This window comes from Triticum urartu, chromosome 7A (genome assembly GCF_056163025.1).
Source record: "Triticum urartu cultivar PI428250 chromosome 7A, HENAU_Tu73, whole genome shotgun sequence".
NCBI lineage: Eukaryota > Viridiplantae > Streptophyta > Magnoliopsida > Poales > Poaceae > Triticum > Triticum urartu.
In genome coordinates, this window is record NC_141879.1 from 547,120,271 (window position 1) to 547,192,359 (window position 72,089).

The window sequence follows — 72,089 nt, forward strand, 5'->3', positions numbered from 1 at the left end:
TTGGCATATCACGTTGTGGTTTTGGCGTAGGTAAGAATTGTTCTTGCTAGAAACCTATAGCAGCCACGTAAACACTTGCAACAACAATTAGAGGACGTCTAACTTGTTTTGCAGCATATGCCGTGTGATGTGATATGGCCAAAAGGATGTGATGAATGATATATGTGATGTATGAGATTGATCATGTTCTTGTAATAGGAATCACGACTTGCATGTCGATGAGTATGACAACCGGCAGGAGCCATAGGAGTTGTCTTAATTTATTTATGACCTACGTGTCAACATAAACGTCATGTAATTACTTTACTTTATCGCCAACCGTTAGCCATAGTAGTAGAAGTAATAGTTCACGAGATAACTTCATGAAGACACGCTGATGGAGATCATGATGATGGAGATCATGGTGTCATGCCGGTGACGACGATGATCATGGCGCCCCGAAGATGGAGATCAAAAGGAGCAAAATGATATTGGCCATATCATGTCACTATTTGATTGCATGTGATGTTTATCATGTTTTACATCTTATTTGCTTAGAACGATGGTAGCATAAATAAGATGATCCCTCACAATAATTTCAAGAAAGTGTTCCCGCTACCTGTGCATCGTTGCTAAGGTCCGTTGTTCCGAAGAACCACATGATGATCGGGTGTGATAGGTTCTAACGTTCACATACAACGGGTGTAAGCCAGATTTACACACGCAATACACTTAGGTTGACTTGACGAGCCTAGCATGTACAGACATGGCCTCGGAACACGAAAGACCGAAAGGTCGAACATGAGTCATATAGAAGATACGATCAACATGAAGATGTTCACCGATGATGACTAGTCCGTCTCACGTGATGATCGGACACAGCCTAGTTGAATCAGATCATGTATCACTTAGATGACTAGAGGGATGTCTATCTGAGTGGGAGTTCATTGAATAATTTGATTAGATGAACTTAATTATCATGAACTTAGTCTAAAATCTTTACAATATGTCTTGTAGATCAAATGGCCCACGCTAATGTTGTCCTCAACTTCAACGCGTTCCTAGAGAAAACCAAGTTGAAAGACGATGATAGCAACTATACGGACTGGGTCCGGAACTTGAGGATCATCCTCATAGCTGCCAAGAAAGCATATGTCCTTGAAGCACCGCTAGGTGAAGCACCACCCCCAGCAAACCAAGACGTTATGAATGCTTGGCAGTCCCATGTTGATGATTACTCCCTGGTTTAGTGCGGCATGCTTTACAGCTTAGAACCGGGGCTCCAGAAGCGTTTTGAGCAACACAGAGCATATGAGATGTTCCAAGAGCTGAAAATGGTTTTCCAAGCTCATGCCCGGGTCGATAGATATGAAGTCTCCGACAAGTTCTACAGTTGTAAGATGGAAGAGAATAGTTCCGTCAGCGAGCACATACTCAAAATGTCTGGGTTGCACAACCGCTTGTCTCAGCTGGGAGTTAATCTCCCGGATGATGCGGTCGTTGACAGAATCCTTCAGTCCCTCCCACCTAGCTACAAGAGCTTTGTGATGAACTTCAATATGCAGGGGATGGAAAAGACCATTCCTGAGGTATATTCGATGCTGAAATCAGCGGAGGTGGAAATCAAAAAGGAACATCAAGTGTTGATGGTGAATAAAACCATAAGTTCAATAAAGGCAAGGGTAAAAAGAACTTCAAGAAGGACGACAAGGGAGTTGCCGCGCCCGGTAAGCAAGCTGCCGGGAAGAAGCCAAAGAATGGACCCAAGCCCGAGACTGAGTGTTTTTATTGCAAGGGAAGTGGTCACTGGAAGCGGAACTGCCCCAAGTACTTAGCGGACAAGAAGGCCGGCAACACCAAAGGTATATGTGATATACATGTTATTGATGTGTACCTTACCAGTACTCGTAGTAGCTCCTGGGTATTTGATACCGGTGCGGTTGCTCATATTTGTAACTCAAAACAGGAGCTGCGGAATAAGCAGAGACTGGAGAAGGACGAGGTGACGATGCGCGTCGGGAATGGTTCCAAGGTCAATGTGATCGCCGTCGGCACGCTACCTCTACATTTACCTATGGGATTAGTTTTAAACCTCAATAATTATTATTTAGTGCCAGCTTTGAGCATGAACATTGTATCAAGATCTCATTTAATACGAGATGGCTACTCATTTAAATCCGAGAATAATGGTTGTTCTATTTATATGAGAGATATGTTTTATGGTCATGCCCCGCTGGTCAATGGTTTATTCTTATTTAATCTCGAACGTGATGTTACACATATTCATAGTGTGAATACCAAAAGATGTAAAGTTCATAATGATAGTCCCACATACTTGTGGCACTGCCGCCTTGGTCACATTGGTGTCAAACGCATGAAGAAACTCCATCCAGATGGACTTTTGGAGTCTCTTGATTATGAATCATTTGACACGTGCGAACCATGCCTCATGGGCAAAATGACCAAGACCCCGTTCTCTGGAACAATGGAGCGAGCAACCAACTTATTGGAAATCATACATACTGATGTGGGCGGTCCAATGAGTGTTGAGGCTCGCGGTGGCTATCGTTATGTTCTCACCCTCACTGATGACTTGAGTAGATATGGGTATGTCTACTTAATGAAACACAAGTCTGCGACCTTTGTAAAGTTCAAGGCATTTCAGAGTGAGGTTGAGAATCAACGTGACAGGAAAATCAAGTTCTTGCGATCAGATCATGGGGGAGAATATTTGAGTCATGAATTTGGCACACACTTAAGGAAATGTGGAATAGTTTCACAACTCACGCCACCTGGAACACCTCAGCGTAATGGTGTGTCCGAACGTCGTAATCGCACTCTATTGGATATGGTGCGATCTATGATGTCTCTTACCGATCTACCGCTGTCATTTTGGGGCTATGCTTTAGCGACTGCCGCATTCACTTTAAATAGGGCTCCATCGAAATCCGTTGAGACGACACCGTATGAATTGTGGTTTGGCAAGAAACCTAAGTTGTCATTTCTAAAAGTTTGGGGATGCGATGCTTATGTGAAGAAACTTCAACCTGAAAAGCTCGAACCCAAATCGGAAAAATGTGTCTTCATAGGATACCCTAAAGAAACTATTGGGTATACCTTCTACCTTAGATCCGAAGACAAGATCTTTGTTGCCAAGAATGGATCCTTTCTAGAGAAAGAGTTTCTCTCAAAAGAAGTAAGTGGGAGGAAAGTAGAACTTGATGAAGTATTGCCTCTTGAACCGGAGAGTGGCACAGCTCAGGAAAATGTTCCTGAGGTGCCTGCACCGACTAGAGAGGAAGTTAATGATGATGATCATGAAACTTCAGATCAAGTTGCTACTGAACTTCGTAGGTCCACAAGGACACGTTCCACACCAGAGTGGTACGGCAACCCTGTCCTGGAAATCATGTTGTTAGAAAATGGTGAACCTTCGAACTATGATGAAGCGATGGCGGGCCCAGATTCTGACAAATGGCTGGAAGCCATGAAATCCGAGATAGGATCCATGTATGAAAACGAAGTATGGACTTTGACTGACTTGCCCGATGATCGACGAGCCATAGAAAATAAATGGATCTTTAAGAAGAAGACAGATGCAGATGGTAATGTGACCATCTATAAAGCTCGGCTTGTTGCTAAGGGTTATCGACAAGTTCAAGGGGTGGACTACGATGAGACTTTCTCACCCGTAGCGAAGCCGAAGTCCGTCCGAATCATGTTAGCAATCGCCGCATTCTATGATTATGAGATATGGCAAATGGACGTCAAAACAACATTCCTTAATGGTTTCCTTAACGAAGAATTGTATATGATGCAGCCAGAAGGTTTTGTCGATCCTAAGAATGCTGACAAGGTGTGCAGGCTCCAACGCTCAATCTATGGGCTGGTGCAAGCATCTTGGAGTTGGAATATTCGTTTTGATGAGATGATCAAAGCGTTTGGGTTTACGTAGACTTATGGAGAAGCCTGCGTTTACAAGAAAGTGAATGGGAGCTCTGTAGCATTTCTCATATTGTATGTGGATGACATACTATTGATGGGAAATGATATAGAATTCTTGGAATGCATAAAGGCCTACTTGAACAAGTGTTTTTCAATGAAGGATCTTGGTGAAGCTGCTTACATATTAGGCATCAAGATCTATAGAGATAGATCGAGACGCCTCATTGGTCTTTCACAGAGTACGTACCTTGACAAGATATTGAAGAAGTTCAATATGGATCAGTCAAAGAAGGGGTTCTTGCCTGTGTTGTAAGGTACGAGATTGAGCACGGCTCAATGCCCGACCACGGCAGAAGATAGAGAAAAGATGAGTGTCGTCCCCTATGCCTCGGCCATAGGGTCTATCATGTATGCCATGCTGTGTACCAGACCTGATGTAAACCTTGCCGTAAGTTTGGTAGGAAGGTACCAAAGTAATCCCGACATGGAACACTGGACAGCGGTCAAGAATATACTGAAGTACCTGAAAAGGACTAAGGATATGTTTCCCGTTTATGGAGGTGATGAAGAGCTCGTCGTAAAGGGTTACGTCGATGCTAGCTTCGACACAGATCTGGATGACTCCAAGTCACAAACCGGATACGTGTATATTTTGAATGGTAGGGCAGTCAGCTGGTGCAGTTGCAAGAAAAGCGTCGTGGCGGGATCTACATGTGAAGCGGAGTACATGGCAGCCTCGGAGGCAGCACAAGAAGCAATCTGGGTGAAGGAGTTCATTACCGACCTAGGAGTTATTCCCAATGCGTCGGGCCCGATGACTCTCTTCTGTGATGTAGCGACCAGACCTCAAACAGTCTGATCCCTGTGCTCCGGTGTCATCCCTGGATCAGTAATGCTGACACCACACAGTACTCGGAGGATTTATAACAGAGTAGCAATCACACACTTATTACATCGAGTGTCTCAATAGAGAACTTATTACAATAAATATGGCTTAAGGCCATCTAATAACGATAACAGCGGAAGGCTTGGAAGATAAGTGAGTCCATCAACTCCAACGGCATCACTGAGTATAGAACCACGACCTAAAAACTCCTTAATCGTCGTCTGAAAAGTCTGCAACATTAACGTTGCAGCCTGAAACGGGTCAACACATGGAATATGCTGGCAAGGTAACACATAGAGAGTAATGGAATGAAACAGCTATACTATATGCATATTTGGCTAGTGGAAAGCTCTATGGTTACAGTTTTTCGTAAAGCCAAATTTTCCCTACTACAAAGGAATCAATTTTATTTATGTATCATGGTGGTTGTTAAACATTGAGAATGGTTGACAGCATCCTCAATCCCAATTAAACATCATCATTACAAAACCCAACAAAATTAATTTAGAGTAACATGTTGAGATTCACATGATAATCTAGGTACTAGATACTCAAGATGTCCATAACTGGGGACACAGCTAACCATGATTAGTTCAATACACTCTGCAGAGGTTTGCGCACTTTTCCCCACAAGACTCGATCGCCTCCGTTTGGTTTCTCGCACTACATGGTGTTTGAGAAGACGGATGACCGAGACATGGTCTTTCAGAAGTGCTAGCACCTTACGATCGGGTAGACCGTACCACCTACATCCCCTACATCTGCTAGTCTACCACTGTAAGAGTTCGCATGACTTAGTCAACTATGCTAGAGCCCATAATAGCTTGTGGCTGCACACAGAAGTTTCTAGCATGAAAAATCTCATGATCCCTTTGAGCCTGGGTGGCGGTCCAAAAGAAAACAGGCAAATCCTGGATTACCCAGGTGCCTCAATCCACCCAGATGTGTGTTTAAGTTGCCACCTTAAATAAACCATTAATTAACAAACTCACATCTGTCATGGATGTCACTCACCCAATCCACGTCTACTAGCATAGCATGGCATAATGGCAAACGTAGAAGTAACTCCCAAAGGTTTGATAATATAACAGGTAATAGGTACTACCTCAACTACTTCCCATCCCACAATTTAATTAGATCCTAATCATGCAATGTTTGAGGTTTGATCTAATGCAATAAAACTGGGTAGTAGGAAAGGTATGATCAAGTGTTACTTGCCTTGCTGATGATCCACGAAACCTAGAGATTCGAAGTAACAGGCGGCGCACTCTGGGTATTCTATGCAGACAAACAAACAAGCATACAATAAGTACTCATCTAATGCACAGGTGAAAGTCAAATAAGAGAATTAACCAGAAAGTTCAACTTAAGAACTCCGGTTTGCAAAAAGAATCAAATCGAACGAAGCAACGAAAGTCAAACGGCGAAAGAAAACAACTTCGTTCTACTAATCTGGATCTAAGTCAAATTTTACAGTAGCAAAAACTTGTTTAAGTTGGTTAAACGGATAGAAGGTTTCGAGACGAAACTCAGGCGCTTGAATCACCTGATTCCGATAAACGAGCGAAAAGTTATACTAAAACGAAAATCGGATCAGAAATCGCTATCAGAAAAATCGCGGATTTAATCCGAGAAAAATAAAAACGACGAATGTTCGCTAGAACGAACGAACGAACGCTCGCTAATTAAATAAATCAGAAAACCGATCTATTAAAAAAACCGAAACTAAAAAAACCAAAGAAAAACCAACGGAAAAACCGAACGGTTTTAAAAAAAAACGGCGGCATGGATTTCGAGGCAAGGCGAACCTCGGGCGGCGGGTCGGCGGCAGCGGGCGGCGGCGCGGGCGGCGAGGCGCGGCAGCGGCGGCGGCGCGGGCGGCTGGCGGCGGCGCGGGCGGGGCGCTCGGGCGGCTAGGGTTTCGGGGGCGGCGGCTGGGCCTCGGGCTGGCTCCCCCCCGGCTTATAAAGCCTTGGCGGGCCGGAGTCCCGATCGGACACGGCCCGTAGGTCGGTGCGCGTTTTTTTTAAATATTAACGCGTAGAAGAAAAATAAAAAGGAATACTAAACGGACTCCAAAAATTCTGAAATAATTTTTCCCGGGCTTCTAAAATCAAGCCGCACAAGGTGAACACTTATTTGGGGCCTAAATGCAATTTTTAAAAACGCACATTTTTCCTAATTCAAATAAAATAACAAAAAACTCCGAAATAAAATCTTATTTGATTTTATTATTAAATCCTCAATATTTCTTTATTTTGGGAAAGTCATTTTATTCCCTCTCTCATATTTTTGTAATAGAAATAATTGACGATAAAATAATAAAAATCAAATGATCATATTCTCAAAATTTGAGAAAACTCAAATATGAAAATAATGAATTTCCCAACTCTCTCCGTGGGTCCTTGAGTTGCGTAGAAATTTCTAGGATCAAACGAAAGCAAAATAAAATATGATATTCAATGATGATCTAATGTATAACATTCCAAATTGAAAATTTGGGATGTTACAAACCTACCCCCCTTAAGATGAATCTCGCCCTCGAGATTCGGGTTGGCTAGAAAATAGGTGAGGGTGGTCCTTAAGCAAATCTTCCTCTCGCTCCCAGATGGCTTCATCCTCTGTGTGGTGGCTCCACTGAACCTTGAAAAACTTGATAACCTTGCTGCGAGTGACTCGGCTCGCAAACTCAAGAATCTTAACTGGTTTCTCCTCATAGGTCAAATCGTTATCCAACTGAATTGTTTCCAATGGCACTGTGTCTCTCAAGGGTATGTCAGCCATCTCTGCGTGGCACTTCTTCAATCTGAGAAACGTGGAACACATTATGAACTCCTGACAATCCTTCGGGCAATTCCAACTTGTAGGCCACTTCTCCCATACGCTCCAAAACTCGATATGGTCCTACAAATCGTGGCGCTAACTTTCTCTTAACACCAAAACGCTTTGTTCCCCGAAGTGGAGATACTCGAAGATAAGCTCTATCTCCAACTTCGTAAACTGTCTCCTTGCGTTTAGAATCTGCATAACTCTTGTGTCTGGACTGAGCTACCTTGAGCCTATCGCGAATCAATTTCACCTTCTGTTCAGACTCTCTAATCAAATCAGGCCCAAACAACTAGCGGTCTCCAACTTCGTCCCATGACAACGGTGTCCTGCACCTCCTTCCGTACAAAGCTTCGAAAGGGGCCATCTTTAAACTGGTTTGGTAACTATTGTTGTAAGAGAACTCTGCATATGGCAAATTGTCGTCCCAACTAGATCCGTAATCTAGCGCACAAGCTCTCAGCATATCCTCCAAAATCTGATTGACTCTCTCGGTCTGTCCATCTGTCTGTGGATGAAAAGTTGTACTGAATTCTAGCCTGGTACCCAAAGTTTCATGCAACTGCTTCCAGAACTTTGAGGTAAACTGGGTTCCTCTATCTGATACGATACTCCTCGAAACTCCATGCAGACATACGATCCTGGTCATGTATATCTTTGCCAACTTAGCACTGGTGTAAGTGGTCTTTACTGGGATGAAATGAGCTACTTTCGTCAACCGGTCGACTATAACCCAAATCGAGTCATAGCCTGAACGAGTCCTGGGTAATCCCGTGATAAAATCCATGCCTAACTTATCCCACTTCCATTAGGGTATCGGCAATGGTTGTAGCAATCCTGCTGGCTTCTGATGCTCTGCCTTTACTCTCTGACACACATCACAAACTGCTACATACTCTGCAATATCCTTCTTCATTCCGGTCCACCAGAAAATATCTTTCAAATCCAAATACATCATGGTATTTCCTGGGTGAATCGAATATGGTGAATCGTGTGCCTCTTGCAGAATTAGCTTCCTAATCTCCGGGTCATTGGGCACATAAACATGGTATTCAAACCATAGGGTGTCGTGCTCATCCTCACGAAATCCTTTAGCCTTTCCTTCACTTATTTTCTCCTTTATAGAGGCAATCTCCTTGTCAGTCTTCTGAGCTTCTCTGATTCTATCCATCAAAGTTGACTGAATCTCCAATGCTGCTACATAGCCTCTCGGAACTATTTCCAAACATAGTTCACGAAGATTTTCTGCTAACTCCCTTGGTATTTCTCCCGTCATTAATGTATTGACATGACTCTTACGGCTTAATGCGTCAGCTACTACATTAGCCTTTCCGGGATGGTAATGCAATCTCATATCATAATCCTTGATGAGCTCCAACCATCTCCTTTGTCTGAGGTTTAACTCCTTCTATGTGAAAATATATTTCAAACTCTTATGATCCGTGTACACCTCACAATGGTTTCTAATCAGAAAATGTCTCCAAGTATTCAATGCATGCACTATGGCTGCTAATTCCAAATCATGCGTAGCATAATTCAACTCATGAGGTTTCAGTTGTCTTGAGGCATATGAAACAACTCTCCCTTCCTGCATAAGCATTGCTCCAAGTCCTCGACGTGAAGCGTCGCAATACACCTCATAGTCCTTGGTCTGATCTAGCAAAATCAACACTGGTGAAGTAACCAAGCGTTTCTTTAACTCCTGGAAACTAGCCTCACATTCCTCAGTCCATTTGAACTTGGTATCCTTCTTTAATAACTCCGTCATAGGCTTTGCAATCTTTGAGAAATTCTCAATGAATCTCCGGTAGTATCCTGCGAGTCCAAGAAAACTCCGGATCTCTCCAACCGTGGTTGGTGCTTCCCACTTGGTCACGGTATCAACTTTTGTGGGATCAACTGCTATTCCTTCTCCGGATATAATGTGTCCGAGGAATCCTACTTCCTTCAACCAAAACTCACATTTGCTGAACTGGGCATACAACTGATGTTCTCTGAGCTTACCAAGTACCAAACGCAAATGCTCCTTATGCTCCTCTTCATTTTTTGAGTAAACCAGGATATCATCAATGAACACCACGACGAACTTATCCAAGAACTCCATAAACACTTTGTTCATCATGTTCATAAAATAGGCAGGTGCGTTAGTAAGACCAAATGACATAACGGTATACTCGTACAGCCCATACCTGGTGGTAAAAGCTGTCTTACGAATATCCTGTTCTCGAATCTTCAACTGGTGGTATCCTGATCGCAGATCGATCTTGGAAAATACCTTAGCTCCTTGCAATCGATCAAACAGATCATTGATCATTGGTAGTGGGTACTTGTTCTTGATTGTTACTTCATTCAATCCCCGATAATCAACAACCATCCTTAACGATCCATCCTTCTTCTCCACTAGAAGTACTGGCGGTCCCCAAGGCGAAGAACTTGGGCGAATATATCCCTTATCCAGTAACTCTTTAATCTGCTTCTTAATTTCCACCAAATCCTTTGCAGGCATCCTGTATGGTCTCTTTGATATTGGCCCTGTGCCTGGCAATAGCTCAATCAAAAACTCAATATCTCTATCCGGTGGCATGCCTGGCAACTCTTCTGGAAATACTTCAGGGAATTCCCTTACCACTGGTACTTCCTCCTGCACAACTCCTGTTAAACAATTTACTTGAGTCCTCTTTGGCACATGTCGGGATACATACTTGATCCTTCTCCCTTTTGGGGTGGTAAGTAAGATTGACTTACTAGCACATTCAATATTCCCTTCATACTTTGATAACCAATCCATGCCTAATATCACATCCAATCCTTGGGATTCCAATACTATTAGGTCTGAGGGAAAAACATAGTTACCAATCCTTAATGGTAACCGATCACACCATCGACTAGCCATATATTCTGCTCTAGGCGAGGTTACTAACATGGGTGACCTAAGGGCTTGGGTTGACAGGTTATACTTATCCACAAATCCCCTTGAGATGTATGAATGCGATGCACCAGTATCAAAAAGAACGAGTGCAGTAAATGACTTAACCAAAAACTTACCCTCGCGATTGTCTAATACTTCAATTTCTTCTTCATAATCTTCACGTGTAGCCTTAAGTTCTTCCTCCAGTTCCTTGATTCTTGTCCTTGCCTTCTTCAGGTCTATCATGTCGGCGCACATCTGGTTCTCCTGTCGTCGAATGTGCTGGTTTAACTCCTGGATAAAAGCTGCAATTGATCTATCCTTCCTGGTGCTAATCATCTCCCAGTGCTCATCTCGGCGCCCACAAATCTGGTAGATAGTATCCTTGAGATCATTGCGGTAGACTTCTCCAATGCGTCCCATGGCGATGTGAGCTGCCATGATCTTTCCTAGACTCCAAGTTGGTGCATCAAAATAAAACTCTATGGGCTCAGTGACTGGCATGAACGTCCTTCCTGGAACTTGAACTTGAATCATCCAGCGCTCTTCTTCAGGTAGAGTGGCGTTGTAGGTTCCGGTGAAGCTTGGTACTCCTATGTTCAGGTATCTAGTGACTTCCTTCAAGTGACGTCCAAAGGGTGTATCTTCATCCGGTTGCGTGAACTTGTTCCTTGCATCCGCCATCCTAAAAGAGTAGAAAAGATGAGGAGTCAGAACAAAAGAGGATGAATAGTGATCTAGGTCTTTAGCTTAGTGATCGTGTCCTATAGTCAGCGTGTGCTCTGATACCATCTCTGTAGCGACCAGACCTCAAACAGTCTGATCCCTGTGCTCCGGTGTCATCCCTGGATCAGTAATGCTGACACCACACAATACTCGGAGGATTTATAACAGAGTAGCAATCACACACTTATTACATCGAGTGTCTCAATAGAGAACTTATTACAATAAATATGGCTTAAGGCCATCTAATAACGATAACAGCGGAAGGCTTGGAAGATAAGTGAGTCCATCAACTCCAACGGCATCACTGAGTATAGAACCACGACCTAAAAACTCCTTAATCGTTGTCTGAAAAGTCTGCAACATTAACGTTGCAGCCTGAAACGGGTCAGCACATGGAATATGCTAGCAAGGTAACACATAGAGAGTAATGGAATGAAACAGCTATACTATATGCATATTTGGCTGGTGGAAAGCTCTATGGTTACAGTTTTGCGTAAAGCCAATTTTTCCCTACTACAAAGGGATAAATTTTATTTATCTATCATGGTGGTTGTTAAACATTGAGAATGGCTGACAGCATCCTCAATCCCAATTAAACATCATCATTACAAAACCCAACAAAATTAATTTAGAGTAACATGTTGAGATTCACATGATAATCTAGGTACTAGATACTCAAGATGTCCATAACCGGGGACACGGCTAACCATGATTAGTTCAATACACTCTGCAGAGGTTTGCGCACTTTTCCCCACAAGACTCGATCGCCTCCGTTTGGTTTCTCGCACTACATGGTGTTTGAGAAGATGGATGACCGAGACATAGTCTTTCAGAAGTGCTAGCACCTTACGATCGGGTAGACCGTACCACCTACATCCCCTACATCTGCTAGTCTACCACTGTAAGAGTTCGCATGACTTAGTCAACTATGCTAGAGCCCATAATAGCTTGTGGCTACACACAGAAGTTTCTAGCATGAAAAATCTCATGATCCCTTTGAGCCTGGGTGGCGGTCCAAAAGAAAACAGGCAAATCCTGGATTACCCAGATGCCTCAATCCACCCAGATGTGTGTTTAAGTTGCCACCTTAAATAAACCATTAATTAACAAACTCACATCTGTCATGGATATCACTCACCCAATCCACGTCTACTAGCATAGCATGGCATAATGGCAAACGTAGAAGTAACTCCCAAAGGTTTGATAATATAATAGGTAATAGGTACTACCTCAACTACTTCCCATCCCACAATTTAATTAGATCCTAATCATGCAATGTTTGAGGTTTGATCTAATGCAATAAAACTGGGTAGTAGGAAAGGTATGATCAAGTGTTACTTGCCTTGCTGATGATCCGTGAAACCTAGAGATTCGAAGTAACAGGTGATGTCTAATACACAACCTTCTTCTTGTAGACGTTGTTGGGCCTCCAAGTGCAGAGGTTTGTAGGACAGTAGCAAATTTCCCTCAAGTGGATGACCTAAGGTTTATCAATCCATAGGAGGCATAGGATGAAGATGGTCTCTCTCAAGCAACCCTGCAACCAAATAACAAAGAGTCTCTTGTGTCCCCAACACACCCAATACAATGGTAAATTGTATAGGTGCACTAGTTCGGCGAAGAGATGGTGATACAAGTGCAATATGGATGGTAGATAAAGGTATTTGTAATCTGAAAATATGAAAACAGCAAGGTAACTAATGATAAAAGTGAGCGTAAACGGTATTGCAATGATAGGAAATAAGGCCTAGGGTTCATACTTTCACTAGTGTAAGTCCTCTCAACAATACTAACATAATTGGATCATAAAATTATCCCTCAACATGCAACAAAGAGTCACTTCAAAGTCACTAATAGCGGAGAACGAACGAAGAGATTATGGTAGGGTACGAAACCACCTCAAAGTTATTCTTTCCAATCAATCTGTTGGGCTATTCCTATAAGTGTCACAAACAGCCCTAGAGTTCGTACTAGAATAACACCTTAAGATACAAATCAACCAAAACCCTAATGTCACCTAGATACTTCAATCTCACCTCAAGTATCCGTGGGCATGATTATACGATATGCATCACACAATCTCAATTCATCTATTCAACCAACACAAAGAACGTCAACGAGTGCCCCAAAGTTTCTACCGGAGAATCACGACAAAAACGTGTGCCAACCCCTATGCATAGGTTCCCAATGTCACGAAACCCACAAGTTGGTCACCAAAACGTACATCAAGTGGCATGTGGTATCCCATTGTCACCACAGATATCCACGGCAAGACATACATCAAGTGTTCTCAAGTCTTTAAAGACTCATTCCGATAAGATTACTTCAAAGGGGAAACTCGATTCATTACAAGAGAGAAGAGGGGGGAAGAAACATCATAGGATCCAAATATAATAGCAAAGCTCGCGATACATCAAGATCGTATCATCTCAAGAACACGAGAGAGAGAGAGAGATCAAACACATAGCTACTGGTACATACCCTCAGCCCCGAGGGAGAACTACTCCCTCCTCGTCATGGAGAGCACCGGGATGATGAAGATGGCCACCAGAGAAGGATTGCCCCCTCCGGCAGGGTGCCGGAATGGGTCTAGATTAAGTTTCGGTGGCTACGGAGGCTTCTGGCGGCGGAACTCCCGAACTATGTTGCTCCCGGATGTTTTTAGGGTATATGGAGATATATAGGCGGAAGAAGTACGTCAGGGGGCCATGAGGGGCCCACGAGGCAGGGGAGCGCGCCCAGGGGGGGCGCCCTCCACCCTCGTGACCTCCCCGGAAACTTCTTGGAGTAGGGTCCAAGTCTCCTAGATCACGTTTGGTGAGAAGATCACGTTCCCGAAGGTTTCATTCCGTTTGGACTCCGTTTGATATTCTGTTTCCTCGAAATACTGAAATAGGCAAAAAACAGCAATTCTGGGCTGGGCCTCCGGTTAATAGGTTAGTCCCAAAAATAATATAAAAGTGGAAAATAAAGCCCAATATAGTCCAACACAGTAGATAAAGTAGCATGGAGCAATAAAAAATTATAGATACGTTGGAGACGTATCAACAGGCGGCGCACTCCGGGTATTCTATCGCAGACAAACAAACAAGCATACAATAAGTACTCATATAATGCACAGGTGAAAGTCAAATAAGAGAATTAACCAAAAAGTTCAACTTAAGAACTCCGGTTTGCAAAAAGAATCAAATCGAACGAAGCAACGAAAGTCAAACGGCGAAAGAAAACAACTTCGTTCTAGTAATCTGGATCTAAGTCAAATTTTATAGTAGCAAAAACTTGTTTAAGTTGGTTAAACTGATAGAGGGTTTCGAGACGGAACTCCAGGCGCTTGAATCGCCTGATTCCGATAAACGAGCGAAAAGTTATACTAAAACGAAAATCGGATCAGAAATCGCGATCAGAAAAATCGCGGATTTAATCCGAGAAAAAGAAAAACGACGAACGTTCGCTAGAACGAACGAACGGACGAACGCTCGCTAATTAAATAAATCGGAAAACCGATCTATTAAAAAAACCGAAACTAAAAAAAACTGACGAAAAACCGAACGATTTTTCGGAAAAAACGGCGGCACGGATTTCGAGGCGAGGCGAACCTCGGGCGGCGGGTCGGCGGCGGCGCGGGCGGCGAGGCGCGGCGGAGGTGGTGGCTGGCGGCGGCGCGGGCGGGGCGCTCGGGTAGCTAGGGTTTCGGGGGCGGCGGCCGGGCCTCAGGCTGGCTCCCCCCGGCTTATAAAGCCTTGGCGGGCCGGAGTCCCGGTCGGACACGACCCGTAGGTCAGTGCGTGTTTTTTTAATATTAACGCACAGAAGAAAAATAAAAAGGAAAACTCAAATATGAAAATAATGAATTTCCCAACTCTCTCCGTGGGTCCTTGAGTTGCGTAGAAATTTCTAGGATCAAACCAAAGCAAAATAAAATATGATATGCAATGATGATCTAATGTATAACATTCCAAATTGAAAATTTGGGATGTTACATGTGACAACACTGGAGCTATTGCCCTTACCAAGGAGCCCAGGTTTCACAGGAAGACCAGGCATATCAAGCATCGCTTCAACTCCATTCGTAAAAATGTTCAAAATGGAGACATAGATATTTGTAAAGTGCAAACGGACCTGAATGTCGCAGATCCGTTGACTAAACCTCTCCCTCGAGCAAAACATGATCAACACTAGAACTCTATGGGTGTTCGATTCGTCATAATGTAACTAGATTATTGACTCTAGTGCAAGTGGGAGACTGTTGGAAATATGCCCTAGAGGCAATAATAAAATGGTTATTATTATATTTCCTTGTTCATGACAATTGTCTATTGTTCATGCTATAATTGTGTTATCCGGAAATTGTAATACATGTGTGAATATATAGACCACAACATGTCCCTAGTAAGCCTCTAGTTGACTAGCTCGTTGATCAATAGATGGTTACGGTTTCCTGACCATGGACATTGGATGTCATTGATAACGGGATCACATCATTAGGAGAATGATGTGATGGACAAGACCCAATCCTAAGCATAGCACAAGATCGTGTAGTTCGTTTGCTAGAGCTTTTCTAAGTGTCAAGTATCATTTCCTTAGACCATGAGATTGTGCAACTCCCGGATACCGTAGGAGTGCTTTGGGTGTGCCAAACGTCACAACGTAACTGGGTGGCTATAAAGGTACACTACAGGTATCTCCGAAAGTGTCTGTTGGGTTGGCATGAATCGAGACTGGGATTTGTCACTCCGTATGACGGAGAGGTATCTCTGGGCCCACTCGGTAATGCATCATCATAATGAGCTCAGTGTGACTAAGTAGTTGGTCACGGGATGATGTGTTACGGAACGAGTAAAGTGACTTGCCGGTAACGAGATTGAACAAGGTATTGGGATACCGATGATCGAATCTCGGGCAAGTAACGTACCGATTGACAAAGCGAATTGAATACGGGATTGATTGAATCCTCGACATCGTGGTTCATCTAATGAGATCATCGTGGAATATGTGGGAGCCAACATGGGTATCCAGATCCCGCTGTTGGTTATTGGCCGGAGAGTTGTCTCGGTCATGTCTGCATGGTTCCCGAACCCGTAGGGTCTACACACTTAAGGTTCGGTGACGCTAGGGTTGTAGAGATATTAGTATGCGGTAACCCGAAAGTTGTTTGGAGTCCCGGATGAGATCCCGGATGTCACGAGGAGTTCCGGAATGGTTCGGAGGTAAAGATTTATATATAGGAAGACCAGTTTCGGCCATCGGGAAAGTTTCGGGGGTCACTGGTATTGTACCGGGACCACCGGAAGGGTCCCGGGGGTCCACCGGGTGGGGCCACCTATCCCGGAGGGGCCCATGGGCTGAAGTGGGAAGGGAACCAGCCCCTGGTGGGCTGGTGCGCCCCTTGGGCCTCCCCCTGTGCCTAGGGTTAGAAACCCTAGCGGTGGGGGTGCCTCCACTTGGCTTGGGGGCCAAGCCACCCCCTTGGCTGCCGCCCCCCATCTAGATGGGATCTAGAGGGGCCGGCGCCCCCTGGCCCCTATATATAGTGGAGGGGAGGGAGGGCAGCCGCACCCAAGTCCCTGGCGCCTCCCTCTCCCTCCGTGACACCTCTCCCTCTCGTTGGTGCTTGGCGAAGCCCTGCCGAGATCCCGCTGCTTCCACCACCACGCCGTCGTGCTGCTAGATCTCCATCAACCTCTCATATCCCCTTGCTGGATCAAGAAGGAGGAGACGTCTCTCCCAACCATACGTGTGTTGAACGCGGAGGTGCCGTCCGTTCGGCGCTCGGTCATCGGTGATTTGGATCACGACGAGTACGACTCCATCAACCCCGTTCTCTTGAACGCTTCCGCTCGTGATCTACAAGGGTATGTAGATGCACTTCCCTCTCCCTCGTTGCTAGATGACTCCATAGATTGATCTTGGTGATGCGTAGAAAATTTTATAATTCTGCTACATTCCCCAACATCATCATTGTTGGACCTTCCGAAGAGGCGAAGAGCCAAGTGCAAGGTTCACACGAGTACGAACTATTGAACCTCCCGAAGAGGCAAAGAGCCAAGCGCAAGGTTTTATAAGAGTTGTCGTCCTTGTAGGAGTGTACTAGTACAACTATAGCAAACGATGCTACTGTATGATGCCGCCACGTCACGTATATCCAAAACCGTGCCACCTTTTTTTCTCAAAGAGCGTGTTGGAGCCCGTGCAACAACCACACAAGTTGCACGTACACATAACACATTTACTAGTAATAAATTCTAAAGGACAAATGCCAGTATGCCACACAAGTTCATCTCCAACTCATGTGATAAATTTGTGCACGACTAGTCTACATATATTCACAGCGCTACCGTTCACAATTACCGTACTCCACTTACACGTTATAGATGGGCTACATGTCCTCCTCCAGGTTCCAGTCCCAGGTGTTCTTCATGGATGGCATGATCCATAGCGGTGGATAACGGGAATCATTGTCACAGCTTTCTAGTCTGGTTCCACACGATGGAGACTCATCCAAGCTGAAGCGGCATAAATCAGGGATAGCGTGTCCCAGCATGTCGTTCATCCGGCGGTGCGCACTGAAGACACAACCATGCTTCATGAACAGCAGGCCTTCCGTGTCGTGCACGGAAGGTGGCATCCGCTTCACAATGGGGTAGCTGTCCCCGATGGAAAGCGAGTACTCTCCAAGAGTGTTCCTCGGCACCCACGTAGCATCACGGGGGTCAAACTCGGCACCATTCATCTGGTACACGCGACATCCTAGATCTGGACACATGGTGATGTACATAGTCAAGGTCCATGCATAATAATGTTGTGCTCAAATGTGGCGGTCAATAATACTGTGCAGCAAATAGTACTACTCCGGTATAGAGGAAGTAAAATAACCGGCTTATTATATATAGCCACTCTTGGCTACATGGATGAGATAGTAAGACATGGAAAAACAAAAATGGTGGCAGCTAGTGGGTTCAAGTCTTCAAGGGCCTAGCTAGCTATACGCGTCCTCCAAGGTAAAAAGTACTCCTAGTAGTACTACAAAGTATACTACTAGTACAACAATGAAAGAGAAGGCAAGAGGGTTAAAAAATGGAATACCTGGGTAGATGGTGACGGTCCGATCGTGGTAGATTATGTGACCATGTTGCACATCAGTGGTACCATGGGTAACGACTGCTAAGATAGTTGATCCCAATATGCCAAAGTCAGATACAAGGTTCCAGGTTAGACTGAATCGCGGATGCAAATGCACATCCAGGATCGGCGATCTTATTTTGATCGGGGGATGACTGGTCCCTGCAAACTAATGGAGTACCGTTAGGGATGCAAATGATGGTTTGTGCATTCCGTTTGTAATCTCCTGTACCGTAGGATGTCAACCAAATGAAACAAGTCCCCTGGCTTGTCACCGCGAAGATGCGTCCTAGATGGCGCACGGCGTCTTCGAATGTGTAGGGGTACAAATCTGCCGCCGCCAACATGCGCCAGCCTCTGCCGTTACTGCCTCCTGCATTGATGGCAATCCTTATGTCGAACACCGCGATGAGATAGTAATCGTCATAGCCGCGTCGCTTTGTCGGCGGGTCCGCAATTGCTATGTTCTTCAATCTCATGTAGGCATCATCATATGTATTCTTGCCCAGCCAGTTCGGAAGGCCGATCCCAATGGTGGAGAAGGGGTCTACCGGAACGGACGCACTGTTGTGGATGTTGTGCAAAATGATGGTGGTATCCGGCCGGAGGTATGCAAGCCAATCTTCGTTGGCACCGACCCAGACCTATATATAAGACGGTGGGCAGCGGAGAAATTACGGGATGGAAATGGAATAACTAAGTACTACATGATCAAACTCCATTACTGACCTGCTCATCGGACAAAATCCGACTACCTCTCAACGTTGGCAACTCTAGCGGAGTCAACGTGCAACCATGGCCGGGGAGCGGTGGACCGTTCGAAGGATTGTCTCATAGAAGAACCTTCTCCTCGAGGATGCATGGAAGACCAACAAGCATGGCCTGTTTAAGCAGCGTCTTGAAAAAGTTGGTGCAGGAAGCACCGAGTCTTGCGGCGGTGAGGACGTCGGAGCGGCGTGCGATTTCTTCCACAGGATCGTGGTCCAAGGTCTCCCAGCCCCGATGAGGAGGAGAACCTCCTGGCGAATCCATGGGAGCAACGACGAACTGCCTTCTCTTCGGGGGAAGGGGAACTGGCGAGGAGGAGATAAGAGCGTAGTAACCGCAGGGCCTCGTCCCTTCCAACTGTAGATCGTTCCTTAGCGAAGGGGTGAGGCTATTATTTACTACTAGTACTCCCTCCGATTCTTTTTACTCTGCGCATAAGAGCAGACCCGGATACCAAGGCAGGGGCTCGCTGCATGCTTTCTGGACGGAAATACCCCTCGCGCATGGATGGGAGGAGTTAGCAGCTATAAATGCCCCATGCAACCCATTGGCTGTCCGCCTGCGTTCTCCTCTCTCCGCATGCTGCATGGATGTCTCCCTCTCTCTCACATGACTGCATGCGGTGACGCTGGCCTATGAGAAGCTCGCGTGGAGATAGCAATCTTCTCTCCAGAAGAGATTTTTTTGAAAGGAAGGGATTATGGAACGTTATGGGATTGCATTATACTGTAAATAATAGCACTAGTAAGAAATTTTTGGCACTAGGTAGTAGTTTTTGGCGTGGATTAAGAAATTTTGGGTATGTTTTTGCCATTTTTTGTACACGCAAACTAGTGTCAAAAAACTTCTTACATTATGTGACGGAGGAGTACATACTCGTACTGTAGCAGTACTAGTACTACTTTTCTCAACTAGTAGTGCGATGTAATGTACTTCTAGTCTAGTCTAGTATAGTGCACCAGTTTTGAACTCTTGAATCTCAGGGCCAAGGAGCTACAGTTGGAAGTGGGGGGTACTACTGTTCTCTAGAACCATCGCTATACTATCAATGCAGGGGAAGTACACATGCGTAGTGGCCTAGTGGGTACTCTCGGTGCTCTATTCAGCCGCTCCTCTTACGTAGCTGGCCTACTCAGCCGCTCCTCTCACGCACACACTAGCAGCCTGTTTATCAGCGACGGTTACTGCGGAGGCAGAACATTTGAGTTATTTGATACAGCGAGACTAGGCTTTTCGCTTCCATTTGTGGAGGTGTAATGGATCTCGTAGAACTTTGTTAGTAGTTCCTTCTTTATGAATGAGATGAAGCAAAGCTTTTGCCTCCGTTTCAAAAAAAAACACGGCAAGAGGAATTTTTTTATAGTAGAGCCGATAATGGAGTGAAGTCCATGCATGCAACGCCACAAGCTACGGAGTAGTAGTAGAGCACTTTACGTACAGAGCCATATTGCACAGTTCCCAATGCCCCGTCAGGCTTTTTCGGTTCCTCGGGCTTAATTGGGAGGCGCTAGTTTAAATATGCTACTAGCTGGAAGCTGCAAGCGAGGTGCGGCTAGGGCGAGCACGCGAGCCACGGGATGCTGGGAAGGAAAACCCGTTCACGTGGCTAGGCTGTCCAGTGCACCCAGATTGTGGGGCCGCACGTCCGTTTGACTTCAAAACTCAAACTACCTACCGGGGATATACCCCGCGGTATGATCCGGCCGGAGTTATAACCCGTCTGGGACTTGGTAAACCGGCAGGTGTTAAGGCAGGTGGTAAACCGGCAGGTGTTAAGACAGGTGGTAAACCGGTTGGTGTTAAATCAGACGGTAAACCGGCAGGTTGTTAAACCGGCTGACAGTTAAGACAGACAGGTAAAACATGCAGTTAACCCAGACGGTAAACCGGCCGGTTGTTAAACCGGCTGACAGTTAAGACAGGGGTTAAGTCAGATGATAACTCAGTAGATATTCTTAAACCGGTAGACCATCTTAAACCGGCAGAAGTTAACTCCCGGCAGACAATCTTAAACCGGCACCAGTTAACTCCCGGCAGGCAATCTTAAACCGGCACCAGTTAACTCCCGACAGACAATCTTAAACCGGCACCAGTTAACTCCCGGCAGGCAGTGGTAACTGGGTTACTAGGAGTTATGAAGCCCGAGACATTATGAAGCCCAAGATGTTAAGAAGCCCATGAAGATAAGTCATAATAGTTAAGTCTTAAGTCCGAGTTGGACTCTACATGTAACCCGCCCCTTCAACATATATAAGGAGGGGCAGAGCTCCCCAAAGAGGGAGAAAGAAGAAACAATCTCTAGGGCTAGACACAAAGAGCCGGTTTACCGGCGACTCCCTCGTGATGATAATGAGACCTAGCCTCAAACAACATGTAGGGCTATTACCGGATGATGTTTTCCGGAGCCTGAAGCTGTCTAAACCCTTGTCTTGTGTTGCGTTTCTCGATTCCGTTCAACCCATCTCAAGCTACCACATAGATGCGTTGGCCTTACGATTAAGTCCTCTCATCAGGACATCTGGCGTGACAAATCCACAATAGTTGGCGCCCACCGTGAGGCTACGCACGGTGGTATTGAGTTCTTGGAGGGATTTTCCAAGATTCGAGAAGCTTGTCATTATCCGGATGAAGAAGAGCCGGCGAGAAGAGAATCTACGTCATCAAATGAGCAGTTGGAACAAAACATACGTAATTAAGATCAATAGAAATTAGGGTTGCAGCATCTCGTGAGCAGTCGCCGATACGACCTGTCAAGATTCGTCGAGAGCGAGTGGAGACCAGTGTCAAAGCTCACGCGTTTTGCCGATCGAAGGAGACGCGTCAAGTCAATCTATATCTGAATCAATCCAAGTCAGTACAATCCACGAGTCATCATCGATGGTTCATGCACAGCCGTTCAAAGCCTCAGGGGATTAAAAACAGCGAAGACAACTCCGGAGTCAACGATCACAACCCGGAATCGAGATCCATCTTTGACTCTGCCTTGCGCCACCGCCGGCCGCGTCAAGAGCCGCCGTCGCGGACACATGCCAAGTCGCCGCTGCCATAACTCGCCATGCCCATACACTATTGTGCTGTTTTCGAATCCAGAGGCATCAGCTCATAGCCTTGGTGTTAAAACCTTGGTTTGGAAAAAGTGATCCATCCGTTGATCCATTAGCACGAGCTAATGGTCAGCGACGATCTAATCTAGTACTTCCTCTGTAAACTAATATAAGAGCATTTAGATTACTAAAATAATAATGTAAATGTTTTTATATTAGTTTAGGGAGGGAGTACAGAGGAAAAGAAGACAGGGAAAAAAGAAAGGGCCCGTACGTGAGTCAACCAACGACGACCTGGACTCTGCCATCGTTCCCAATCGCTGCTTTTGCAGCCCCGACTCCGAGCCGCCTGCGGTTTTCAGCGATCTCGCTTCCGCTCCCTAGTCGCCGACTGCTTCACCTAGCCAGGTACACATCTGCAGCTGCGGGTTTGCCTCCTCAGGCGAGCGTCCTCACATGCGGCCTCGACTCCCGCTGTCGTTCTGCTTCGGCCACCCCTTGAGCCATCGTCGCCGGTGCGCCAAGCTGCCACCGCCTAGCGCCATCTCCCTCGCGCTGCTCTGAGCCGACACCGCCTCAAGCTCTTATTTCCACTTCGCCGGGTGGCCCTGCCTCCAAATCAAGCCGGCCCTGCCACCCCTCTGCTCCACCATGGTCCATGGCCTTGCCTCCGGGACACTTCTGACCTCGAGTCACCTCTGTGGCCATGACCGGGTCAAGTCGCCGTCATCACTCAGCGCACCTTCGTTTGCCTTAGCCGGCCGCCTGACCCTCCTCCGTCGTCCGCACCTGGAGCCGCCTCCGCCGTCGTCGAGTCACCGCCCTCCGCGGCCGTAGCCGTGCCTCATGGGTTGTCTGCCTCCGACACACGGCCTCACCGAGTCACTGTCACGGCCGGATTGAATCGTCGCCTTTCCAAGTCACCTCTGCCGGCTCCGGCCTCTACTGCGGGCCGCCCGCATCCTGCCTACGAGTCGGAGTCGCCCTCGCAACCGTGTCCAGCCTCACCACTTCAAGTCGGCCTTGTCCTCGGGGCGGCTGTCCTCCTGCTATGCTGCGCCCTCACCCGTCGTTACTGCGCCCTCGCCCGTCGATGCGGCGAGGCGCCTGATGATCCTTTGCGTGATGTGGCTCTTTTTCAGGCAAGACACTGACATAGCAGATGCGACCTTCATGTGCGACACCAGCGCAAAGGAGCAGTTCTTTGGATCAGACGATTTCAGACTTGCCTTTTTTATTGACAATGTCAAACAAGGGATGCTTCTCCCGGCCTGAGCAGACAAAAGAGAAGGAGAAAACCTGCTACGTGCATGGATTATGCGGCCAGATTGCTAATCACACGAATATATTATTCACTTTTCATGCATCTCCAATACCTCACACACGGTTCAATCTACAATTTGATATTATGCTGCATAGCGTGGTTCTCTAGATAAAACAAAGGAAGCCAGAGGAGATCGTACTGATCTAGCATTATCCAGCGTGAGTATCCGCGTTCGCCCGACAAAACATCGGGTGCTATTTTTTTTAAGTATTTTATCAGTACATATTTTGCTTGAGAACAATTATTTTGGTCTGATGTATTTTTTCGTAGGACCATTATTCATTACAAAGGCGTCACAAAAGGGTGTGCGTCAATATTATTTTTGCACTAGCGCGTTTGTGCTGTGTTGCTCAATGGATATGTGCGTAAGTCGCCGCCCTCGCTACATCAACACACGCGACTGACTCATCGTCCGCATCCGCGGCCAAGCCGTTTCCAACGCTGCGGGGGACTCTGTCATCCGCGCCGGCTTACAACGCGGCTGCCGGCTAACCCGTCTGCGCGGTTTACCATGCCTGCAATTGCCTCACCCGTCCGCACCGGTTTATAATGTCGCGGCCGACTCATCTATCAAAGCCGGCGACTGACTCGGCCGTGATGGATTTCAGCTTCACCGCGGTGATCATCAACTCCTCGGTGGATAATTTTTGGCTTAACATATTAGGTGAAATTCATCCAGTATATTTTTATATTACATATTGCTTTCTTTAAAAGAGCGATTACTCTGGCTTGTAAGTTCTCCAATGCAGGGCAAGTTGTCTACTGCAAATGGGATTATTATATCACTGAGCTGATTGAATGTCTTATGCCGGTTTATATCACGGCCAAATATGGAGAATCTCAAGTCGACTCCTCAAGTCACCTTGAGACTCAGGGGCTATAGTAATATGACTCATCAAATGTTGCCGGTTTTCCGTGAAGTCAAGAACCCCATGACGTTGGAGGGAAAGATAACCCGGTCCCAGAGACTACTACCATATGGATGAAAATTTAAAAGGGCGTCAGAAATATTCCGGCTCACAATGATGCTTCCGGTTTACAATCCGGTTCAAGGGAAATCCCGTCTCCAACACAACGTTGAAGCCCTCAATATCCGGTTCAAAATCCGGTTTAAGAGGAAGTTGTCTCTCACAAAGCTCGGAAGCTCTCAAATCCGGTTTAAGAATTTCCGGTTCAAAAATGAATTAACTTCTCACAAGTCCGAGTTTAAAGGCCGTCAGAAAATTTCCGGCTTAAAAAAAAGGATTCCGGTTTAAAATCCGGCTTAAGGGAAAGCTATCTCCCACAAAGCTTTGAAGCTCTCAATATCCGGTTTAAGAATTTCCGGTTTAAGAAGAGTATTATTTCTCGCAAAGTTCGAGTTCTCAGAGAAAATTAAAGGGACCAAAGAGAGTCTATTGCACAGCACAGCTCAAACATAGGTACCCCTTGAGCACAGCTCACAGTATCATTCGGGGCCTTGGTCGTATCCGAACCATAGCTACACCTCTTGATCCGGCTATCAAGCCAATATTATCATAAGGGGCCAAAGAGAGCCTGCTGCACAGCACAGCTCAAACATGGGTATCCTTGAGCACAGCTCACAATATCACTTGGGGGCTATGTTCGAACCATAGTCACACCTATTGATAGGCGTAAGGCCACCAGGAAAGTCACTTGGGGGCTCTGGTCGTATCCGAACCATAGCTTATACCCTCTTGATGAGCATAAAGGCACCAGGGAAATCACTTGGGGGCTTGGTCGTATCCGAACCATAGCTACACCTCTTGATAGACATAAGGCCACCAAGGAAGTCACTTGGGGGCTATGGGTTCGAACCATAGTTACACCTCTTGATAGGCATAAGGGCACCAGGGAAATCACTTGGGGGCTTGGTCGCCTTCGAACCATAGCTACACCTCTTGATCGGCGCAATGCCATAATTATGACTACATGGGGGCTCTGGTCATATCCGAACCATAGCTTAAACCCTCTTGATCATACATATAAATCATCATATATTACATCATACATCATCATTACATCATCATAGCATGTATCATATGTGAATGGATATACCGGCTTATATGGCAGGAATCGGTTTTCAAACCAGGTTATACTTATTCAAATTTTTAATAGCCAACATGGCTGGATTTTTTATTATGGTTATCAATAACCAATTATATGACTAAGGTTTTCAAAGTCGCTTTAGCGCAATCCTCGTCTTATTTTATCAACAGATATGATTTATATTATACAATGGAAGGAATAGTCCCGAGTCGCTGTAGGCTTACGACCCGGCACTTGGGGGCTACATTGTTCAAGTTGGGATTATATGAAATACACAAGTCTCATGTCGCTGCAAGAATGCACCATGACACTTGGGGGCTAATGCAAAGTCATTGTTTGCTCACTTATTGAAGACCCGACTCATCACATCATAATGAGCCGGCCCTTGGGGGCTACCAATTGCTCTTGTTAACAATTCAAGTGTGACGCCCCGATACCGTCGCGCCAGGTGTCTTCCAGTTATTCACTGTCGTTGTCATGTCATTTTCTTGCGTGTTTTATCTTATCATGTCATCATGTGCATTGCATCATCATGTTTTAAAAGTTGCATTAGTCCGGGTCTCCCAGTTCCGCCCGTTGTTCGTTCTGAGCCCAGACACACTTGCACGCGCCCGCGGCATGTCCGAATTAGTATTTTATAAGTGGCCGGGAAAATGTTCTCGGAATGGGTTGAAAGTTGGCGTGCAGTCTTATTATAGTGTAGATAGACCGCCTGTCAAGTTTCATCGCATTCGGAGTTCGTTTGACGCCCCAACGATTAACTATAGCGACAGTATAGTCGGTCTAACGTCGGACGTTTTCGGTCTCCGGAAACAGTCGCCGGGCCTCTCTCTCTTCTCTTCTCTCAGCTCGAGCCCTTCTGCACAGTCCACTACCTACCGCCAGGCCCAACCTAACCTCTCTCGTCAGCACGCGACCCTCCTCGCGCGCGCGTTCAAAAAGCTGTCCCGGACCTGACCCGGGCAGTCGCCACCGTTGTGTCCGGATCATCCCCAAACATCTACAAAACAACTCCGTTTTGTTAATTGGCCCCCCTAACCTATTTATCCGGGACCGTCCGATTCTGATCAGAGGGACGAGATAGCCCCTAACCTTACCTACTCGCTATATATATTAGTCTAACCTGAGACCAAACCCCTAGTTTCTAGGGATCCCCTAGCTGCCGCCACCACTCATCCTGTCTCTTCCTCCTCGGGTTCATCCCCGATCCAAAAAAATCCCCTCCCCGCTTTCACCACCACACCAACCCGAGCCAGCTACCTCTCCTTCCACTTAGCTTCTCCATCGGGATCCATCCCGCACCCTCCCCTGCCCAATGGAGCCGCCAACAACCCCATCCTCCATGGGGATCCACCCCGATTCCTTCCAACAAACCACCTGTGCCCGAGCCTCCCCTCGAGCTCCTTCTCCTCATCCAACCGTGGCGCCTGCAGCCTTCCCCCTACCTCCGTCCGGTCAGCCACGCCGCCGGCAGACCCGCAGATGAGCGTCGCCCCCCTTCTTCTCCTTCCCGTGCTCCTCCAGTTTCTCCCTCTCTCATCTCTCTCTGTTCTCCCTTTTCTCTGTCGACAGGAGCAGCATCGCCCACAACCATGGCCGCCTGTCCCTGGAGATGGAGTCGCGCCACCCTAGTCACCTGCTAGCTCGGGTCGCCTATGCTTCGTCCTTGCCGCCCGCTCGTGCTCCGGTGAGCCCTGCTGCTGCATCCCTATCCTTCTTTCTTCTCCGTCTCATCTCTCTGTGTGTTCGTCAGGGATAGGAACCCGGCGCCTGACGCCCAAGCCCCATGGCCACCACAGCGCTGAATTAGCTCAACCTCACCTTGCCTGCGCCTCCACCGCCCGGATCCGGTGACTCTTGCCGCCGCCGTCGCCAAGATCCTCGCCGAAAAACGACGCTCCGCCCTGGACCCACTCGTTTGAACCGCCGCTGCCGCTCTGAACTGCTTCGGTTGTCGAGAACGAGCGCTCCCTCGTCGTCGTGTTGACCACAGCAGGCCCGCACCTGGGCTGTGTCTCGCGCGAGGTCCACCGAGCGGCCCAGCTGCCAGCCCAGCGGCGCCCGACCTGCCTTGGCCTCTTCCTCCCTGCAAACTGGGCCTGGCCCATGGGTGAGGCCACCCCAGTGCCCCACCTTTTTTTCCTTCCTGCCGTTGGGCTTGTCCCAGATTCGGCTCGCTTCTATATTTTTCCCAGATTCTGCGAATTCATATTTTATTCCAGTAAAACAGTTTTGCAGAAACACCCTTGTACTTCATGCATATTTTAACTCACAAACTAATCATCACATGTAAAAACTTAATATATGAAAAATGCTTAGAATCTCGTCTAGTTTAATAATATCCAACTTTCAATCATGTTTGACATGTTTAAAATGATGTTTGTTTAAATTTGCTATATGGACATGCTAAAATGCTTTAAATCATAACTAAATAACCGTAGCTCGGTTTCTAATAAACTTTATATGTAAATGGGGTAGAATTTTGCCTAGTTTAACATGGTGGCATCACTTTGCATGTTTAACAACTATAAAATTTGATTTTGGGCAGAACAGCACCAAACCTAATATAGGCATATGGGGATTTACCGGAATTGGTGTTCGTTGCTTCCGGCCTCATTTAAACTTGACTAGATAGGTAGTTTTACTTTGCTTCACCTCTTGCCATGCTAACAACGTTTAATCTTGTTGGGTACATAAATGAGAGAGAACTAAATAAGTCATGTGGTGTTTTCTTCAATATACAACTCCGTTGCATAATGAGCTCCACTTAATTTGTAGGATTGTTTGTGCACTTTGCCATGCCATGCCTCTTTAAACTGGACATGCATCATACTTGATTGTGCATCATGCCATGATTATGTAGTGGTTGTTTAATATGTTGTTTGCTTCTTTCTGGTGTTGCTTCTTCGGGTTGGTTCCGATAACGTCGCATTTGTCAGGACCGGTTCGACTACGTCTGTTTGTCTTCTTCATGGACTCGTTCTTCTTCCTTGCGGGATTTCAGGCAAGATGACCATACCCTTGAAATCACTTCTATCTTTGCTTTCTAGTTGCTCGCTCTTTGCTATGCCTATGCTGCGATACCTACCACTTGCTTATCATGCCTCCCATATTGTTAAGCCAAGCCTCTAACCCACCTTGTCCTAGCAAACCGTTGTTTGGCTATGTTACCGCTTTGCTCAACCCCTCTTATAGCATTGTTAGTTGCAGGTGAAGATTGGAGCTTGTTCCATGTTGGAACATGGATATTTTGTTGGGATATCACAATATCTCTTATTTAATTAATGCATCTATATACTTGGTAAAGGGTGGAAGGCTCGGCCTTATGCCCGGTGTTTTGTTCCACTCTTGCCGCCCTAGTTTCCGTCATATCGGTGTTATGTTCCCGGATTTTGCGTTCCTTACGCGGTTGGGTTATAATGGGAACCCCGTGACAGTTCGCTTTGAATAAAACTCCTCCAGCAATGTCCAACCTTGTTTTTACCATTTGCACTAACAACCTACCACCTTCCCTTGGGTTCTGCAGACTCAAGGGTCATCTTTATTTTAACCCCCCCGGGCCAGTGCTTCTCTAAGTGTTGGTCCAAACCGAGCTGCCTGCGGGGCCACCTCGGGGAAACTTGAGGGTTGGTTTTACTCGTAGCTAGTCTCATCTGAGTGTGCCCTGAGAACGACATATGTGCAGCTCCTATCGGGATTTGTCGGCACATTCGGGCGGTGTTGCTGGACTTGTTTTACCATTGTCGAGGATGTCTTGTAACCTGGATACCGAGCCTGATCGGATTGTCTTGGGAGAAGGAATATCCTTCGTTGACCGTGAGAGCTTGTGATGGGCTAAGTTGGGACTCCCCTGCAGGGATTTGAACTTTCGAAAGCCGTGCCCACGGTTATGGGAAGATGGGAATTTGTTAATGTCCGGTTGTAGAAAACCTGAAGTTGACCTTAATTAAAATACATCAACCGCGTGTGTAACCATGATGGTCTGTTCTCGGCGGAGTCCAGGAAGTGGACACGGTGTTGGAGTTATGCTTGACGTAGGTTGTTCTAGGATCACTTCTTGATCATAATTTCTCGACCGTGCTTTTGCCTTCTCTTCTCGCTCTCTTTTGCGAATATGTTAGCCACCAAATATGATAGTCGCTTGCTGTAGCTCCACCTCATACCTTTTCCCTACCTATAAGCTTAAATAGTCTTGATCGCGAGGGTGCGAGATTGCTGAGTCCCCGTGACTCACAGATACTTCCAAAACCAGCTTGCAGGTGCCATTGAACCGTGCAGATGACGCAACCATGCTCAAGGAGGAGCTCGTTGAAGATCTTGCCCTTTATGTTGTTTCGTTCTAGTTGATCAGTAGTGGAGCCCAGTTGGGGTCGATCGGGGACCGTTTCGCTTTTGGGGTACTCTTCTTTTATTTTGGTTCCATAGTCGGGCCTTGATTGTAACTGGTTGATGTAATGCTTTATTCATGTAATTGTGTGAAGTGGCGATTGTAAGCCAACTATGTATCTCTTTCCCTTATGTATTACATGGGTTGTGTGAAGATTATCTCACTTGCGACATTGCTTTCAATGCGGTTATGCCTCTAAGTCGTGCTTCAACACGTGGGAGATATAGCCGCATCGAGGGTGTTACAAGTTGGTATCAGAGCCTTCCCTGACCTTAGGAGCCCCCTGCTTGATCGAATCACTGGCGTTATGGAGTCTAGAAATGTTTTGAGTCATTTAGGATTATATATATCGGAGAGTTAGGAATTCTTTTTACTCCTCAGTCCCTTCGCCGCTCTGGTGAGGCCTCCTGACGTAGAGTTTTGACTCTTCTCTTCTCAAATTTCACTAAAAATATTTTTTAGGATCACGCGGGTATCTTGGAATCGTTCCGATCGATTTGTGACGAGAACATTGTTCTTGGTGCCTCCTGTCATTTAGGGGTTGTGGCAGTGTCCCGGGGAGTTGAGCTCCGAGGTGTTGTCGTCACAATTTTATCGTTGCAGTTCTGGAATACCTGAGTTTAGTTTTGCCGACATCGAAATTCTCTTTTATGCAGTTGTTGGTGAGATAACCTCGACGCCACCCAGTACTGGGGCGGGAGTTCGGGAGTATTGCCATAACTCGTATAATGGATGCTTTTCGAAGGTTGAGGTAAACGATTTCCGAAGGTTTCTTGGTTATGTGTTGAAGGATGGATACAACTAGATGTAGGATTTGCTAGTTTTGGGTGAGATATTATGCTTCCCCTGTATCCCCAACACCTGATTGCATAACCGGAAAATTTCGGGAGTTTATAAGTGGGAATTCAAGTAGCTCTTAGGATATCTTTCCGACAGATGTATGATATGAAATTGGGGTTCGATGTCTAGTGGTCCGCCTATTCACGGTTGGTTTTACAGTGGTCTTATTGTGTCTTAAAGAGTCCTTGGCTATGCCGACTCCGGGACGCTTCGTATGTCATGTGCACTGCCTTGTACATGATGGTGATGTACGATCAAGCCCGTGTAGGCCCCACCACGAAAACTTCAGACGAAATCTCTATCATATGTTTGTTCCGGCTTATTCTGCAAGCCAATCCTTTGTTTTGTTTCAATTTGTGGTATTCGAGTTGCTTCGAAGTCAAATGTGGATTCCATACCTTTCCTAAATGGTGTTCTTATACTCCGTTGTGAATACCAATCCTTCTCGATCATCGAGTCTGTCATGTCAATCCTTTTGAACCGGCGTGTCTCTCTTCAAGTGGATCCGATCATTTCAATATCAGCAAGATCAATATCAGTTCGTCTCAACGGTGTTTGTTCCATTCGTCCCAAGCTGCCTTTGCTTTTCCCGCCCTCCCACCCTTTTTCTTCAAGGAATCCGATGTATTAATCAAGTATCTTTTTATTCTTGTGAAGTCTCTCCATCCTTTTCCATCAATATTCTTATTCGGTGATTCTCATGAAGATTCTAACGGAGCTTCTAGTTCGTCATTCTTCATTCTTTTCATCTCCGGTGGTTTCAAGTCAAGCTTTGTGGATCATATCCTTTTTCCTCGTTTCAAATACCTTCTCATGCCGGTGCAATTCTTAATCATTCACCTCTCGCTATTCAATTGTTCCGGAGTGCTCAAGATATCTTGAAGATTCGTGTTTCCACTCTACATTCTGTTCGACCTATTTCAAGGTCGTTATCTTATTCAAGCCATTTAAATTCAACCAGTGCAATCTCTCTTTTAAATTGTTCAATGGTGTATCTTTTGAGTGGGCCCTAACCCACAGGTCTTTCCTAGGATCTTACCTGACTCTTCTATTTTTCCCGGAGCTATCCTAAATTCTTTTGAAGTTTGACGTAAGTATGAATTATCATCAGTCAAATGCCTTTGTCCAAGATCTTTCAAAATCTTTTCATCGTTGGTTCAACTTTTCCATTCTTCTTTATTCCGGAGTATCTCAATAATTCTTGGTGGTGTTTCTCATCGTCATTCTCTACATTTGAATACCGAAGAAGATTTTTCCTCTTAATCTTGCTCCATTCTCTTCAAGATTCATGGTTTTAGTTTGCTGCCATCCTATCATAATTGGTTTTGATTGTGAGATTTCTTTTCACCCGTCCGGAGCAATTCAAGAGTCTTCTCAGTTTGAGTAGCCGGAGTCCATCATTTCAGGTTTTTTTTCTTTCTCAGCTTTCAGTTATCATCCTCCAATCTTACTGGTGCATCATTCAAGTATTATCTTATCAGCTCTTGATTTCTTCGTTCTCTTGTATCTAAATTCTATCAAGCATCTTCGTTCATTTGCTAAATTCTTCCCGGTGTTTCTTCATGTTTTATTCGTTCTTTTTCAATTCTTACGATGGTTCGTTCAAGAGTTCCCCTTCCTTCATTTATCATATCAATTCATTCGTTCTTTTCAATCCCGACCGGTGGATCGTTGAAGACATTCTCAAGTTTATGTTATATCTCTCTTAATCTTTTCTACGAGAATAAGTAGTATGCCAAATCCTCTGCTTGTCATCAATTAAAATTGGTGAAGGGTAAGCATAATGTAATTCTTATTCGTGTTTCACCCAAGTGATTAATTCCGTATTCCGGAGGCTCATCAACTTCTTGATTTCAATTGTTTCATCTTTTATTTTCCCGGAGTTTCAAGATCTCTCTTTTACCTTGTTGCGAGGATCCATCTAAATCATCGCAAGGTTTCACCTCGTGTTTTTAACTTCTCTTTCTTTTCGTTATCCTTTTGTTACCGGAGTTCTTCATGGAGGCTCTACATGATGGTTTCATCAAGGATTTAATTTCCTTCTCGAAGTGTTCATCAACATTCTTTTCAGAGGAGCTCAAGCATTCTTTATCTTGCAATCCATAGTGGAATTGTGTCTCCCTTATCTTTTGAGGTGGTAATATATCATTCTTCAAGAATGAGATATTTAAACCCATCAACCTCTTCGTTGGAGTTGTCTTGTGTCATGTTTCACCTAAAGCCTTCCCTAAGGATTGTTGCTCTATGGTGCTTATAAATGACCCAAGTTCTTCGTTTATCCTCCCGGTGAGATAAGTTTTCTCGTCTACTTGTTCTTATCAATCCAATCTATTGCTTCCAGTAGTGGCAGAATTTCACCTCTTAGTTTTGAGATGTTCTCCATAAGTCCACTACAACCTTGTTCTTTTCGTTGTTGGTTTTCCAACAACTCCGTTCGACCCTCCTCCTAAGGATGCCTTTTTCAAGCTCTTTGTGGCAGAAGTTGCCTTTTTCTTCTCCATTCTTTTATTTCAATTATCTATCTTCTATTATTTTGTTCCGGAGGCATTGTGATGTTGCTCTCTTCAACCCATCTTCTTGTTTTGTCAGGATCATGTTCTTTTCATGCCTATCCATTTAACCGGAGTGTTGTGCCCTTTTGCTCAAGTTCTTTTCGCCTTATCAAGCCTTGCATCTCTTTTCTACCGGAGTGCTGTCCGAGTTTGTTCTTCCTTATTACTCTTCCCTACCGGAGTGCTTTCAACTTTGTTCTTCTTCGTGGCATTCCTCCTTTCTTTTTGTTCAACCTCGCAAGGTTCTGTGGTTTCACTCGTTTGTCAAAGAAGCAACTTAGTTTTACCTCTTCTTTTCTCTTCCGTTTTCCCTCCGGTGCCATTCTAGATCTCGGGACGAGATCCTCTCGTAGTGGTGGAGTGTTGTGACGCCCCGAGACCGTCGCGCCAGGTGTCTTCCAGTTATTCGCTGTCGTTGTCATGTAATTTTCTTGCGTGTTGCATCTTATCATGTCATCATGTGCATTGCATCATCATGTTTTAAAACTTGCATTAGTCCAGGTCTCCCAGTTCCGCCCGTTGTTCGTTCTGAGCCCAGACACACTTGCACGCGCCCGCGGCATGTCTGAATTAGTATTTTATAAGTGGCCAGGAAAATGTTCTCGGAATGGGTTGAAAGTTGGCATGCGGTCTTATTATAGTGTAGATAGACCGCCTGTCAAGTTTCATCGCATTCGGAGTTCGTTTGACGCCCCAACGATTAACTATAGCGACAGTATAGTCGGTCTAACATCGGACGTTTTCGGTCTCCGGAAACAGTCGCCGAGCCTCTCTCTCTTCTCTTCTCTTAGCTTGAGCCCTTCTGGACAGTCCACTACCTACCGCCAGGCCCAGCCTAACCTCTCTCGTCAGCCCGTGACCCTCCTCGCGCGCGCGTCCGGAAAGCTGTCCCGGACCCGACCCGGGCAGTCGCCACCGTTGTGTCCGGATCATCCCCAAACATCTACAAAACATCTCCGTTTTGTTAATTGGGCCCCCTAACCTATTTATCCAGGACCGTCCGATTCTGATCGGAGGGACGAGATAGCCCCTAACCTTACCTACTCGCTATATATATATTAGTCTAACCTGAGACCAAATCCCTAGTTTCTAGGGATCCCCTAGCTGCCACCGCCACTCATCCTGTCTCTTCCTCCTCGGGTTCATCCCCGATCCAAAAACAACCCCCTCCTCGCTTTCACCACCACACCAACCCGAGCCAGCCACCTCTCCTTCCACTTAGCTTCTCCATCGGGATCCATCCCGCATCCTCCCCTGCCCAATGGAGCCGCCAACAACCCCATCCTCCATGGGGATCCACCCCGATTCCTTCCGACAAACCACATGTGCCCGAGCCTCCCCTCGAGCTCTTTCTCCTCATCCAACCGTAGCGCCTGCAGCCTTCCCCCCGCCTCCGTCCGGTCAGCCACGCCGCCGGCGGACCCGCAGATGAGCGTCGCCCCCTTCTTCTCCTTCCTGTGCTCCTCCCGTTTCTCCCTCTCTCATCTCTCTCTGTTCTCCCTTTTCTCTGTCGACAGGAGCAGCATCGCCCACAACCATGGCCGCCTGTCCCTGGAGATGGAGCCGCGCCACCCTAGTCACCTGCCAGCTCGGGTCGCCTATGCTTCGTCCTTGCCGCCCGCTCGTGCTCCGGTGAGCCCTGCTGCTGCATCCCTATCCTTCTTTCTTCTCCGTCTCATCTCTGTGTGTGTTCGTCAGGGATAGGAACCCGGCGCCTGACGCCCGAGCCCCATGGCCACCGCAGTGCTGTATTAGCTCGACCTCACCTTGCCTGCGCCTCCACCGCCCGGATCCGATGACTCTTGCCGCTGCCACCGCCAAGATCCTCGTCAGAGAACGACGCTCCGCCCTGGACCCGCTCGTTTCAGCCGCCGCTGCCGCTCTGAACTGCTTCGGTTGTCGAGAACGAGCGCTCCCTCGTCGTCGCGCTGACTGCAGCAGCCCCGCGCCTGGGCTGTGTCTCGCGCGAGGTCCACCGACCGGCCCAGCTGCCAGCCCAGCGGTGCCCGGCCTGCCTTGGCCTCTTCCTCCCTGCAAACTGGGCCTAGCCCATGGGTGAGGCCACCCCAGCGCCCCACCTTTTTTTCCTTCCTGCTGTTGGGGTTGTCCCAGATTTGGCCCACTTCTATATTTTTCCCAGATTCTGTGAATTTATCTTTTATTCCAGTAAAACAGTTTTGCAGAAACACCCTTGTACTTCATGCATATTTTAACTCACAAACTAAGCATCACATGTAAAAACTTAATATATGAAAAATGCTTAGAATCTTGTCTAGTTTAATAATATCCAACTTTCAATCATGTTTGACATGTTTAAAATGATGTTTGTTTAAATTTGCTATATGGACATGCTAAAATGCTTTAAATCATAACTAAATATCCGTACCTCGGTTTCTAATAAACTTTATATGTAAATGGGGTAGAATTTTGCCTAGTTTAACATGGTGGCATCACTTTGAATGTTTAACAACTATAAAATTTGATTTACGGCAGAACATCACCAAACCTAATATATGCATATGGGGATTTACCGGAATTGTTGTTCGTTGCTTATGGCCTCATTTAAACTTGACTAGATAGGTAGTTTTACTTTGCTTCACCTCTTGCCATGCTAACAACATTTAATCTTGTTGGGTACATAAACGAGAGAGAACTAAATAAGTCATGTGGTGTTTTCTTCAATATGCAACTCCGTTGCATAATGAGCTCCACTTAATTTGTAGGATTATTTGTGCACTTTGCCATGCCATGCCTCTTTAAACCGGACATGCATCATACTTGATTGTGCATCATGCCATGATTATGTAGTGGTTGTTTACTATGTTGTTTGCTACTTTCCGGTGTTGCTTCTTCGGGTTGGTTCCGATAACGTCGCGTTTGTGAGGACCCATTCGACTACGTTCCTTTGTCTTCTTCATGGACTCGTTCTTCTTTCTTGCGGGATTTCAGGCAAGATGACCATACCCTTGAAATCACTTCTATCTTTGCTTTCTAGTTGCTCGCTCTTTGCTATGCCTATGATGCGATACCTACCACTTGCTTATCATGCCTCCCATATTGTTAAGCCAAGCCTCTAACCCACCTTGTCCTAGCAAACCGTTGTTTGGCTATGTTACCGCTTTGCTCAGCCCCTCTTATAGCGTTGTTAGTTGCAGGTGAAGATTGGAGCTTGTTCCATGTTGGAACATGGATATTTTGTTGGGATATCACAATATCTCTTATTTAATTAATGCATCTATATACTTGGTAAAGGGTGGAAGGCTCGGCCTTATGCCTGGTGTTTTGTTCCACTCTTGCCGCCCTAGTTTCCGTCATATCGGTGTTATGTTCCCGGATTTTGCGTTCCTTACGCGGTTGGGTTATAATGGGAACCCCTTGACAGTTCGCTTTGAATAAAACTCCTCCAGCAATGCCCAACCTTGGTTTTACCATTTGCACTAACAACCTACCACCTTCCCTTGGGTTCTGCAGACTCAAGGGTCATCTTTATTTTAACCCCCCCGGGCCAGTGCTTCTCTAAGTGTTGGTCCGAACCGAGATGCCCGCGGGGCCACCTCGGGGAAACTTGAGGGTTGGTTTTACTCGTAGCTAGTCTCATCTGAGTGTGCCTTGAGAACGAGATATGTGCAGCTCCTATCGGGATTTGTCGGCACATTCGGGCGGTGTTGCTGGACTTGTTTTACCATTGTCGAGGATGTCTTGTAACCTGGATGCGGAGCCTGATCGGATTGTCTTGGGAGAAGGAATATCCTTCGTTGACCGTGAGAGCTTGTGATGGGCTAAGTTGGGACTCCCCTGCAGGGATTTGAACTTTTGAAAGCCGTGCCCGCGGTTATGGGAAGATGGGAATTTGTTAATGTCCGGTTGTAGAAAACCTGAAGTTGACCTTAATTAAAATACACCAACCGCGTGTGTAACCGTGATGGTTTGTTCTCGGCGGAGTCCGGGAAGTGGACACGGTGTTGGAGTTATGCTTGACGTAGGTTGTTCTAGGATCACTTCTTGATCATAATTTCTCGACCGTGCTTTTGCCTTCTCTTCTCGCTCTCTTTTGCGAATATGTTAGCCACCAAATATGATAGTCGCTTGCTGCAGCTCCACCTCATACCTTTTCCCTACCTATAAGCTTAAATAGTCTTGATCGCGAGGGTGCGAGATTGCTGAGTCCCCTTGACTCATAGATACTTCCAAAACCAGCTTGCAGGTGCCGTTGAACCGTGTAGATGACGCAACCTAGCTCAAGGAGGATCTCGTTGAAGATCTTGGCCTTTATGCTGTTTCGTTCTAGTTGATCAGTAGTGGAGCCCAGTTGGGGTCGATCAGGGACCGTGTCGCTTTTGGGGTACTCTTCTTTTATTTTGGCTCCGTAGTTGGGCCTTGATTGTAACTGGTTGATGTAATGCTTTATTCATGTAATTGTGTGAAGTGGCGATTGTAAGCCAACTATGTATCTCTTTCTCTTATGTATTACATGGGTTGTCTGAAGATTATCTCACTTGCGACATTGCTTTCAATGCGGTTATGCCTCTAAGTCGTGCTTCGACACGTTGGAGATATAGCCGCATCGAGGGTGTTACATCAAGGTACATGAATTTTCATCTATTATTAAAGGATCCACTGCTCAGTTGGTAAAGCACATGGCTCTTAACCTTGTGGACGTGGGTTCAAGCCCCATGAGGGGGGTTACATCATATGATGTTATTTTCATTGAAGAATATATCAAGTCCCAGCTCAATATTATCTTATTGAGCCGGTCCTTGGGGGCTACACATTGCTGCTCAAGTTTACATGATCATATTTACAAAGTCCCTGCTCATTATTGCATAATAACTCGATCCTTGGGGGCTACACTGGTTGAAGTTTTTATGAGCATAAGGCAATTTCAAGTCCCAGGTTGCTGCAAGCATGACAACCCGACACTTGGGGGCTACATATGTGGAATACTCAGTTCTGACTGGTGATTGAGATGAACAACCTGGATTTCTTCAAGCTTGTGACATTCATATTGAAGCAAGTCTTAAGCTGTTGCAATACTACCTTCTTAAGACTTGGGGGCTACAAGTGATAGGCATATAAGAGGTATATTTTCAAGTTTGATGTTAACTACAATTATGACCTGGTGCCATTAATATTTATAAACCGGCAAGTTCAAGTCTTAAACCGGCAAGTTCTACATTCTTAAACCAGTTGAAGATCAAATGAGTATTTCAAAGGCCAATATTTTTGTTAAGCATTGGGAGCTGAAGTCAAAGGAGTTATTCTTCACAATATTTCTCTATGACAAACCAATGTCAGCAAATTGATTATGAAGCTGGTCCATTGACTCGGATTTTATAGAAGAGGGAAGTGACAAGGACTTAAGGATGATCAGGATCAGTTTAACATGGATAAATCCAAATTAAACTGGGGGCTAATGTCGGGGATATACCCCGCGGTATGATCCGGCCGGAGTTATAACCCGGCTGGGACTTGGTAAACCGGCAGGTGTTAAGGCAGGTGGTAAACCGTCAGGTGTTAAGACAGGTGGTAAACCAGTTGGTGTTAAGTCATACGGTAAACCGGCAGGTTGTTAAACCGGCTGACAGTTAAGACAGACAGGTAAAACAGGCAGTTAACCCAGACGGTAAACCGGCCGGTTGTTAAACTGGCTAACAGTTAAGACAGGGGTTAAGTCAGATGATAACTCAACAGGTATTCTTAAACCGGTAGACCATCTTAAACCGACAGAAGTTAACTCCCGGCAGACAATCTTAAACCGGCACCAGTTAACTCCCAGCAGACAATCTTAAACCGGCACCAGTTAACTCCCGGCAGACAATCTTAAACCGGCACCAGTTAACTCCCGGCAGGTAGTGGTAACTGGGTTGCTAGGAGTTATGAAGCCCGAGACGTTATGAATCCCAAGATGTTAAGAACCCCAAGAAGAGAAGTCATAATAGTTAAGTCTTAAGTCCGAGTTGGACTCTACATGTAACCCGCCCCTTCAACATATATAAGGAGGGGCAGGGCTCCCCAAAGAGGGACGAGAAACAAGAAACAATCTCTAGGGCTAGACACAAAGAGCCGGTTTACCGGCGACTCCCTCGTGATGATAATGAGACCTAGCCTCAAACAACATGTAGGGCTATTACCGGATGATGTTTCCTGGGGCCCGAAGCTGTCTAAACCCTTGTCTTGTGTTGCGTTTCTCGATTCCGCTCAACCCCTCTCAAGCTACCACATAGATGCATTGGCCTCATGATTAAGTCCTCTCACCAGGACATCTGCCGTGAGAAATCCACGACACTACCCGTGTAAAATATTGGCTCACAGCGAAGTGTAGTAGTACTATTTTTTTAAAAAGGCCGCCATGCGTTTGGCCAGGATCGAGCCCACAAAACGAGGTATACACTCCCGCGACCACTAGTAGTACTCGTTGGAGTACAACGCAACCTAGAATCGCCTTTTGTCGCTAGTAGTACATACATTGTTCCTTACAAGAAACCCCCAAGAGCATGGTTAATAGTATAGCCAGCTGCTAGCTATAAGCCAGTGCTATGTCATCTACAGCCCATCTTATAGCCAACATATAGTAGTATTTTATTTCTTATAGCCCACTGACTCAGCTCTATTGTACTTGCTCTAATAATGCAAGAAACTACTAAAATACCAAGAAACTACTACCACTTGCATACATGGCAGACTTAAGATAAGACTACCTTATCAACCATTGTACATGCTCTTACCAACAAAAATCCTCGAGTGACCTCCTACCTCCGGCCCGTCCACCTAGTCATCCTCGGCCATGGGACGCACCTACCGCCGCTGGCTAAAGGCGAGGTCAAAACCGCCGGCGGTGCGGAGCCCATGTTGCGACAACCCGGATGCCAGCTCCGTCCGGCGCTCGCGGCCGCTAGCTAGCCAAGATAGCTCTGTCCAGCTGCTTGTCTGCAAGGTTTGCTAGCTAGATTGGCAAGGCAGCGCGACGGCTTGCTCGCGCGCGCCGCGCTAAGGACAGCCATCTGGCTCGAGCGAAGGCCAGCGCGGCGGCTTGCTCGCTTGTGAGTCACGCTCGGGCCAGCCTGCCAACCCGTGCGGAGGCCAGCGCGGCGTCCGGCCCGTCCGGTGGAGCGGCGGCCAACTCGCTCATCACCGGCGCCACCGACGAACACGCATCAGTACTGTTTGAAGTAATGTTTAGGAAAAATAATGATTTGAGGGGGAATAACAGGATAGAAGGTCAGATGTGGGTCCCTCGTGTCAACGGTCAAACAAAATGTGTTGGTTTAAGCTACCTCGTCAGCACAGACATGTGGGCCAACCCTGTCATAAATGGGTTTAAACGAACCTAATCGGTAGGAGTACTAGGTAGTTTTTGGCGTGGATTAAGAAATTTTGGGTATGTTTTTGCTATTTTTTGTACAATAGATTCCTCCTAGGGCTGGTTGAAAGTGGTAGTTTTTTGTTAAATACTCTACATATTATAAGTAGGAGTGAAAGTTAAGCTTTGGAAGCCAATAAGCAAGGCTAGTTACATAGTGCATATGTGTACATGATTGAAAGTAAATATCAACCATGAGTGACTAATATCTTGATGGAAAACTCGAAACTATGGAATACTAGGAAAAGAAATGCATGGTTGGAAATACTAGCAATGTTCATGTACGTTGCAACGAATCATAATTAGAATAATACTTATTCACAAACTTGGTACAAAACACTCTAATTTTGATATACATATGTCACTAGAGATATATTATGTTTCAATTAGAATATATTCCTTGGACTATTTTGGTGAGGTCAGGGAGGGATGTGGTTGGTTTTAAGATACTAATTATGGGTTTTTTCTGCAAATTGGTAGACAAGTGGGATGTTGGTGAGAAAAGGCAACAACTTACCTCACAATCGTTAGATGTAGATCTAATGGTCAGAAACGACAGATGGCAGGCACACTAGCATCACCAACTTAGTCTTGTCTAGGAGTACTAGCAAGATCCGTGCATTGCACGAAACATCAAGATGCATTTTTTTATAAAACTAATGATATCTCGAGAAATATGAGATAAGGTGAAGAGGAGTGGGGTGTGGTGGTGGTTGGTGGTTGAATTGAGCGGAGGCATGGGGATTGATGACGCCGGCAGCGGCCACCAGGCTAGTTTTTTCCAGAGGCTTCCTTTCTTAATTGCTCAACAATGAGGTTTGTTGGAGATAAGGATGAACGAGGGAAGGCCTTGTCTGCAAATGTGGAGAGGGGTGCGGGTATAGATCGGACGGTCTATATTGCAAGATGGCACACGTACCATCATCACCAACTCGGTTTTTTATAAGAGAAGAAATATAAGTATGGAGATACAAACGTATTATCAATACTTGCTTCAGTAAACTAGCATCTACATTCTATTCAACGCCTCGGCATGTGGGGCCTTAGCACAATGACTTCTCGACTGTGTAAAACGAAGATTTTCCCGTCGCCGACAAGGAGGGGGTGACGGCGGCGCGCTTTTTGGCTTGCTCTAGTCCTAGTAGTCATACTAGGTGGTCTAAGCACGTGTAGATTTATTCTTTTTCATGTCTCGTGTTCGCCGTACTGCCACGACTGTTCATGAATAGGTGGTAAGTTATTCATGGGGAAACCCTTGTTGAGCGTGTCTGTGTGTGAGAGAGAGAGAGCGTGTGTGATATGTTAGAGACCGAGGCAATGATAATAGATTCTTTGTGTCTATGTGTGTGGAGGATAGAGAGAGACATGTACATGGGGCTTTGTGTTGTGTAACGTGGATACACATATACATAATTAGAGAGTGAGTGTGTGAGATACACATGCAGACATGAGGAGAGATGAGGATCCAGGTAAATGGGTGTTTGTGCGTGTCTGTGTGTGTTTGTGCACGCGTTTGTGTGTGAGAGGGAGAGAGTGTATGTGGAGTAGAGAGGCCACTGATGATGTAAACCTAGTATAAGGGAAGGGGGAATTGTGTGACATGTGTAGTAGAGAGATAGCACGGGTGCGGGCGGGGGGAGCAGACTATTTGGAAGAAACATCGAGTGTGTGTGTGTGGGAGAGGGGTGTGAGAGCGAGAGAAAGAGAGAGCTAGCGACGGAGAGAGAGAGAGAGAGAGAGAGAGGAAGGGAGGGGGCGAGAGGGGTCGTTTGTGTCCATAAATGGCGTATAGATAGGGAGACAATGTTGATGTTGTCCGAAATTGGCCAATGAACGGAGACGCAAGGGAAGCGAGTCATCGTGTGTGTGATAGGGACTTCATGAGAGAGCTAGAATAGATGGTGTAGAGAACAATGTGCGAAATCGAGAATGATTATACATTAGGGAGCTATGCAAAGAGTCACAACATATATGTATACAGGGAAGGAGCTGGGGTGGGTCCGCATGTGGGAGAGATAGAAAGAGGAGAGTGGTGCACAAGGAGACAAAGTGTGCTTGTCTGCAGTGGGGGTGCTGTGTAAGGTGAGTGCACGAGAACCACATAACTAGGGAGATAGACATTTGGGGGCGACGTTTTGTGTGTATGGGAAATATACACTCTACATAGTGCGTGTGCTTGGGTAAGAGAGATAGCGGGAGACCTAGAGAGTGAGGGAAGAGATGTGTGCATGCCCGAGAGACAAAGTGATAGAGACCTATGTTGGGGTCCGGACTTTACAAGAGAGAGGGGTGTTAATGTGCTCGTGTGTTGGTGTTTGGGGAGAGAACGACTTCTCTCTCTCTCTCTCTGTGTGTGTGTGTGTGTGTGGTGGGGGGGCGTTGACTTCAGATAAAGAGTGAGGTGTCTATATTTGAGGGACTTTAGCGTAATTGAGATATTGTGCACTCATGGTTGATCAATTTGTTTCACAGTTTGTACTATGAGATAACGATACTTTTGAACATGCGTGATATACCTTGATGTACCAGAATTACAAACCTAAGATTGGAATTTTGGAATTCGACCCCATCATTAGCTTTTGTAATTCATTTAAACGGAGGTACATTTTTTAAGCCGGGATTTCGTGATTTCAAATTGATATATCAAACCTAGAGATATACACATACGAGCATGTTCAAACTTTATAATCATCTACTTTATTCATACACATACACATTTTTGCTTTTGTCATCATATTTATGATAAACACATTTGGAATTTCATTTGAATTGGACCGCATGATGGTATTTGCTTGTAGTAGCTCAATGATCCATATTTGAATTGAATGGACAATCTAAGTTTCGAGTTGGAAACATTGATTTTCAAAACTTGCACATTTTTTTGCGTGCAAAACAAACAAATTGTCGGCCATGATATCATAGTCGGCCGTACGAGAGCAGAATGCTTATAATTTTAGGCGCCAAAAGCTTTCAAACTTCCCGCTCACATTGAAATATCACGCGCCCGAAAGTTTAGCCCTGCGATATTCCTGTTTTACCCCTGCCACATGAACGGAAAAGGGCTGCTTTGGTAACTCCATTGTTTTCCTTTTGCCCCCAACATTCTTCCCCAGAGCCCCTCCCCTTCCCCTCCCCGACCCCCTCCCCCCAACCATGGCAAGCCGCCGAATCTAGTCCTCCACCGCAGCGGTGGACCTCACACCCCGCCGGATCTACCTTCCGCACCTTGGAACCCCCAACTGCCAACTCACCACTTCACCGGAGCTGCTTCAGCGACTGGCTTGTCCACCGCTCCAGATCTCCTTGACCGCCATCATGGTCCACCGCACCAGATCTGCTTAATCGGCGCCCTCGTCCACCACAGCGTAGGCCCTTCACTGACTCCCTCATCCGCCCCTTCGCTGGCCCTTCATACAAGCCCTTGTCCGCCGCAACATATCCGCCTCGCCGAAAGCACTATACAACGCGCCCGCCGAAGCCTTCGTCCACTGCACCGGACCCGCTCCACGGACGCCATATTCAACTCCATCGGCCCTGCTTTACCGACGCTGCAGCCTCATCAGGTTATTTCGATTTGTACTCCTTCCGTTTTCTCTTTATCGTGCAACTGTTCACTTACCACAGATGAGCTTTCTTGTATGTCGACAGGCGCCGCAACCGTAGCACCGGAGCCACTTCAGCGACGGCGACAGCCGGCCCAAACTCAACCGCAACACGAGCACCATCGACGATCCTTAGCTATCAAGTATGACAACGATACCCATACGTCGCCGAGAATCAGGTACTATTATCCAACGGCCGGTGCCTACATTCCCTTTCCTAGCATAAGCACTGCACCTTTGAATTTTTTCAGGGCATCATTCAGTTTTTCATGAGACGCGTTATTCTGCTTGCACCTGTAGGGCCATACTTCTGGCAGTGAACATGTCACATGTGATAAATTACATACTAGTGCACATATAGCTAATATGCTTTAGTTTTGTTCTGATGCCACCTGTTGGTTCCATCAGACTGCTTAATGTTCTCTATGCTTAATTACACATCAGCAAACTAACATGTGGCTCCACTGCTTTTTGTTCATTTTACCCTACATTTTCTGATGCTAGCTATTACATCATTGCTCCGAGCCTCTGTTCATTACTTGTTTGTGTGTTCTTGACTTCCCAAGTTGCATGACTAATTTGATGCTTCTATTAATTATGGAGCTGCCAACCCCATCAAGCAAAATATTTGTTCTTTTGGGGCCGGCACCTCAAACAAGCATAAAAATAGAGGGAAGCATATATACTCCCTCCGATTCTATTTACTCTGCGCATAACTCTTGACCCGCATACTAAGGAGGGCACCGGTTTAATTTTTCTGGACTAATTTGCCAATTAATTAGGGCAGAGGCAGATGGGGCGGGGCACAAAAGGAAACCAGCACTAGGAATCGGCAACGCGCAGACTAACACGAGAGAACTGAGAAAAAGTTATACACGAAGTAAAAAGAATCAGAGGGAGTATTGTCGTGTATGCACACACCCTTCTTTCATTAGTTTAGATGAACCATTGATGATCAATTCGGACCAGTGCATGTGATTAAAATTAATTTTACCTAAATAGATGGTGCAGAATAAACTACAACAACTAGATTTGCAACCACGGGATGCTGACGATATCTTCAAAGAACATTGCAACAACAGCTAGGCTTCACAGCAACATATGATAAGCCAGTGTGTTTTAGTACATGTGAAATGTAATGCGAGTGGGCTGCTTTCTTGGCTTGTGCCCTCAACATTTAATCCTACCGAATTACAAATAGTTCAGTTGTTTGCTTTGTTGTATTGCTTGATTCGAATGCTTATTGGTTGTTATGCTATACCTGAGTTGGCCAATATGTCAGCAGTGCCTGCTGTACTATCGTAAAGAAATGCATGCCTATTTCATTTGAGTCCTTAACTTTTCCTCTCAACTTCATCACAAGACTGTCTTTGTAGTTTATATGAGGCCACACTGTTAAGTGCTTTCTCAGATTATTTCAACTGCTTAGATGCCTTGGCAACTTAAATATAGCGGTTGTACACTCCCTTTCAACTAGGGATGTCAACTGGGTCCGGTTTAATCCCGATTAAAGTCCACTAGTGGTATGATAGTTCAAAAGAGTTTTTGTTTTTTTGAGGAAAATGAACTAGGGAGGTAGCAAAGACTAACTAGATGGGACTGGCGGATTTCGTTTATTTGCCACTTACATCCCTAGTTTCATCTTACGATTTTAATTTCTTTTCGGCTGATGCTGCTTCGAACCATTTAAATATAGTTTGCCATGATCGGCAATAATTCGTCCGTCGTTTACCATGTAAGCTTACTGCCTGGATCATACGATAACTATCTCTTACTGATGTCCAGCGGAAACCTTTCAGGATGCCGTTCACACTAGGACACAATGTACAACCCCAGAATCTATTTGTGGAAGCAGTGCGCCATCCATGTTACCAGATGGTAGCAGTTCAGAGGCAACACCGCTGGAGAGCAGTCTGAGCACATATATTATAGTGCTTGAGGCTCTACTAGAGGCAGAAAGAGATGGTGTGGCTGCCATGAATGAGGTGATATTTATCTTGAGGCTGGAAATTATGGAATTAGCGGCACGCATTATGCAAGGAACCCAAGAATTGGAGGAAGTAAGAATGTTGCATTTGAAGACGGAGGAGGTCTTGCTGTTTCTGCTATCTGAAGCCCAAGATAATCCCGGTTCTTCTTTAGATACTAGTTGAAATTTTCATTAGATTATTGTACTTGCATGTTGTGTCATGTCTCTGAATGGATTATGTTGCAAGACCCCCTATGTTGTCCATGTGTTGTAATGATCCGAATTTTTTAGGCGAGGTAATCCTCAGAACTTGTATGATTGACATGAGGTGAACTGTTTGTCGTGTGAGCATATTGTATTGGATGAAATAACTGTTTGACTCAGAGTGTATCCAACGTACTGAATTCGAAGATCACGACATTTCTAAATCATAATCATATATAAAGGTGGAATAAATCTTTGTTGTGGTTTTGAAGAAATAAATAACAAAATGTATAATTATCTGTGGATATTCGTAATCGAATACAAATTGGATTTGAATTTAGTTTGCCAGGTCCCAGGGCAAACGTGAATGCTAATTCTCCCAAGTTTTGAACGAAGCGGCTAAACACCCACTATAATTTGTGGGCTGCTCAAAGCAAGTGTTTGCGAGATGGAAATTACTGTCTACCCCTGACACTTGACATCCTTATCGACATGATTTACACTGCTGTCGATAGGGGTAGACTAGTAACTTCAATCAGACATGACACGACGGCCTCTGAGCCCATTCAGACACGGTGGGCGCCAAACGTGGGCGGCAAAACACATTTGGTTCAAGCTCGTCCGAAAGACATGTGTCTCTTCCTCCATTTCCCCATTCATACACGGTGGGCGGCAAAACAAACTCTCCTCGTCAGAAATCTATGTAGGCTTATATTTTAAATAGGGGCAGATGTGTAACTTCCATTAGATGTGACACAACCGCCCTACCTGTCATCCCCGTTCATACACCGTGGGCGCCAACCGTGGGCGGCAAAACACCCTCTCCTTGCCCGAAATCAATGTAGGCTAATATTTTAAATAGGGGCAGATGTGTAACTTCCATCAGACGTGACACAACCGCCCTACCTGTCAGCCCCGTTCATACACCATGGGCGCCAACCGTGGATGGCAAAACACCCGCTCCTCGCCCGAAATAGTTACCGGCAAATATTTGGGAGATGCGAGATTACCGTCCTATCCCCAACCGACATGATGTCCGAAATTTTAAATGGGGGATAAGTTCGTAACTTTCCCCCATTTTAGAGAAGCACGTCCCAAAGTTTGAGATCCCCCTCCCCTCCATTTACCCATTCATACACCGTCGGTGGCACGACAACCTCCGCACTGCGGCCAGCCTCCTCCGTCCGCCACCCCATCCTCCACCTTGCCGGAGCCGCTACCCCTACCCCGTCGTCCACTGCAAGAGATGGGCGTCTCTCATCCACGGCGCTGGACCAGCATCCTTTCATCGCCTCCTCTCGCTTCATCGGCGCCGTCGTCCACCTTGTCGTTGCCGCTCCTACGACCGCCTCGTCCACGGCAACAGGATATATCCCCCGACCCGGCCGTCTGCCGTCTAAAGTCTTCTTCCCCGCCGCCGACAGCCATCGCACCCGCAGCACCCTCAACGTATCAACATAGGCCTACACAGCGTCGCAAGAGAGGTGGTACTCTTCCATATGTGCTTAAGTTATTGATCTCACCCGGAAAATAGATCGTAATTTGTTTACTGTACTTTTCTTGTCCGTACCAAATCATAGTGGCTAGTTGAAAGCAAACATTGGTTGCAAAGTAGCTTTGTCCGGTTTGCACCTTCAGATCCGCCATGGCACAGACACTATACTCGTAAAGCTTATGGTTTCCCCCCTTTATATTCACTACCATCATCGTAGGTGCTTCGTGTCGTGCTAGCACTGCTCCTCAAGACCTCAACCCAAAGCTTATGTGTTGACATACGAATCTGATATGATGCTCATATCACTAAAACAGAGAACGTTTAATTGGTCACCTAATGTTCCTACATTCGTTTCGAAAAGCATGTGCGCCACCCACTGGTCCAACTAGTTCCACTTTCCTAATTTTTCTCTTGATGCTTAGGGTTTTCCCCTTTTATCTACTCTACTATGATCTGCGTAGGTGCTTTCTGTCGTACTAGTATTACTCCACCCTTCAAGCTAAACAACACAACACTTAGAATTCGAAAGCTTAGTTGTTAAAATATGATTGTGATATGATACTAATATTAGTTAACTGACACATTTAATTGGTTAGCTAAAGGTCCCTGTCGGTGTCAAAACCGGCGGATTGGGTAGGGGGTCCCGAACTGTGCGTCTAGGCCGGATGGTAACAGGAGGCAAGGGACACGAAGTTTTACCCAGGTTCGGGCCCTCTTGATGGAGGTAAAACCCTACGTCCTGCTTGATTAATATTGATGATATGGGTAGTACAAGAGTAGATCTACCACGAGATCGGAGAGGCTAAACCCTAGAAGCTAGCCTATGGTATGATTGTTGTTCCATATGTTCTATCGACTAGCCTGGCCTTGGTTTATATAATGCACCAGAGGCCTAGGATAACAAGAGTCCTAGCCGAATACTCCGGTGGGGAGGAGTCCTTGTCTTGATCCCCAAGTCTTGTGGAATCTTCCTTGTATGCGGCAACTGTCTGAACTGGCCCATGAGTATACGGCCATGGGGGTCCTCGGCCCAATCTAACAGATCAGGAGATGATGTGGTGAGTACCCCCTAGTCTAGGACACCGTCAGTAGCCCCCTGAACTGGTCTTCAAGTTAGGGACGCTCCTCGATTCTTCCGAACCGTTCTTCATCTTCGGTCGTCGGTCTTGAAAACTGGTTCAACAAATCTTCTCATCTTCGATCTTGAGGATCGCCGAAATGCATTCGACGAGTTTACACGTCGGGTATCCAAGGAGCCCCTTTAAGTTTTCGGCCTTTATCAATGCCTTGTTATTTTTATGCCACACCTCGAGTTTGAAGTTGTTCCTGGGCGGCAGCGTCCTCTTGCGTCCGAGCTCCAACGCCGGACTACATTTGAGGTATCTTTTGCAGCCGAGCACCAACGCCGGACCGCTTCCCAGCTCTAACGCCGGAATGTATCCGAGCTCCAACGCCGGACTATGTATCCGAGCTTCAATGCCGTACTGTATCCGAGCTCCAACGTCGGACTATGTATCCGAGCTCCAACGCCAGACTGTATCCGAGCTCCAACGCCGGACTGTATCCGAGGTGTCGTAAATCACCTTGGTTCAAAGAAGTTTGAAGAAGTTTAGCCGAGCTTAATGCCGGAAATGCCCTCTATGGAGCTAGCCACTAGCACCCGAGCTTTATGCCAGACTGCTTCCGAGGTGGTGCACCACCCCGAATGTGGGCCGATTTTTGTCAATATTTTTGATTGGTGCAATTTATTCTCTGCCGGGATATATAGCCAGTAGCCCTCAAGGTGGGTATCGGTCTAAAACCCGAGATGCACATGAAGGATGACATAAGACCGCTGATCCCAGTAGCCGCTGAGACTCAGGTTGATTTGCAAAATCGGTCTGAGGATCAAGTCCTAGCTCGGCAGAATACTTCGGGACACAAAAAGCGGCGTGCTCAGTCCTCGAGACTCAGGTTGGGTGCGGCCGACCAACCTGAGGATCAAAATCTCCTCGAAAACTTTATTACACTTAAAATTTTATGCATTGGACAGGCAATGCAGTAGCCCCCAAGACACTGGTCAGGTGGCAACACCAGATCAGGGGATCGATGTGCCCCTTTAATATTTGTAAATAATAAGCCCGAAGCCCAATAGCCCCCGAGCCTTAATGCGGGCACGGGTGGCCGAATTAAGGATCGATATCCATAGTAAAATCACAAATTATGTGTAATGACTCTATGTATCCAAGTACTTTACGTCATTAATGCTCGGATCCGCATTGTACAAAACTTTGTTGACCGACCATCGGCTTCCACCTCCTCGGCCAGTAGCCGAGGAGTGTTTGTCATACTTTATAAAGCCTTTATGAGGGCAAAGATTTACGACAAACAAGGCAAACTGGCCATACGGCTTTATAAACAAAGGTACGTAGAGAGATATGTTATATTACTGTTTAACAGAAGAAATGTCTTCCAAAGAAAATAATCCCACTATGGGTTCATTTCTTTGGGTTAGATCATGAACTGAAAGCACAAGTGCTCCCTAGGTGGTTTTGATAATTGATGACAACATATCTCTTGTTGGACTAACACTTCTATCTAGCATATTTCAGATAAGTTCAACAATGGAGTGGCATGGACTAAAGGTTGTGGGAACCCTCAAAGTGCTAAGGACAATGGATTGGCTCAAGCTCAAAAGCTCAAGACTCTTCATTTTATATTTTAGTGATCCAAGATCACATTGAGTCCATAGGAAAAGCCAATACTATTAAGGAGGGATGAGGTGTTGCTTAATGAGCCTCTTGCTTCATGTGCTTAATGATATGCTCCAAAATCCTCAACTACTTTCCCATATCCACATATGACCTAAACCCTAAGCCAAACTCGGTCCTACCGATTTTTCCTATCCGGCGCCACCGAGTTTCACCTGTCATTAGCCACTGCCAAAACCCTAGCAATTCGGTTCTACCGATAAGGTTCTCGGTCCCACCGAGATGGGGTTGCAAACTCTCTGTTACCCATTGCAATATTCTCGGTCCCACCGAGTTTGTGTAATCGGTCCCACCGAGATTGCAATGTAAACTCAGTGTTCCCCTTTTGTAACTTTTCGGTCTCACCGAGTTCCACTCGGTCCCACCGAAAGAGAAAATCGGTCCCACTGAGTTTGCCTGACCAACTCTCTGGTTAGCTAATTACCAAACTCGGTCTCACCGAGTTTGTGTAATCGGTCTCACCGAGATTACGTTATGCCCAAACCCTAACCGAATCGGTCCTACCGAGTTGCATGTCAGTCCCACCGAAATTCCTAACGGTCACTAGGTTTACATTTTCGGTCCGACCGAGTTTTATGATTCGGTCCCACCGAGATTGGAAAACTGTGTAACGGTTGGATTTTGTGTGGAGGCTATATATACCCCTCCACCTCTTTCTCATTAAGTGAGAGAGCCAACAGAACACACACATCATTCCAACTCATTCGTTCTGAGAAAGAACCACCTACTCATGTGTTGAGATCAAGACATTCCATTCCTACCATATGAATCTTGATCTCTAGCCTTCCCAAGTTGCTTTCCACTCAAATCTTCTTTCCACCAAATCCAAATCCTATGAGAGAGAGTTGAGTGTTGGGGAGACTATCATTTGAAGCACAAGAGCAAGGAGTTCATTACCTACACACCATTTGTTACTTCTTGGAGAGTGGTGTCTCCTAGATTGGCTAGGTGTCACTTGGGAGCCTCCGACAAGATTGTGGAGTGAACCAAGAAGTTTGTAAGGGCAAGGAGATCGCCTACTTCGTGAAGATCTACCGCTAGTGAGGCAAGTCCTTCGTGGGCGATGGCCATGGTGGGATAGACAAGGTTGCTACTTCGTGGACCCTTTGTGGGTGGTTGCTTCTTCGTGGACCCTTCGTGGGTGGAGCCCTCCGTGGACTCGCGCAACCGTTGCCCTTGGGTGGAGCCCTGTGTGGACTCGCGCAACCGTTACCCTTCGTGGGTTGAAGTCTCCATCAACGTGGATGTAGGATAGCACCACCTATCCGAACCACGGGAAAAACATCCGTGTCTCCAATTGCGTTTGAAATCTCCAAACCCTTCCCTTTACTTTCTTGCAAGTTGCATGCTTTACATTCCGCTGCTCATATACTCTTTGCATGCTTGCTTGATATGTATTGTGGATGTTGAATTTGTTCCTAAACTCCACCTAAACCGAAAGAGATTAAAAATTGCAACTTTAGCACTAAGTGTCTAATCACCCCCCTCTAGACACATCTACTTCTAGATCCTACAAGTGGTATCAGAGCTTTGGTCTCCATTGCCTTGGTTTAATCACCATTGGAGGAAGATGGATGTGTCTACTCTAGGGAGTCTTAGACATAGAGTGCCCATTCTTGATGGAAAGTATTTTCATGAGTGGAAAAATGAGATGCTTGTAATCTTCAATCTATATCATTTGAACAAGTATATTGCTAGCCCTTGTGCACCCCATATTGATCCCTTGCATCCTACCCTAGACGAAGATATTGACATGATTCGCAATCTTAGAACTATTGAGCTCATCATTAGAGGATTGCCCAAAAATCTGATTGCTTGTTTGCCTACTCAAGATTGTGCCTATACTATATGGAAATTTCTTGAGGAACAATTTCCAAATCATTCCTTGAAAACTTTGGATGAAGTTCTCCATAAATCTATTGCCTTGAGTAAGATGAACTCTAGTGATCCTAGTTTTGGTAAATGTCTTCATGAACTTGCAAATCTTAAGCATGCTAAAGGAGATGTTGGAATCATTAATGATATCATACTCAAAGCTATAAGAATTCATAAAAGTAATCACTTTGATCATTTATCTAATGAATTGCCCTCTCTAGGAAATGATGAGTCACAAGATCATGACGAACCTGAATATTATGATGATGATGATAGTGACTTCGATCTTGATAATGCAATGAGACATTTTGGTCTTATGGAAAATCTTTGAGGATATGAATCAGGAGGAAAGGAATGGGTTCTTGATAGCGGATGCACCAATCATATGACCGGAGATGAAGAGATGTTCCGTGAGCTTGCTGAAAACAACGGCCCTCAAAAATATGTCACCTTTGGTGATAATTCAAAGGGTAAAGTGGTTGGCCTTGGTAAGGTGGCCATCTCACATGATAGCTCCATTCAAAATGTCATGCTCGTTGAATCTCTTGGCTATAACTTACTCTCTGTATCTAGACTTGCTGATTTTGGCTTGAATGTCCTATTTACTGAGGTAGATTGCCAAGTATTTCGTCGAGACAATCATAAAATGGTCTTTACGGGTATGCGTAGAGGTGATCTTTATATTGTCGATTTCTCTAAAAAGGCACAACCTAAAACTTGCTTTGTTGCTAAATCCTCAAAAGGCTGGTTGTGGCATAGACGACTAGGTCACGTTGGCATGAGAAACCTTGACAAGCTTATTAAAGGAAATCATATCCTTGGAGTTAACGATGTCATATTTGATAAGGATAGACTTTGCAGTGCTTGTCAAGCAGGTAAACAGGTTGGAGGAAGACATCTTGTGAAGAACATTATGACCACAAGGAGGCCACTCGAGCTGCTTCACATGGATCTTTTTGGTCCCAATGCCTACAAGAGTCTCGGTGGAAATTCCTTTGGTCTAGTTATAGTTGATGATTTTTCAAGATTTACGTGGGTGTTTTTCCTCAATGACAAATCGCAGGTCCAGAAGATCTTCAGAAACTTCGCCAGGAAAGCTCAAAATTAGTTTGATGTGAAGATCAAGAAGGTTCGGAGTGACAATGGAACGGAGTTCAAGAACACCAATGTGGACACCTTTCTTGATGAAGAAGGGATTTCACACGAGTTCTCGGCTACATACACACCTCAACAAAATGGAGTTGTTGAGAGGAAGAACCGGACGCTCATCGAAATGGCAAGGACAATGCTTGATGAATACAAGACGCCAAAGAACTTTTGGGCAGAAGCGGTTGAGACAGCTTGTCACGCAACAAATCGCTTATATCTTCACAAACTACTCGGCAAGACGGCATACGAGCTCCTCACCGGTAACAAGCCTCAAGTTGGATACTTTTGAGTATTCGGCTCAAAGTGCTACATTCTTGATAAGCATCGTCGTTCAAAGTTTGCTCCTAAATCTCATGAGGGTTTTCTACTTGGTTATGGATCAAACTCTCATACTTACCGTGTCTACAACAATTTCACTCGAAAGGTTGAAGAGACGGTAGATGTGAAGTTTGATGAATCTAATGGCTCGCAAGTAGAGCAATTGCCAATTGATGTAGGAGACAAAGACCCTTCAGAAGCAATTCAAGACTTATCCATTGGCAAAATTCATCCAACGGAGGTGAAGGAGAGTACTTCATCCGTCCAAGTGGAAGCTTCTACTTCACAACAAGGTGAACCAAGAATCGACACGGAAGCATCCACAAGTGGACCACACCAAGATGAAGAAAACGAGGAAGTACGTCAAGATGAACATCAACAACCTCCTTCTCCACCACGACAAGAGAACGACGACGTCAACAATTAAGAAGGCCAAGAAGAAGAACAAGATGAAGAAGATGCTCAACAAAGACCCAAGCAAAAGCTCTCACGAGTTCGAGCAAGAATTGCCAAAGATCATCCCGTCGAGCAAATCCTCAATGATATACAAACCGGGAGAATCACTCGCTCAAAAACTCGTTTAGCTAACTTTTGTGAAAACTATTCATTTATCTCTAGCATTGAACCAATGAAGGTTGAAGAAGCATTGGAAGATCCGGATTGGATAAACGCTATGCATGAAGAGCTACATAACTTTGAGAGAAACCAAGTTTGGACATTGGTTGAGAAGCCCGACAACAACCACAACATCATTGGTACCAAATGGGTGTTTCGCAACAAGCAAGATGAAGATGGACAAGTGGTCCGCAACAAAGCACGTCTCGTCGCCCAAGGATACACACAAGTCGAAGGTATGGACTATGGTGAGACATATGCTCCCGTTGCTAGACTTGAGTCCATTCGCATCTTACTTGCATATGCTAATCACCATAATATCACCTTATACCAAATGGACATTAAAAGTGCTTTTCTAAATGGAGAAATAGAGGAGGAAGTCTATGTCAAACAACCTCCCGGCTTTGTCAATCCTAAGAAACCAAATCATGTCTACAAACTTCACAAAGCTCTTTATGGTCTTAAACAAGCTCCTAGAGCATGGTATAAATGCTTGACCAAGTTCCTTACTACAAGTGGTTTTGAAATTGGTAAAATTGATTCTACTCTTTTTACTAAAAGGGTTAATGGAGAACTATTTGTATGCCAAATTTATGTTGATGATATCATATTTGGTTCAACTAACCCTCTCTTTAGTGAAAAGTTTGGAAAGCTAATGTCAGAGAAGTTTGAGATGTCTATGATGAGTGAACTCAAATTCTTTCTTGGGTTGCAAATCAAGCAAACCAAGGAAGGTACATTTATCTCTCAAACAAAGTACACCAAGGACTTATTCAAGAAGTTCAATATGCAAGAATGCAAAGGTATGTCTACACCCATGCCCACTAGTGGACATAATGATTTGACCAAAGATGGTGAACCTGTTGATCAAAAGGTTTATCGCTCTATGATTGGTTCATTGTTATACCTATGTGCTTCACGTCCCGATATTATGCTAAGTGTGTGCATGTGTGCTCGATATCAAGCTGCTCCTAAAGATTGTCATCTTAAGGCTGTGAAAAGGATAGTGAGATATTTAATCCATACACCAAACTTTGGCATTTGGTATCCTAAGAGGTCTTCTTTTGATCTTGTTGGCTATTCCGACTCAGATTATGCCGGAGACAAGGTTGATAGAAAGTCCACTTCCGGTACTTGTCAATTTCTTGGTAGATCTCTTGTGTCTTGGTCTTCCAAGAAACAAAACTCGGTATCCTTATCCACCGCCGAAGCGGAATACATTGCCGCTGGTTCATGTTGTGCTCAATTACTTCGGATGACCCAAACTCTTAAAGATTATGGGATTTATGTGAAACATGTTCCACTGCTTTGTGACAATGAAAGTGCTATCAAAATTGGTCATAATCCTGTACAACATTCTCGAACTAAGCATATTGAAGTTCGTCATCATTTCATTCGAGATCATGTTGCTAAGGGTGACATCAATCTTAAGCATGTTCGCACCGACAAGCAATTAGCGGATATATTCACTAAACCGCTTGATGAGAAAGTGTTTTGCAGGTTGAGAGGAGAATTGAACATCATTGATGCCTCGAACTTGGAGTAGAGACTCCATTGGCTACATGCAAGACATGAGCTTATGACTAATCCTTGATATATCTCTTATGATAACTATCTTATGTCTTGGATATATTTGTACCTTGCATGTTGTCTAACTCGTGTAGGTGCTTGGTTGAATCTAATTCCATGAGATTGCGACTCACTCATATCTTGAGCAATCTCTACATCACCAAGACTCTACACAATAGTGGTTGAAGACAAGGAAGCACAAAACCATTCAAACATATCCTTTGACAAATCATGATTGTCATTTTTGGATACACAAGTGCTCTTCCTTGCAAGAACTAACCCATGTAGGTAGATGAACTCAAACTCCAAGTGGTGCTCCCAACTCTTGATGAACTACATCAACCTTAAGCACCCACACAAGTTCAACTACATGAGCAAGAACCACACCACCACCCAAGGTATGTCATTCCATCTTAGAGAAGCTTTACTCCAAGACATGAGTCAAAGCAACTCAACAAGATGTGAATGCATCAAGATGCTTAAACAAAAAATGGTAACCCCATTTTGAGCTTAAACGATGAGTATGACCTATGATCAAGTGTCCTCACTTGACTCCTAAGTCAATATACTCTAACATAGGTGACTATGTCACCGCCCAATTCTAGATGAAGTTCTCTCGTGTCCTTTTCTGAGTTATTGCATTTGTCCCTTGCATATTTGTTTCCTTCTCTCTAAAACAACAAAAAAAACTTCATCTAGAAACTTTCACTTTTTCCTGTTTGTTTTGTTCTGCATATTTCTGCATCAAATTCGTTGCAAGTCCTTCAGCTAATTCATTGCAAATCTTTGTGAGATCTTACTTGACTAGTGAGCTGAGGTGACAAGTGTTTTTCTCTGTGTAAACTCGGTCTCACCGACATGCAAATTTCGATCCAACCGAATCTTTTCGGTACCACCGAAATGTGCCACTCGGTGCCACCGACTTTGCAATCAGAAAAACAGTTTGCCACTTGTTCTACATTTCTTCTGATCCAGCTCCACTCAATGAATCTTGTCCTCCACAAGCATCACAATTTTATCCTCTGCCTTGTGCTGCATCTCAAGGACCAAACCCATTCGACGGATTCCAGGAAAAACCTTCTTGGAAATTGATGTCAAAGGGGGAGAGAGAGATCACATCAAAGCTTGTAGGAAAGAGAGATCACACCAAGAGAGAAAAAGTATTAAGAAGGGGGAGAGAAAGTCTCAAGGATCCCAGATGTTGTTAAGGGGGAGAGAGAGATTTCCAGGGAGAGAAAAATACTCAAGGATCCCAGATGCTTGATGTTCAAGAGGAGAGATGCCACATGTCTTTTTGGGGGAAAGACATGTTCATATGAACTCATTTGAATTAAGTTCTATTCAGCTCTGATTTTCTGTTTCCTATCTTCTCCCAATATCCCATGTAAGATTCAGGGGGAGCAAGACACCTAAGGGAAAAGAAATCAGCCAAATTCATTGCATATCTTTATTCTTGGGGACATGTTGAATCAAATGTTATCACTCTCTACATGTCATCCCAGTCTTGGCATTCTTGTGGCTTCTTTGTTTGCTATGGCTAGTGGACGTACCTGTGTTATCTAACCTTGTTTGCAGTTTCATTCCATCCTAAGCCAACTCGAGACCACAAGATAAGTATATGCATCAAAATCATGAGTATGAGGAGTTCTTGCTTATGTACATACTGTTTGCAAGAAGGACTCATGAGCATGAAGGTACTTCCTTAATAATCTTTTGCTCTGATGCATATGGCCAAGATACATGTAACACATTGCCTACTCTGTCATGATTATGCTCTCACATGCCTCTATATTTCATATTTACATGAGTGCATACATGTAGGGGGAGCCTATGCTTGCTACATGTTCTTCCAAAGCTTTACTTGCTATTCTTTATATTTTTATCTAAAGCTTTGATGTATGTTGCCATCAATTACCAAAAAGGGGGAGATTGAAAGCACAAGTGCTCCCTAGGTGGTTTTGATAATTGATGACAACATATCTCTTGTTGGACTAACACTTCTATCTAGCATATTTCAGATAAGTTCAACAATGGAGTGGCATGGACTAAAGGTTGTGGGAACCCTCAAAGTGCTAAGGACAATGGATTGGCTCAAGCTCAAAAGCTCAAGACTCTTCATTTTATATTTTAGTGATCCAAGATCACATTGAGTCCATAGGAAAAGCCAATACTATTAAGGAGGGATGAGGTGTTGCTTAATGAGCCTCTTGCTTCATGTGCTTAATGATATGCTCCAAAATCCTCAACTACTTTCCCATATCCACATATGACCTAAACCCTAAGCCAAACTCGGTCCTACCGATTTTTCCTATCCGGCGCCACCGAGTTTCACTTGTCATTAGCCACTGCCAAAACCCTAGCAATTCGGTTCTACCGATAAGGTTCTAGGTCCCACCGAGATGGGGTTGCAAACTCTCTGTTACCCATTGCAATATTCTCGGTCCCACCGAGTTTGTGTAATCGGTCCCACCGAGATTGCAATGTAAACTCAGTGTTCCCCTTTTGTAACTTTTCGGTCTCACCGAGTTCCACTCGGTCCCACCGAAAGAGCAAATCAGTCCCACCGAGTTTGCATGACCAACTCTCTGGTTAGCTAATTACCAAACTCGGTCTCACCGAGTTTGTGTAATCGGTCTCACCGAGATTACGTTATGCCCAAACCCTAACCGAATCTGTCCTACCGAGTTGCATGTCAGTCCCACCGAAATTCCTAACGGTCACTAGGTTTACATTTTCGGTCCGACCGAGTTTTATGATTCGGTCCCACCGAGATTGGAAAACTGTGTAACGGTTGGATTTTGTGTGGAGGCTATATATACCCCTCCACCTCTTTCTCATTAAGTGAGAGAGCCAACAGAACACACACATCATTCCAACTCATTCGTTCTGAGAAAGAACCACCTACTCATGTGTTGAGATCAAGACATTCCATTCCTACCATATGAATCTTGATCTCTAGCCTTCCCAAGTTGCTTTCCACTCAAATCTTCTTTCCACCAAATCCAAATCCTATGAGAGAGAGTTGAGTGTTGGGGAGACTATCATTTGAAGCACAAGAGCAAGGAGTTCATTACCTACACACCATTTGTTACTTCTTGGAGAGTGGTGTCTCCTAGATTGGCTAGGTGTCACTTGGGAGCCTCCGACAAGATTGTGGAGTGAACCAAGGAGTTTGTAAGGGCAAGGAGATCTCCTACTTCGTGAAGATCTACCGCTAGTGAGGCAAGTCCTTCGTGGGCGATGGCCATGGTGGGATAGACAAGGTTGCTACTTCGTGGACCCTTTGTGGGTGGTTGCTTCTTCGTGGACCCTTCGTGGGTGGAGCCCTCCGTGGACTCGCGCAACCGTTGCCCTTGGGTGGAGCCCTGTGTGGACTCGCGCAACCGTTACCCTTCGTGGGTTGAAGTCTCCATCAACGTGGATGTAGGATAGCACCACCTATCCGAACCACGGGAAAAACATCCGTGTCTCCAATTGCGTTTGAAATCTCCAAACCCTTCCCTTTACTTTCTTGCAAGTTGCATGCTTTACATTCTGCTGCTCATATAATCTTTGCATGCTTGCTTGATATGTATTGTGGATGTTGAATTCGTGCCTAAACTCCACCTAAACCGAAAGAGATTAAAAATTGCAACTTTAGCACTAAGTGTCTAATCACCCCCCTCTAGACACATCTACTTCTAGATCCTACATGAACCCTCAGCTCGAATGTAAGAGCAAAATATCAAGGATTTAGTTTGGGAGGCCAGTTAATAGCCCCCGGTAGTGTTCGGCGACAGTCGAGGTCAAGCCATAAACATTTCGGCCATTGTTATGAATGGCCCATCATTTAACACCGTCATCGGATCGCTGACCAGTTTACGCTTATTGTGACAGTCAGTTTTCGGCTTTCTCCACTGAGGTGCTTAACCATGTGAGCTGGAAGCACAATCGCAGTGGTTCTCCCTTTGCACACCTAGCCGAACGAAGCGGGACGTAGGAGGCAAGCGCAGGAGCCGGGCAACCCAACTATTGACCGAAGACACAATTCGAAACCGATGCATATATAGAAATATCTGAGAATGTTGTTGCCGAATCTCTAAAGGTGTCTGGCGTTGCACTGCGAGACTTGTGTTGAAAACACACAAGTAGTTTAAAAGTGCCACAAGCTTGGAAAACCAAAAAACATCAGTAAAAACTTGACGTCCGAACAAGATCAAGTGTTCGGTGCCAATCCGAAAATTGGCCTTAGAAAAAAAGTGCTTCTGTTGTGCTTTAACATGATACATCCTATCTCAAGACTTCAAGCGGGTCAGCCTACGGCTTCAACCTCCTATCCCGAAGGCGGAGTACTTCTCGTTAGGCCAGCTTAGCAAACTAAACTCTACCGGCTTTGAGAGAGAAATTAGGCTCCCCGGCTAGTGACCACACACTCGTGTCGAAAAAAGGAGTGATAAATAATAATAACAATAAAACTTTGCAACGACTAAGAAGAAGAACACTTATTATAAAACGACTCAAATAAACTTAAGAGCCCCCAAGTGACTTGAGTAAAAGAATGATTCCATGTACCGAAGTACTTATATCATATCTGTTGGGGAACGTTGCAGAAAACAAAAATTTTCCTACGGTTTCACCAAGATCCATCTAGGAGTTCATCTAGCAACGAGTGATTAGATGCATCTACATACCTTGTAGATCGCGAGCGGAAGCGTTCAAAGAACGGGGATGATGTAGTCGAACACGACGTGATTCAAATCACCGATGATCTTAGCACCGAACGGACGGTGCCTCCACGTTCAACACACGTACGGGACGGGAGACGTCTCCTCCTTCTTGATCCAGCAAGGGGAAAGGAGAGGTTTATGAAGATCCAGCAGCACGACGGCGTGGTGGTGGATGCAGGGCGTCACAGTAGCAGGGCTTCGCCTATACTACGCGAGAGAGACGTAACGGGGAGAGAGGGAGGCGCCAGGGGCTGTGGTATGAAATCCCTCCTCTCCCCCAATATATATAGGAGGGCCAAGGGGGGGTGGTGCGCAGCCTAGGAGATCTGATCTCCTAGGTGCGGCGGCCAGGGGAGGGTTTCCCTCCCCCCCAAGGCACCTCGGGGTGCCTTCCACCACTTGGACTCCTCCTTGGTGGAAACCGTAGGCGCATGGGCCTAGTAGGGCTGGTGCCCTTGGCCCATGTAGGCCAAGGCACACCCCCTACAGCCCATGTGGCCCCCCGGGACAGGTGGCCCCACCCGGTGGGCCCACGGGACCCCTCCGGTGGTCCCGGTACAATACCGATAACCCCGAAACTTGTCCCGATGGCCGAAACAGCACTTCCTATATATAATTCTTTACCTCCGGACCATTCCGGAACTCCTCGTGACGTCCGGGATCTCATCCTGGACTCCGAACAACATTCGGATTACTGCATATACATATCTTCATAACCCTAGCGTCACCGAACCTTAAGTGTGTAGACCCTACGGGTTCGGGAGACAAGCAGACATGACCGAGACGACTCTCCGGTCAATAACCAACAGCGGGATCTGGATACCCATGATGGCTCCCACATGCTCCACGATGATCTCATCGGATGAACCACAATGTCGAGGATTAATCAAACCCCGCATACAATTCCCTTTGTCAATCGGTATGTTACTTGCCCGAGACTCGATCGTCGGTATCCCAATACCTTGTTCAATCTTGTTACCGGCAAGTCACTTTACTCGTACCGTAATGCATGATCCCGTGATCAACCACTTGGTCACCTTGAGCTCATAATGATGATGCATTACCGAGTGGGCCCAGTGATACCTCTCCGTTATATGGAGTGACAAATCCCAGTCTCGATCCGTGTCAACCCAACAGACACTTTCGGAGATACCTGTAATGCACCTTTATAGTCACCCAGTTACGTTGTGACGTTTGATACACCCAAAGCACTCCTACGGTATCCGGGAGTTACACGATCTCATGGTCAAAGGAAAAGATACTTGACATTTGGAAAAGCTCTAGCAAACGAACTACACGATCTTTGTGCTATGCTTAGGATTGGGTCTTGTCCATCACATCATTCTCCTAATGATGTGATCCCGTTATCAATGACATCCAATGTCCATAGCCAGGAAATCATGACTATCTGTTGATCAACGAGCTAGTCAACTAGAGGCTTACTAGGGACATATTATGGTCTATGTATTCACACGTGTATTACGATTTCCGGATAATACAGTTATAGCATGAATAAAGACAATTATCATGAACAAAGAAATATAATAATAATGCTTTTATTATTGCCTCTAGGGCATATTTCCAACAATATCTATGTTCAACCGAACTTTAAACGCGTCTTAACCGACCGTCGGCTTCTCCCTCTTCGGTCAAGGACCGAAAAGTGTTATGTACTCCATCTGTCGAGAATATCGACGGTGTTTCCAATAACTAGGAAATCAGGCCATAAGGCTGTAACAGACAAAGCGTGCTCAGGGAACTTATGCTATATTACTGCAAAGTGTAAGAAGCATCTTCGAAGAAAATAGTACCCCCACCGATACCTTTCTTCGGTGCTCATTGTTATTATGAGACTTGTGCAATAGATTTTTTGTACTCATGAGTTCCGTTGTGTGCCGACCATCATTGAAACAATAAGAGCGCTAGCTTTCGGCTTCACCCAGTCTGAGGTCCGGCTCGGGTGACCCGATCGTGACAATCACAGAGGTGATTCCTTTACTCCCTAGCCGAACAATCGGGAACGTAGGGGTAAACACAGGAGCGAGGCAACCCAGCTTGCAAATCGCTTAAGTCAATATGGTGCATATTGTGGCGTAATACACGAACAAGGAACGAAGCCGTACAAGTATAATCATATGCAAGAGGAAAAGCTTCATAAAGGAAGCCCCCAAGTAAACGGGGTATTTGAATTTATGCGTCACAAACAGAGTTTGGACAAGGAGATTTTTTACAAGCAACTTTTTTCCAAAAAAGTATAATTCTTGGTCGAACCGAACACAAGTTAGAAATTAAAGCTTTGAGCATGAAAGCGACTTAGCTGGTTAATGTGTTCGGTATTGATGATGCGGTCCGAGCTTGATGCGGGGCAAGGTTCCATCCCCCAAGCCGGTCCCGAGGTGGCGGAGCGGAGAGCTCGACACGCCAAAGTGGTGACATAGCACGGTCAATGCAGACCGGCAGAGTGACGCCGAAGTCCCTGGATCATTTTCCTATGCACAAACAATAGTGCAAACCAGAGATAATAGTAATAATGATAATTAAAAAAATCATTGCATAATAAAAAATTTATGCAAAGTGAGTAATAAAAGAAATATGGTCTGGCGCCGAAGTTAATGTCGATGTAGGGCGTCGGCGTGATGCGGTAAAGGCGTGGCAAAGCCTGAATTCACAGGTCGGTCCGAGTTCCGGATGCGGCATTCGCCAGACTATGTACGGAGACTGACTGAACCACCATGCGACCGTCATTAATGCGGCCACCATTTGATAGACCTGTGTACATATGATGGACAAGCCAGAGTAATACTTCCTTGGGAAAAATGAACCCAAACAAGCAAAAATACTGGGATTAATAGCACCTGGTTTATTTGTTGTAGCAATTCGAAGGAAGGTGATTCCCAAAATTGGGACTCGATCCGCACACCCATTGCCTGATGGGCGATAAAACGACGGCATGGCAATGCTGGCAAAGGTTGGCTCGCCGAGGCAAAGCCCTTGGTCCAGCTAACGTGACGGAGCTGGTCAGCTAGTGACGCCGAAGTGTCCGGAGTAGGTTGATGAAGAGAAGGCGAAGCCCCCGGTCCAGCCGAGATGTCGAAGCCTCGATGTCAACCGATGAGTCGAAGTAGGTCGGCGTGATGGACACCAGCTTGAAGAAGCAATAGTAGGGCCCTCCCAATGCAGGTCGTCACGTGGTCGATGCCGGCTTGATGAAGCGACCGTGCGGCGATGCCGGTATTCCCGCTCCGTGTAATCCGTGGGGTGGCGATGTTGATGATGATTTATTCTTCGTGATGCCAGACTCTTGTTCGGCTTGCCGAGATGATGATCCGAAGAAGTTGAGCTTGGCTCAACAAAGTGACGACGTGTCTCGCGCAGGTCGGCAGCCGTGGAACAATATTGCCGGACTGGTTTGACACCGGCATGATGTTGAAAATCATGTTCAAAAGATTTTAAAGTTAGTGGGATGTGTTCGGAAACAAAACACAATACCCCATAAAAAACTTCCTTCAAAAGGGATGTCTGAAATCCCGTTCATAAAAAAGACGAACTCAGGTCGGATTTGTTTTCGCGCAGAAAATAGATCCGAAAAGTGATGCACTAATTGGAAGGTTCTCGGAGTTTGGCCGGTCGGATCGAGCTGAAATTTTTTGAGGTGGTAGATATAGGAATTCTGCAGCCGATCAACGGTTGGATCTTCCAAAGGACGTCCGAGCTAGAAGCTGGACACCACGCCCTAAACTCATCCAGATTCCTGTCCAGATTTGACAGGGCTCCGGTATATCGTGGATTGCCAGATATTCCTCCATCGGAACTCGACGAAATTTTTCAGGGTTGTTGTAGACTCAATTCCGCACAATTCCACCAAAGCGATCGTTAAAAAGACACTTGAGGAGGCGGTGGCGGCGGACACAAGTTTGCTGTTCGGAAAAACAGCACGGTCGCCCGAGGGCAATGTTGACGTTGAGCCCCCGGGCTCCATGGATGATTCCTCCATGATCTTGATAGAGATCGGAGTTGATGTTGATGAAGGTCCTCGTCCGAACATGACGATCGGAGATGGAGCACGGTCCTCGGTCGAGCCAAGGTGACTAGTCGAGCCGGCGACGAAGATGCCGGCATCGCAGTTGACCTGCAGATGAGCCATCGATCCTTTTGCCAATCACACAGCGGAACTCTCAATGAAAGCACCAATGTCGGTGTCAAAACCGGCGGATCTCGGGTAGGGGGTCCCGAACTGTGCGTCTAGGCCAGATGGTAACAGGAGGCAAGGGACACGAAGTTTTACCCAGGTTCGGGCCCTCTTGATGGAGGTAAAACCCTACGTCCTGCTTGATTAATATTGATGATATGGGTAGTACAAGAGTAGATCTACCACGAGATCGGAGAGGCTAAACCCTAGAAGCTAGCCTATGGTATGATTGTTGTTCTATATGTTCTATCGACTAGCCTGGCCTCGGTTTATATAATGCACCAGAGGCCTAGGATAACAAGAGTCCTAGCCGAATACGCCGGTGGGGAGGAATCCTTGTCTTGATCCCCAAGTCTTGTGGAATCTTCCTTGTATGCGGCAACTGTCCGAACTGTCCCATGAGTATACGGCCATGGGGGTCCTTGGCCCAATCTAACAGATCAGGAGATGATGTGGTGAGTACCCCCTAGTCCAGGACACCGTCAGTCCCACTTGAGTTTCCAAATGCATGTCGCGACATATAGAGAGACAACATAATTGCATTTCTTTGTCACTTGTTGACCGTACTTTCTTGTCCATACCAAATCTTAGTTGTTATTTCAAAGCAAATCATCGGTTTCTAACTACCCTTTGCGCGGTTTGTAGCTTCAGATCTGCCATCCCACTGCCACGGTCAACACTGTACTCATCATGCTTATGTTTTCCCCATTTTATGATGACCACAATCAGCCTACGTGGTTCGTGTCGTAATAGCACTGCTCCACCCATCGAGCTAAACAAGCTTAGTTGTACAAATTCATATATGATATTATTGCTGATATTCGTAAAACTGAGAGATGTTTAATTGGTTAGCTAAATGTTCCTACTTTAGTTTCGAAATGCATGTGAGCCACATATGGAGAGACCGGAAAGAATAGTATTTCTCTGTGCGCTCTGGTTCATCATGGGTGGCCAACCGACATTGTATTAAAAGACTTGTAATATCTTCAATCTACTTGCTCTTCTGCTCTTCTTTAAGATTATACTCTTCTCTTGCGGTCGACTGGTCAGGTCGAGTTGTTCTCCCTTAGTATATTTTGAATCTGTCAGGTCAGGTCGACTTGTTCTTCTTTACTATATGTTGAAGCTATCATCTACGAAGTGTCATCACTTCTGGAGCTCTCATATTTTGAGTAGTAGGCCACATTATATTAATGCACATAACAAATTACAGCATGCATGGCATCTTTTAAAAAAATTGCAGAGATAGCACAAAGGGTTTTACTGGGAGGCAGTATTGGATTAGAATCACTTCTGCATTACAAAGAAAATCTCACTTGTTTTTATGTTTTCATGCATGTCAGATATTGAAAATTATCAAAATGAATATGAGAATGGGCGCACGAGAGGAATATTGCGGAATGATCCACTGCCTAACAAACTTGGCATGGTGGAGGATGGCCTATCTTATTCACCCATCAAGGTGCTTGCTCTAACTTTGCAAAGTTGTATTGGTCGCACATATTTTGCTTATGACCTCTTGCATTACTTCTACTTTGTTACACCATCTGCTTAGTTTAAGCTTCATATATGAGTATATGCCATACCTATCCATTTTTTGTACCTATTCCATGTGTCGTCACACTATGTTTTTCCAGCCAAATGTTGTTCTTTCGTAATAGGTGTCCAAAAGGAAGAGGGTGAGTGCAGGTCGTCAAGGAGTACAAACTAGGTATTTGGGAAAGGTAGTGATACCTATTAAATCAGATAGATCAGCAGCCACAGAAAACACAGGCCCAACTGTACCACACTTTGCCCCTACTCCAGTGGCCAAACCCCTATTAGAACTGCTGGGAGCCCAGCGTCAGGTACTGTCTATGATATCAATTCAAAATTTAAACTCCTAAATTTCTGCTTGTGCCTTACCTTCTCTCTTGTATGAAAACTAATTTCAGATGAATCTCCTTGCTCAAAGGATCATACGATCTCAAAACTATAATGGGCTTGCATTGCTCTTGTCAGTACCTCTCTCCCTTTTGCCTTGTAACATTGTACTTAATTAATTGCTATTTGATTATGTATCATCAGTCTGCACCTGAGCTTCATTATCCTCTGTTTCTTCCAATATTATTTGATCTATATTTACTCTTTGCAAAATGTAGAATAATGGCAACGCTTATAAAGAATTTTCTTTGGGGAATTTATTGAATTATCCTTCCATCAACATGGAGAAGGGCTTTGTCTAGCCCGTGTTAACATGTAATGTAAGTTCATCCTTCTCAAGCCTTCAAACTTTGTTCTAGTATAGATTTGGATAGGCATCATTTCCTCCACTGTTGTTTGCTTTGCTGTTTACATCTGATTGGATGTTTGCAACAACTACCAGATTCAAATTGTAGTTGTAAAAACATGTTCCTTATGCAGAACAGATCCATTTATTTTCTTATATAATTGTGAAACCTGTTACGTGTCTCCTTGTTTGTCTTTCAGACTCGTATCTCTTACGCCAGGCAGAACTTTAGGGAAGATAGTGAGCCAAACCATCTTGAGGACAGCGAGATGACCCCAAGGTCCTGTCTTGATGAAGACAGTGAGTTGAAGCTACTCACCAGCAGGTGTGAGACAACCTCTGTGCAGTCGCCGCCTCAATCAGTTCGACTTCTTCAGTCTCAACTTAAAGCGGAAAGGCTTGCTTCAGCTCAGCTCCGACTTGAAGTCAAAGATGCAATGAAGATGTCAGAGGACTGCCGTGCGCACCATCATGCCTTAAATCTAGTGTTGATGCATCTATCATTGACACAACAGAGGTCTACTCAGCTTCTTCAGCTGTTTGGGGGGGGGGCTGACCTGGCCGGGCCTAGTGCCTTCTGAAGTGCTCTTAGTTTTGTATATGCTTTTGTCGGCGCGTTTATTTGCACTGGTGGCGAACTTTGATGCCCAGTGGATGTAATATGTGTGATAGCCGTGATAGCCTAGCGTAAGTTGCTTGCTTATTTATTTCCTTGCTGTCTTGTTTATTTGTTTGCTTCTAGTCATTGCAGTTCTTTTTCCGCGATTTGTTAGTGGCTGCAATAATCTATTTTTTAAAACTAGGACACAATAACCATGGGCTAATATTTACTGTAGTGACACTGGGCCTCCTACGGGCCGTAGAAACAGTGGGCCTTCTACGGGCCGTAGAAACAGTGGGCCTTCTACGGGCCGTAGAAACAATGGGCCTTCTACGGGCCGTATCATCAATGGGCCTTATACGGGCATTATGATCGATGGCCAAACATGGGCCAATAACAGGCTGCATTATGGCAGGAAGAACTGGATGAGCGCTTCTTCCTATTTTCTGTCGAGTGTTGACGAGATATGGGTCGGAGCAGCATTGGGATCGGTCAGGTGGATATGAATCGGCTTTGTTTCCCCTGACGACTGAAATGCGGACTCTGTGGTAGGCTTCTTGGCTCACAGGAAATCACTCGGATCTGCATTTTTCTGGTACTCTTGCAGTTCCACTACTGCCATTTGTGCATCGGCAATTTTTGAGTCCTTCTGGAAGCACTCTTCTGCCTTCTGCCGATTGCCAGTGACAGTGATTACTCCTCTGGGGCCAGGCATCTTCAATTTGAGATACACATAACACGGTCGAGCCATAAAACATGCATAAGCGGGTCTCCCCAGAATGGCATGGTAAGCACTCTTGAAATCCACTACCTCAAACATCAACTTTTCCTTGCGGTAATTCTTGGAATCACCGAAAACCACATCAAGTGCGATCTGGCCGAGTGACTGAGCCTTCTTGCCGGGTATAACACCGTGGAAACTCATGTTGCTTTCACTAAGCTTGGACATCGGAACGCCCATTCCCTTCAAGGTTTCAGTATAAAGGATATTTAGACCACTGCCACCATCCATCAGCACTTTAGTCAGTCGAGTGCCTTCAACTACTGGGTCGACCACCAGTGCTTGCCTCCCAGGGGTGGCTATATGCGCTGGGTGGTCCGATTGGTCGAACATGATGACAGTCTAGGACCACTTCAAATAACTGGGTGTTGCCGGAGCAACCATGTTCACCTCCCTGTTAATAACCTTCAATCGAATTTTGCTTTCAACATCAGCAAAAATCATCAGCGTGGAATTGACATTGGGAAAACCATCGTCATCTTCTTCTCTATCCTCTCCTCTGTCCGACTCCTTCTCCTTCTATTTGGGTTGTTTCTCTCGGAACTGCTGGATCAGGAGACGACACTGTCGAGTGGTGTGTTTAGGGTAAATGAGATTCCCCTCTTCATCTTTTTTGGTATGAATATGGCAGGGTAAATCCAACACATCATTTCCATCTTGATCTTTAACCTTCTTGGGAGTCCAGGGACCTTTGGGGTTTCCCTTGAATTTCTCTTGAGCAACAACTAAAGCTTCACCAGGAGCAGCTGGTTCGGCCTTTCACTTCTGTTTCCGACTGGAATTCCCTCCTCCGGTTTCTTGGGCGACTGTTTTATGTTTGCCACTCCGGAGTCGGTCTTCCTCTTCACCATTGGCATATTTGGTGGCAATCTCCATCATCCGAGTCAGAGTCATATCTCCTGTCCGACCTAATTTCATATTCAACTCCCGATACTTGACGCCTTCCTTGAAGGCACAAATTGCTTGGTGATCTGACACATTCTCCGATGTATGGTGTAATGTGATCCATCTCTGAATATAATCCCTCAAGGTTTCATTCGGCTTCTGAACACAACACTGCAATTTTGTCAACCCTGCCGGCCTTTTGCAAGTGCCTTCAAAGGTTCTAACAAATACTCGAGCAAGTTCCTCCCAACTATATATGCTGCCAGGAGCCAACTGATTCAACCACACTCTGGCAGAGCCCTCCAACATCAAGGGGAGGTGTTTCATGGCCACATCATCATTGCCACCACCAATCTGCACAGCCACTCAGTAATCCTCAAGCCACGTGTCTGGCTTGGACTCGCCGGTGAACTTGCTGACTCTAGTCGCCAACCTGAAGTTGGGAGGAATCACTACTGCTCTGATGGCTCTGCTGAAACACTCGGGTCCTAAAACGTGTACCCTGCTTCCAGTCGGATGATCTCTATCATGGCCTTCTCTGTGAGCTCTGTTTCTATCAACCAGACCTTGAACGAGGATAGACCTTGCATCAAAACCTGGCTCTCTGGGGTCGACTGTAATTCTTCTTTCGCCGCTGTGGGGGCGCCTGTCATCTTGCCACCGAGGCACGTATGACCCACTCCTCGAAGGAGGCGTGGGCACTTGACGATGGTCGTCGTGGTCTAGTCGATGATCATACTGCTCAAGGTTCCTGTACTGGTCTTGCTGGTACCCACGTCCCTCACGCCGCGGAGGCGATCTCGTGCTATGGGCAGATTGGACAGTATCCGCCACCACAGACCTGCTAGGAATCCTATTCCGCGACTGAGATACAGTTGTATTATGTTCCCCCGCTGCCCGCAGTAAAGCCCGGATCTACATCAAACCTCGGCCAGCTTCTGACTGGGAAGGTTGAATTGACTCTGCTATTTGAGCTGCAGTTGTGAGATTCTGGATCGGAGTTCGGTATACCTGAGTCAGAGACGGAAAAAGTTGTCGTCGACTGGACTCGGGGATCCGGTGTCGAGCACGCTCGTCGAGTGCGCGCTAGAGGTTCTCCAGTCGAGTGCGCTCAACCAATTTGGCCAAGCTTGCCTCCTCCAAGGCCTGGGCCTCAGGGGTTTCTCCAACGATAGGAGTGTGAAGTGCATCCATATTACGGCGGCGAAGATCTTCCCTCCGCTGCGAAGAGAGGGGTTCGGGGCGGTACTCCTCGTGAGCACGCGACGGATCGCCGCCGCCATCGTCACCGCCTTCACGGGTGAAGCTAGGAGGACTGCATGGTCCATTGACCATCAAGACTTCCGCCGCGGGGTCGCTGCTATCGCATTCAGACGCAGTCTCGACGGAGCCAGTCGACAGATCGAACAGGCCGTAGAGAGTTTCATCGGGCTCGATTGCCACGATTTGTGGGGTGGCCGATTGGCGAGACACCGCATGCCTCACCCACCACTGAAGCCGCGACCGACCGGATCGTCGGCACCGGCGAACAATAGAAAGGGAGGTTCTCGTAGGAGCCGATTGATACAGAGTCGACGGTTGCTGAAGAAGGACACCGCGAACGCATGCGCGGAAGTGTGTCGCCCCGCGGACGGGGAGCACCTCGACGTCGAGTGGAGCCTCGTGGAGCCAAGCGGAGTCGTCGGCGATGAAGACGAGCGCGCTGAGACGGATCTCGCGGCCTTCAGCCAATCCTCCGCCGGAAACCATGATGACTGGAATCGGAAGAATCGCAACTTCCCCAATAAACTGCTAAGACACCTACCCCACGATGGGCGCCAACTGTCGTGGATCTAAGACTGACAGTAGAATGGGGGGTAAGTATGAGGAGGCAAGATCCTAGCTATGGAGTAGTTGTACACACGAGTTTTACGAGTTTAGGCCCTTCTTGGAGGAAGTAACAGCCCTATGTCTCGGTGCCCTGAGGCGGTCGACTGGATTATGTGTGTGTGAGTTTACAAAAGATGCGAACCCTTGTGCCTGTGGAGGGGGTGGCTTATATAGAGTGCGCCAGGACCCCAGCCAACCCACGTTACAGAGGGTTTAAGGTACATTAAAGGGGAAACATTACTGGTAACGCCAGTAAATAAAGAGACATAATGACCATTAAACCTATGAGGTGATGTCCAACCGTTGCAGTTCGGGTGACCTTAGACCTTCTGGTGGTCGAGTGACAGTCTCCGCGGTCGAGTGACTTCAAGTCTTCTGAGTGGAAGTCCTCATGGTCAAGTGGATGATGACTCCTCTTCGAATGCTTCTGGTTTGAGGGTGACGTCCTAGTGGAGGGTGTCTAGGTCAGGCCTATGACCCTACCCTAGGTACATATCTTCATCATCAGCCACAAGCTCAGGTGGCGCCCC